The sequence below is a fragment of the Dipodomys spectabilis genome, unplaced genomic scaffold (assembly GCF_019054845.1).
Source record: "Dipodomys spectabilis isolate Male_0828 unplaced genomic scaffold, ASM1905484v1 ptg000155l, whole genome shotgun sequence".
Lineage (NCBI taxonomy): Eukaryota > Metazoa > Chordata > Mammalia > Rodentia > Heteromyidae > Dipodomys > Dipodomys spectabilis.
Window position 1 is genome coordinate 1,215,630 of NW_024870832.1, and position 72,089 is coordinate 1,287,718.

The window sequence follows — 72,089 nt, forward strand, 5'->3', positions numbered from 1 at the left end:
TATTCTTATGCATAGAAATGAGTTTCTTGTGATCTCTTGCCATTGGTTGGTGTCAGGACCAGGATTTGAACCCAGGGCCTATGTTGATTTGTTGGCTTATGGCTTCCCTGATAGCCTGCCAGCCATCAGCACTGGCAGGCCAGGTCCACTTTGCAACCGTGTCATTCAGACCCAGGATGGACACTGTGCAAAGAAAAAATTGTAAAACCCCAAGCCCTCTACAGCTCCCCACTTTTTATTGTACCACTTTTTTTGCTTCCTGCAAGCCCTCTGGGCCTAGGCCCAGGATCGGCTATGGGTCCCGAGACTGCACCCCAGCCTCGGGAGATCAAAGCTGAGGCAGAGTTGCTACGACCTGAGTTCAAGCCCCGTGGTTGCTTAATTAATTAATTAATGAACTAAATTTTTAAAAAGAAGATTCCCCTCCTCAAATAAAATAAAATAAATTTTTTTTTTAAAAAAAAGAAGATTCCCTGATTTGGCATTTCTGCCAGTTTTCTTTCCTAGCCTGGGATTAGAACTCAGGGTCTTGGTAAATCCGTAGCAATTGTGAGGGAAGGTACACAGTTGCCACTACTTGAGTTCAAACCCCATGCCAAACCAAAAACAAATAATCAAGTCACTGCTCGGCAGGGAAATGTAGTTGTGGAGATGGGAAGTAAGGGGTGGTAGGGGGAAAACAAAGGAGGAGGCAACAATGCTCCATAGGAAATGTACTCATTAATTTGCTAATGCAACTGTGAGCCCTCTGTACAACATTTTTACAATAAAAAACATACAAAAAATAATGTAGTGCTCAAGAAGCACTTTGGGGGTAAGGGAAGGATGTCTAATAGCTGTACAAAATTCTACATTGATATTTTTTTAATGTTCAATATGGAACTGAATAAACATAACTGCTTCCATTACAAATATTATTTCACTGTCTCAGAACTGGGACCAGTATTTCTGCCATTGATGGGATTTGAGTTCACCATCCTGGTAACTCTTTTACACCATTTGTGAAGGAGAAACTCACTGTCTTTGAGGAAAAGAAATTCAAGCTAGAGTTCCCAGGGCCTGAATTAAGGCCCTGCAATGGAAAAAAAATATTTGTATACATGTGTAATAGATATATAGGTACATATATATGTTTATTTCATATTATTATTATTATTGATTTTGTATTAATTTTATTTTTATTTCATTCATTTTATTGTTTATTGTATTTAGTACAATACACATACTATTTATTATGTTTTGTACATCTAATATAAAATTATACAAAATAATTTAGGACACTGACTCTTTTTTATTAATACTTATTAAGTGTTGAAACATGATACATAATTAAATGGAGGCATTTGTCATAGCCATCACATATTTGGAGTCTATTCCCAGTATGAACTTTATCTCATTTATCTTTGGACAACTTCCTATAGGGATTTCGTTAGATGATTTATACTCAGAAGCCTTTTTTTGAGGATAGGCAAGTGGAGGGATAAAATTGTAAGGTTGGGGCTGGGAATGTGGCTTAGTGGTAGTGAGCTTGCTCAGCATGCATGAAACCAGGTTTTGAATCCTCATTGCCACATACTCAGAAAAAGCCAGAAGCTGTGGAATGGCTCAAATGGTAGAGTACTAGGCTTGAGAAAAAAGAGCTCAGAGACAGTACCCAGCCCTAAGCCCCAGGTCTGTCAAAAGTAATAGGCCAGATTCCGGTGGCTCTCACCTAGAACCCTATCTTCTCAGGCTGAGATCTGAAGACCAGAGTTTGAAGCCAGCCTAGGGAAGCAAAGCCTGTTAGACTCTTAAATTCAATGAACCACCAAAAGATTCCATGTGGTGCTGAGGGTCAAGTGGTAGAATGTTCACCCTGAGCTGAAGGGCTCAGGCACTGAGTCCAGGCTTCAGTCTGAGACACGAAACTGGAAATAGAGTGAAGGATAATCAAAGTACTTTTCCTATTTGCTGATTATGAGAACATTTTCTGGAAAATGAACGTTGATGTACACCAGAATTGGAGTCAGGGCTCAAGGTTCAAGTGTAGCAGATCCATATGCCCAGCCTCTCAGACTCTAGCATTATAAACTCGTGTCCTACGGGGTTCTGAAAGGTCCATTGTTGAAAGGCTTAATATGCTCCCCAAGTCCTTTGTGATAAGCATTTGACTTGTATTGTCAATGTCATTACACTTCTGAAGCTAGCAGAGAACCAAGAGTTCATGCCCATCACCCTAGCTCAGGAGGCTGAGGTCTCAGGATCACAGGGTGAAATCAGCCAGGGTAGGAAAGTCTATGACACTCTGACTTTCACTTCTCAAAGTTCAGATGTTCAAAAGCTGCCTGTGTTTCCCTTGGTGATAAGAAGCTACTTTAACTGTAAATGTTGTTAGAGTTCTTGAGCTATAGAAGCAGGAAAGAAACATGTTTTTTCTTCCATGCATTTGTTTCTAACGCATTTATAATATTATCTCTTTGTTGTTTTGTATGTCCCTCCCCCACAGTATAACCCCTGCTTTCACTGTATTTGATGTCAGTATAACTTGTGGAGGAGATGGGGAAAAACAAGTCGTTTAAGGATACAGGTGGACCTGTTGCAACAATGAGAAGTACAAGGTGTCATGTCGAAAACGAGCTTTACAAAGTTGGTGCGGGTGTGGGGGGGTAGGGGGAGGAGGATTGTGTGGGGGGGTTGGGGGAGGCTGGGAAGGGATGTGAAGGATAAACAAAGGAGGAGGCTGTGATGCTTGATAAGAAATTTACGCATTATCCTGCCCATGTTTTGTAACCCCTCTGTACAGTATGTTCACAAAAAAATAAAAATAAAAGAAACATTATTGACCCATCCGTGTTTCAAATTCAGTTCTCAGGATCCAAGCTCTAGCCCTGTTAGCAGGAAGAACTCCAGTGCAACACTGTATTTGAAGGAGAGAAAACAGTTGCAAAAGCCAGGCTACGTTCAGAGACCTAGCACTGCAGGATTAGGAGGAAGAATGTACACACTGAACAGGGAAGTGAGCTGCAAAACCACGTCATTTATTCCAGACATAGCCAGCAATGGGGGGCAAACCTGAAACATTTGTTAGAGGTACACCAGGGTCAGGCTTTTCTCAGACTCTTCAAACAATGACTAATTAACCTTCCTTCCTCAGGTAAAGGGAGCCTCAGGCTATCTTTGGTTACCAATAGAAAGCCAGTTTAATTGGGAGAGGAAAGGAACAGAGTAGAAAAACTCTGCTCTCTGGTCTTAGGGAGTGAGTTTTTGACTCTCCTCTGTCAGATTTGAAGGCCCTTCTATCTCTGCCAGTCCATTCTCCTGCTTTCATTTTCCACATCATTAATGCAAATTCTCAGTCCAAGAAAAGGCAGGGCCCTTTCTCTTCTGTCTCCAAGCACCTGAGTTAGAACCTGGCTCTGCCCTCTTGACTCCGAAGCTCTTGTCTGCCTGAGAAGTGGGACAGAGACACTCTTCCTGCTCTGTGTTTGGGTGAAGGTGATGTTGGTGTCCTGACACACTGCAGAAGGCCTCATGACTGGGAAGTGTTCCTTTCTTTCCTTCTGAGGTCAAAGACCAGATTCATCTATCAACTTTGTTTCTTTGTTTCTTTGTTTCTTGGCTTCTTTCTTTCTTCTTTCTTTCTTTCTTTCGTTCTCACTCTCTCTTCCTTCCTTCCTTCCTTCCTTCCTTCCTTCCTTCCTTTCCTTCTTCCCCCTCTCCCTCCCTCCCTCCCTTCTTTCTTACTTTCTTTTTTCTTTCTCTCTTTCATTCTTTCTCTCTCTCTCTCTTTCTTTCTTTCTTTCTTTCTTTCTTTCTTTCTTTCTTTCTTTCTTTCTTTCTTTCTTTCTTTCTTTCTTTCTTTCTTTCTTTCTTTCTTTCTTTCTTTCTTTCTTGCCCTTTCGCTCTTTTGCTCTTTCTTTCCTTCTTTCTCTCTACCTACCTACCTACCTACCTACCTACCTAGCTATCTCTTTGCCAGTTGTTGGGTTGAACTCAAGGCCTAGGCACTGCCTCTAGCACACTGCTTCTTGAGCCACAGCACCAATTCTGGCTTTGTCTGTGTACGTGTGCCTGAGGAATCGAACCCAGGTGTCTTGTATGCTAGGCAAGCACTCTCTCACTAATCCACATTCCCAGCCCCTTCATCTTTTTTAATGGTAGTTTTTACATGAGTATGCTACCATTTTATGTTCTCAAGTTTAATTTTGTGAATAGGAGTTACTTATACGAAACCTGATGTTCTATTCCCTTGCCTGATTATAGACTGTTCCTGCCTTAGCCTCATAATAAAATGTAAATAAAGGCTGCTGAGAGCTTCAGTGTGCATCATAAGGACACAGGCCTGCAACCCTAGAAGAGAAAAGCTATGGGCCTGAAATGAAGAGAATGATTCAGTATGAGCAACTAGCGTATCTGAAAAATAAACCAGTAAATAAAAGCAGAAGCATTGCATAAGTCTGTTTGCACTCGGGGAGGTAATATAAATACACACATAAGTAGGTAGTGCACTGATACATAAACTTGGCCGTCTCTTTTTGAAATTTTTTGAAGCCATCCCAGGGATTAGACTCAGGGCCTGATGTGTTCCTGAGTTGTTCTGCACAAGGCTGAGGCTTTACCACCACCACAGCTCCACTTCCAGCTATCTGGTCATTAATTGGACATAAGCAACTCCCAGGATTTCCTGCCTGGTCTGGCTTGCATCCCCTGCTCTGCTTTCTCTCTCAAAGCTGGAGCTCTACACTCTGGGCCACTGTTCCAATTCTGGTTCTCTGGTGGTTTATTGAAGATAAGAGTCTCACAGACTTTCTTGCTCGGCCAGCTTAAATGACGATCTCCTGAGGAGGCTTCAAGTGGCTTTCCTCAGGGATTCACCGAGGAGCCCTCTCCACACAAACCCTACGTATAAATCTCGAGAGGCACTAGAGAAAAAAGGAAACATGAAGATGCTACTAGTGTGTTCTAGATATTAAGGTTGGAGACTCAAAACACTCATAATTATTAGATCATTTTATAGGGAAAAGGAGCAATGCAGACAGTATGAGGATTGCTCCAGTTTTCAGTCCTCTCATCCTGAGACAGTAAATTCACAGCAGCTCAATGCTAAGTGACAGAACTGGCATGTCCTCTGGATATTTGCTCCCAAATCCTGTGACACTCATTTCTCAATTTTGGCCTCAAACCTGTGACCAGATGGTAAGATGAGGAAAGAAAATAAACATTGGGTACTTTACTTATAAATTCTAACCTTTGGAATGACCCTGTTAAGAAGTTAGATTGTCAAGAGTAAAAAATGAAGAAGAAAAGAAAGAAGGTACCAGTGGCTGCTGACTGTAATCCCAGCTCCTCAGGTGGCTAAGATGTAGAGAATCTTAGTTTGATTCCAGCCAATATAGGAAAGTCCATGGCACAGGTATTTCTAAGAGATCACAGAAAAACCCAAAAGTGAGGCTGTCAAGCTTAATGCACTACCTTTGAGCAAAAGGAGCTCAGGGACAACGCCTAAGCTCATAGTTCAACATCAGGACCTGCCCCCTCAAAAAGAGCCTGTACTTCCATGTCTTTGTCTATGTATGGATATATTCCTATAGGTGAAGCTCCCGAGTAACTATGATGAATGGCACCAACCTAGGAAATTTGTATTCAATATAATGAGTTCATAACACAGAGACTTCCTTCAAGACAGTGCATGTTCTGGGGCTCATCTCACTGTTCCCATGTAGCCTGAGGGTTTCTCTGCATCCCAGGCCTGCTGGAAAAAGTCTCTCTCATTGTGTGGACAGGCAGACAAAAGGCTTCACTCTTGTACAGCTAGGTAACAAACAACTCCAACCGGACTAGTTAGTGAGAATGAGTGTAGGTGGGCTCTGAAGGCCAGGAGAAAAAGTCCTCTTTGTACCCCAAGCTATCCCTCTCCCCAGTGCTCTGTTTTAACAAGAAGCCTTCATTTGTGCCACCTTCCATGGCAGGCCAAGTTCTGTGCATTTATCCTGCCTTTGTGGACTATATTCCGGTGTTTCGATACAGTGCTCAATATAATTCAGGAGTCCTTCAGGCAGAGAACTAGGGCACTGAACATAATGAAATGTTTCATTGCTGGCAATGATGGGCCTATGATGCCTCTCCTAGGTTTCTGGAAGCTTTGGAAATCCAAACACATGTCTGATATCACAAAGCTTCCTATCATCTAGGGCTGGTGAAGCTCAACAGGTTTTGCAACCTTTGACCTCTCCTAGTTGAAGCCTGGGTGGCTAGGTTTTGGGATTGAACCCAGGGCCTGGGTGCTGACCATGAGCTCAGTGCAGAAGCCCTGTGCTTTACCATTTTGTGTAACAACATCACTTCTGGTCTGTGAATGTGTGTGTATGTGTGTGCGCACGCGTGTGTGTGCTGGTGTGTGTGTATTCATGCACACACATACATGAGTCCTGGAGCTTGGACTCAGGACCTGAGCACTGTACCTAGTTTCTCTTGTAGAAAGATATCCCTCTCCCACTTGAGCCACAGAGCCACCTCAGACATTTTCTAGTGATGTGGTCCTAAGAAATCAAGGCCAGGATTTCATATATGTAAAGCACTCTACCCCTAAGGCACATTCCCAGCCCTCTAATTCAGTTTTGTTAGTTTATTTCTGTCTTTTTTATTGTTGTTGTTGTTGTCAGTTGTAAGAGTTGAAGTCTGGGCCTGGGTGTTGTCCCTGAGCTCTTCAGCTCAAGTCTTGCACTCTACCACTTGAGCAAGAGTGCCACTTCAGGTTTTCTGATGGTCCATTGGAGCTAAGTGTCTCAAGGACTTTCCTGCCCAGGCTAGCTTTGAACCATTATCCCCAGATCTCATCCTCCTGAGTAGCTAGGATGACAGGCATGAGCAACAAGCACTCAGCTTCCACTTCAGGTGATTAGTGGTGAATTGGAGATAATAGTTTCATGGGAACTTTCATGTCTGGGATAGTTTAGAACCCAGATCCTCCGATCTCAGCTTCCTGAGAAGGCAGGATGATAGACTTCAGCTACCGACCCCTTGGCCACGACCTTTGCTGGAAGGGGGTCCATGGCTCCACTTTGTGGAGTGCTAGCCATGAGCCCAATAGGTAAGGGTCAGAGCCTAAACCCCACCTTCAAGGTTCATGACCAAGAAAAAACAAAATGAAACAATTGTCTGCAGGAGACAACTCATAGTCTTCAGTAATCCATAATTTTGTCCCTGCCATGGGGACCTATTGGAGCCCTAATATTCTTGTCTGCATAACCATCGCAGTTGTGGAGTTCTTATAAGGACAAGATGTAAAAATGCACCCGGGGAAGGACACAACACATGGCACTCTTTGCACACAGCATCCTATGAAAGACTCAGCACCCAGCACCCAATGTCGGACTCAGCACACTGCATCTTCTGAAGGACTCAGCACATAGTACCCTGTGCAGGACTCAGAACGGAGCACCCTATGAAGGACTCAGCACATTGCTCTATTCCACAAGGTGTCATTAGAGTTAGGGTGCTTTCATCAGTATCACCATTATTTCAGGAACATTTCACAAACCACACAATTTCATATCTAATGGTTTAGTGGGGTGTTTTTATTTTGGGAGGGAGGTTACCCCTGGGGGTTGAGCTCAAAGCATTGGGATACTGTTCTAATAACATTTGCTCAAGGCTAGAGCTCTACCACTTGGACCCACATTTTGCAGTGTCTCATAGACTTCTGTCAGGACTGGGTTTTAAAGCCCCCAAGTAGCTAGGATAATAGGCCTAAGCCACGATGCCATGGGTAACCCATGGAGCTGGATTACAGCAGTTTACATGTGGGTAAGTCATGTTAGGTGGCAGCTGTCAGCACCAGACTCCTAGCTTTCTCTATTATGAGATATTTGAAGTTCTGTCCTTCTATAATTACAGTTAGAACATCCTATTGTTTTTTGGCGTCAGTCCTGGGGCTTGAGTAAGAGCTTAGACACACTCCCTAAGCGTTTGTGCTCAAAGCTTGCACTCAATTTATTCAAAGGCAACAGAACTCCTGGGTTTTCTGTTTATGTGGCACTGAGGAATCGAACCCAGGGCTTCATGCTTACTAGGTGAGCACTCAACCACTGAGCTCCAGGAGTGAACGAAGTATAAATATTGTTGTATATAAATAGTATATGCACAAAAGAGATTGCTGCATATTATTACATTATAGATATTACTACCAATTATTAGGTATTAAATTATATCTCCATTTAATGATGTGTTCCAGTTAACAATTAATAAAGCATTAATTAATAATTACTCAATATCCTATTATTTTATCACATATGTACATATATCCATACATATTTCGTATTTCATAGAATGAGGATGATATATTATTAAATTCTGCATCATGTGCTACTACCAATTATTAGTTATTTAATTATGTCTCCATGTAATATTTGTTTTGTTAATGCTTAATAAAATATTAATTAAACTTAATGCACATCCTATACTTATTGTGTCTAATTTTTATTCTAGAATAATTCACTACTAATTCAATCTGTTTATCATTTATTGTAGAGACAATTCTTCCACCTATGACATTTTTTACCTTTATTACATCCTATTACATAGTATATAGATTTGCACCCAAATTATACATCCTACCTGACACCGAGCACTGTCACAGAAAAGGAAAATTTATGTGTCATGCTCGAGTCCTCCTTCCACGGTTACATATTTGGCAATGCTGGGATCTAAACTCAAGGCCTAGAAGGCTCAGTTTATGAATGGGTGACTGTCAGCGCTGCAGCCTCTAGCCAATTCAGCTGCCAGGCAGTGCCCAAGCCCTGAGATGGAGCCCCATATGTTGACTGCAAATTGTGCTTAGTGTAGTCACTCATTTTATTTTTTGTTTTATTCATTAACCATTTATTTTATTGACTGCTATAACACGTGGATTTTTTTTACTATATTTACTACATAGATTATACATTTGTCTATGTATGAAACTTCACACCTGACACCCAGGACTTTCACAGAAAAGGAAACCATGTGTCACCATGGGCTTCTTACTGCATGATTCAATTTTTGTAAGTGCTGGCATCGGAACTCACAGCCTACAAGGCCCAATTCATGAATGGGTGAGTGTCAGCATGCCAGCCTGGGGCATATGGAGCTGACAAGCAATTCCCAGCACCTGAGATCCAGCCCCAGGGATAGACAAAATAACAGATTGACATGTAGGTGATAGTACACAAATACATATAGATCTTTATAGAGTGCCAGATATTTCTATATATTATTCAGTTATATTGGCTACATTCCTACCAATTCTTGGGTATTTATTATGCCTCCGTGTAATTAATATGATTGTTTTCATCCTTAATGAATTATTAATTAAATCAACCATTGTCCCAAAACTATTGTGTCCAGGTAATTAATGTAATTCTTTCAATGTGTCAAAAATGTTCATTAAATCCATTGACCTCCTAAAATCACTCTCTAATTTTATCATTTGTATCATTCAGGAACAACTAAGTCAACCTTGACATTCATAACCTTCCATCGGTATTCCTATGAATATGAACTAGAATCTTAGGATCTCCCTCTATTGGTAGGGATCAGGACCCAGCTTCAAACACAGGGCCTATGTTGCTGTGTTGGCCTATGGCTTCCCTGGAAGCCCACCAGTCTTCAGCACTACCAGGTTACTAACACTTTTCACCCGTGTCATTCAGACTCAGTATGGTCACTTTGAAAAGAAAACAAATGTAAAATCAGCAGCCATCAGCAAGTTGCCGGATTTTTTTTCTGTGTCATTTTATTTATTTTTTCCTGTCAGCCTTTGAAGCCCAGAAATCCAGGTTCGGCTGTGGGTCCAGTGGCTGCAACCCAGCCTAGAGTGATCAAAGCTGAGGCAGAGTTGCCATGCCCTGAATTCAAGCCCTGTGCTTGACAAAATAAAATTACCTACGTACCTACCTACCTACATATATATATATATATATATATATATATATATATATATATACATATATATATATATATATATACATACATACATACATACGTACATACATACATTAAAAATATTTAAAAAATTATGAGGCTCCTTGGCTTGGAATTCATGCCTTTTTTTCTGCCGGGCCTGGGATTTGAACTCAGAGTCTGGATAAATCTGCAGCACTGTGGGGGAAGGGAAAGCTCACAGTGCTGGAAAACAAAAAAGACAGGCCAGTTCCCAGGAGCTGAATTCAAGCCCTAGCACTCAACAAAATAATATTCGTATTCACTTTAAATACATGATTTCTATTTATATGCACATGTTTACTGCATTCATTTTATTTTGTGTTTTATTTAATTATTATATATTTTAGAGAGTGTGATTACATGTATAAATTTTTTGATATCCTATTACATAGGACATAGATTTGCCTATGTATTATACATCATTCCTGAAACCCAGGACTTTCACTTACAAGGAAAACAAGCAGGACAATTGGCTTCTTCCACCAGAATTAAGTTTTTGGCAGTTCTGTGATTTGAACTCCGGGCCTAGAAGGCCCACTTCATGAATGGGTTAATGTTAGTACACCAGTCTGATGTCAGTGGAGTTGTCGGGAAAATTTGAGGACCTGAGATCAAGCCCTAGGAGTGGCCAATATATAAACAGATAGATGTGTAGATTGCAGTGTGTGTGTATGTGTATTTACATATGTATATGCATCTATAAATAAATTTATAGATTTTTCCTATAGATAGGAATGAGTAGGTGGCAGTCCCAGGATCGAACTCAGGGCCTAGGTTTCTGGTTTGGGCTCAGGCTTCACTGACAGCCCAATATCCTTCTGCTCTGCAAGGTCACATACAATTTTCAAGCCGATTCATTGAGGCCCAAGATGGTCACAGTACAAAGGAAACAAAGTAAAACTGTTGTGTAAAACTTTCTGGTTTAGTTTTTCCTCCCCCGTCTTGGTTTTTTTTTTTTTTTTTTTTTTTTTGCCAGAGCTGGGAGTTGAACTCAGGTCCTAGGATTCCCGGATAAAAGCTGCACCCCAGCCTAGGGTAATGAAGGCTGAGGCAGAGTTGTGACGACCTGAGTTCAAGCCCTGTGCCTACCCCCGCAAAATGTTAAAGTCCTGGCTAGGAATTTGGGCCATTTTATAAGCCATACCTGGGATTTTAACTCAGGGACTGGATAACTCTATTGTGCTCTGGGTGAAGTGGAAGCTAACCTCCTGGAAGAAAAAAAATTCAGGGTCAATTCCCAGGGCGTGAATTCCATCCCCAGACCTGGCAAAAATAATATTCATATACATGTATATTATATATCATATATATGTATTTGTATAGATATTACACATTTTACCTAGGACACAATATTTCCACAGAAAGGAAAACAGGTCAACATTGGCTTCTTACTCTACCTATTGCTTTCGGCATTGCTGAGATTTGAACTCTGGGCCTGGAATGCCCAATTCATCAAGGGGTCAGTGTAAGCAAAGCAGCCTCAAACAAATTCACTGCCAGGCAGTTCCCAGGACCTTAATTCTAGCCCCAGGAGTGGCCAATATATAAATAGATAGGTGTGGAAATTGCTACAAATACATATACATCTATATATATATGTATATTCCACTGTATATATAACTATTTACTTGCACTCTAAATGTTCTTAGAGTTCCTGAGCTATAGAAGAAGGAAAGAAACATCATTGACCCATCCTGGGTTCAAATGAAGTTCACAAGATCCAAGCCCTAGCCCTGTTAGCAGGATGAACTCCAGTGTAACCCTGTATTTGAAGGACAGAAAACAGTTTCAAAAGCTAGGCTAGGTAAGGGGACCAAGGCCTGCAGGATTAGGAGGCAGAATGTACACACTCAACAGGGAAATGAGTTGCAAAACCACTTTATTCATTCCAGGCACAGTCAGCAATGAAGGGAAACCTGAAATATTTGTTAGAGTTACACCAGGGTCAGGCTTTTCTCAGCCTCTTCAAACAATGACTAATTAACCTTCCATCCTCAGGTGAAGGGAACCTCAGGCTATCTTTAGGTTACCAATAGAGAGCCAGTATAGTGGGGGAGAGGGGAGGAACAGAATAGAAAATCCCCGATCTCTGGTCTTAGGGAGTAGTTTTTTGACTCTCCATCTGTCAGATATGAAGGCTCTTCTTTTAACTTTGCCAGTCTATTCTCCTTCCTTCATTCTCCACATCATTAATGCAAATCCCCAGTTCAAGGAGAGGCACGGTTATTTCTCTTCTGTCTCCAAGCAGCTGAATTAGAGCTTGGCTCTGCTCTCTTGTCTCTGGGGCCTTTGGCTACTTGAAAAGTGAGAAAAAGACAGTTTTCCTCCTCTGTGGTTGTGTGAAGGCGATGCTGGTGGCCTGGCACATTGCAGAAGGCCTCGTTACTGGGAATTGTTCCCTTCTTTCCTGCTGATGTCCAAGACCAGATACATCTACCATTTTTCTATCTATCTATCTATCTATCTATCTATCTATCTATCTATCTATCTATCTATCTATCTATCTATCTATCTATCTATATCTATCCGTCTGTCTGTCTGTCTGTCTGTCTGTCTGTCTATCTATCTATGTATCTATGTATCTATGTATCTATGTATCTATGTATCTATCTATCTATCTATCTATCTATCTATCTACCTATCTATCTATCTATCTATCTATCTGTATCTATTTCTCTCTCTCTCTCTATCTATCTATCTAATCTATCTATGCATCTATGTATCTATGTATCTATGTATCTATCTCTCTATCTATCTCTCTCTCTCTCTCTATCTATCTATCTATCTATCTATCTATGTATCTATGTATCTATCTCTCTATGTATCTATCTATGTATCTATCTATCTATGTATCTATCTATCTATGTATCTCTGTATCTATGTATCTATGTATCTATCTATGTATCTATCTATGTATCTATCTATGTATCTATCTATCTATCTATCTATCTATCTATCTATCTATCTATCTATCTATCTATCTATCTATCTATCTATCTATCTAATCTATGTATCTATGTATCTATCTATGTATCTCTGTATCTATGTATCTCTGTATCTATGTATCTATGTATCTATCTATCTATGTATCTATGTATCTATGTATCTATCTATCTATGTATCTATCTATGTATCTATCTATCTATGTATCTATGTATCTATGTATCTATGTATCTATGTATCTATCTATCTATCTATCTATCTATCTATCTATCTATCTATCTATCTATCTATCTATCTATCTATCTATCTATCTATCTATCTACCTATCTATCTATCTGCCTATCTGCCTACCTACCTGCCTAAATAACTACCTACCTACCTACCTACCCACCTACCTACCAACCTACCTACCTACCACCTTAGCTATCTCTTTGACAATTCTGGGGCTGAACTCAAGGCCTGAGCACTGTCACTAACACTCTACTACTTGAGCCACAGGACCAATTCTGGCTTTTATCTGTGTATGTGCTACTGAGGAATCGAACCCAGGGCTTCTTGTATGCTAGGCAAACACTCTCTCACTAATCCACATTCCCTGCCCCCTCATCTTTTTTCTTAAAGGTAGTTTTACATAAGTATGCTAGCATTTTGCATAACACAGGTTATTCCTATGAACCCTGATCTTCTCTTCCCCTGCCTGATTTGTGACGGTTCCTGCATTGGGCTCAATAAAATGTAAATAAAGGCTGCTGAGAGCTTTAGTATGCATCATATAAGGACACAGGTCTGGAATCTGGGAAGAGAAAAATGATGAGGTTGAAATGAACAGAATGATGCAGTATGCACAATGAGCATATCTGAAAAATAAATCAGTAAATAAAAGCAGAAGCATTGCATACAGCCTGTTTGCACTCAGGGAGGTAGTATACACATGTAAGTAGGATATTAATACATAAACTTGGCCTTTGCTTTTTGAAATTTTTTTGGTGGCCATCCCATGGCTTAAACTCAGGGTGTGATACTCTCCTCAGCTATTTTGCTCAAGGCTGAGGCTCTACCACTGCCACAGCTCCACTGCCAGCCATCAGGTCGTTCACTGAACAAAAGCACCTCCCAGGCTTTCCTGACTGATCTGGCCTGTATCTCTTATTTGGCCTTCTCTTTCAAAGCTGGAGCTCTACCCTCTAGGCCACTGCTCCACTTCTGGTTTTCTGGTGGTTTATTGGAGACAAGAGTCTCACAGACTTTCCTGGTAGGGCTGGCTTTCAATCATGATCTCCTGAGGAGGCTTCAAGTGGTTTTCCTCAGGGATTCACCTAGGAGCCACTCCACACAAATCTTTCATCTAAATCTCGAGAGGTGCTAGAAAAAAACGGAAACAGGAAGATGCTTCTAGCGTGTTCTAGATACTTAAGTTTGGAGACACAAAACACTCATAATTATTAGATCACTTTCTAGGCAAAAGGAGCAATGCAGACAGTATGAGGATTGTTCCAGCTTTCGGTCCTCATACCCTGAGACAGTAAATTAAGTGCATCTCAATGCTAAGTGACAGAACTGGTATGTCTTGTGGACATTTTCTCATGAATCTTGTGACACTCAATTCTCACTTTTGGTTTCAAACCTGTGACCAGAGGGGATGATGAGTAGAGAAAATCCTTTTCAGAGAACGTAGCTATAAAGAACATTGGGTAGTTGACTTATAAGTCCAAACCATTGGAATGACCCTATTAAGAAGTCAGATTGTCCAGATTATAAAACAAAGAAGAAAAGAAAGAAGGTGCCAGTGTCTGCTGACTGTAATCCATGCTCCTCAGGAGGCTAAGATGTAGAGAATCTGAGTTCGAATCCAGCCAGCATAAGAAAGTCCATGGCACTATTATTTCAAAGAGATCACAGAAAAATCCAGAAGTGGGATTGTGACTCCACCTTAATGCACTACCCTTGAGCAAAAGGAGCTCAGAGACAAGGCCTAGGCTCATAGTTCAACCCTTGGACCTGTCCCCTCAAAAAGAACCTGCACACCTCCATGTCTTTGTGTATGTATAGATACATTCCTATAAGTGAAGCTCCTGAGTAGCTATGATAAATGGCACCCAAGGTAGGAAATTTGTATTCAATACAATGAGTTCATAACACAGAGATTGCTTTTATGACATTACATGTTCCAGGGCTCCCCTCATTGCTCCCAGTGTAGCCTGAGGGTTTCTCTGCATCCCAGGCCAGCTGGGAGAAGTCTCTTTCATTGCCTGGACAGGCACACAAAAGGCCTTACTCCTGTAGAGCTGTGTATCAAACAACTCCATCTGGGCCAATTAGTGAGGAGGAGTGTGGGTGGGCTCTGAAGGTCAGGAGAAAAAGTCCTCTTTGTACAACAAGCTATCTCTCTACCCAGTGCTGTTTTTTGACAGGAAGCCTTCATTTGTGCCAACTCCCATGTCAGGCCAAGTTCTGTGCACTCATCTTGTCTTTGTAAGACTATATTCCAGGGCTCATATACAGTGCTCAATATAATTTAGGAGTCTTTCTGGCAGACAACTAGGGCACTGAACCTAATGAAATGTTCCACGGAGGGCAATGATGGGTCTATGATGCCTTTTCTAGTTTTCTGGAAGCTTTGGAAATCCAAGCACATGTTGTATATCACAAAGCTTCCAGTCATCTATGGCTGGTGAAACTCATCTGATTTTGAAACCTTTGACCTCTCCTAGTTGGGCTCTGGATGACTAGGTTTTGGGGTTGAACACAGGGCCTGGGTGCTGGCAATGAGCTCAGAACAGAACTCTAGTGCTTTACCATTTTGTGTCACAGCTTCATTTCTGCTTTCTCTCTCTCTCTCTCTCTGTGTGTGTGTGTGTGTGTGTGTGTGTGTGTGTGCATATTCTAGTCCTGGCGCTTGAACTCAGGACATGAGCACTGTACCTAGTTTCTCTTCTACAAGGATTGCCCTCTCCTACTTGAACCACAGAGGCACTTTAGGCTTTTTCCTAGTGATGTGGTCCTGAGAAATCATATATGCAAAGCACTCTACCCCTAAGGCACATTCCCAGCCCTCTATTTCAGTTTGTTAGTGTGTATCTAACTTTTTTTTATTATTGTCGGTTGGAGGAGTGGAAAGCTGGGTCTGGGGGCTGTCTCTGAGCTCTTCAGCTCAAATCTTGTTGCTCTACCACTTGAGCCACAGAGCCACTCCTGGTTTTCTTGTGGTTCATTGGAGCTAAGTGTCTCAAGGGCTTTCCTACCCAGGCTAGCATTGAGCCATGATCCTCAGATCTCATCCTCCTGAGTAGGTAGGATGATCAGCATGAGCCATAAGCACCCAGCTATCACTTCATGTTTCTTAGTGGTGAATTGGATATAATAGTCTCATGGAACCTTTTGTGTCTGAGATAGTTTGGAACCCAGATCCTCAGATCTCAGCTTCCTGAGAAGGCAGGATGACAGACCTGTGCTATAGAACCCTAGGCCGTGACACTCTGTTGCAAGAGGTTCCTTGGCTATACGTGGTGAAGTGCTATCCATGAGCCCAAGAGGTAAGTGTCAGTGCTTAGGCCCTGAGTTCAAGGTTCATGACTGAGAAAAACAAAACAAAAGAAAACAATTGTCTGCAGGAAACAACTCACTAGTCTTCAGTAATACATAATTTTGCCCCTCCCATGGGGACATATCTGAGTGTCAATATTCTTGTCTGCATAATCATCTCAGTTGTGGAGTTCTTACAAGGACAAGATGAAAGAATACACCCTTTGATGGACAAAACATATAACACTCTTTTTTATTCTGTCGTGAGGCTTGAATTTTTGGCCTGAGATCTGTCCCTCAGCTCTTCAGCTCAAGGCTAGTGTTCTACCATTTGAGTTACAGCACCACTTCTGGTTCTCTTGTGGTTTATTGGAGATAAGGTTTTCACCGGCTTTCCTGCCCGGGCTGGCTTTGAACTGCGATCCTCAGATCTCAGCCTCCTGAGTAGCTAGGATGACATGCATGAGCCACCGGTGCCTGCCTCCACATAACCCTCTTTACAGGGTTCAGCAAAGAGCATCTTGTGAAAGACTCATCATCCAGCACCCAATGCAGGACTCAACACACTGAACTCGGTGAAGGACTCAGCACATATCCTGTGCAGGATTCAGCACACAGCACCCTGTGAGGGACTCAGAACCCCAGGAAGGACTCATCACATAGCTGTATCCCACAAGCTGTCATTAGTATTAGGGTGCTTTCATCAGTATCACCATTCTTTCAGAAACACATCACAAACTGCACAAAGTTCACATCTAATCATTTAGAGGGGTATTTTTTTGGGGGGGGAGTCACCCACAGGGATTGCACTAAAATGTTGGGGGTAATATCCTAAGATCTTTTGCTCAAGGCTAGAGCTCTACCATTTTGAGTCACAGCTCAGATTTTCACAGACATCCTGCCAGGGCTGGGTTTTAAACCCACCAGTGTCAGGTTTCAGCCCCCATGTATCTTGGATGACAGGGGTGAACAAGCCAGCAGTATCTGGTTCCATGGCGCTTGGTTGCAGTGGTATACATCTGGCTATTCAGATTAGATTGCAGTTGTCAGCATCAGACACCCAGCTTGCTCTGTGATGAGGTATTTGAAGTCCTATTCTTATAGAGTTGCAGTCACAACATTCAATCTTTTTTGGTGCCCGTCCTGGGTCTTGAGTAAGGCTCTAGACACAGTCCCTAAGATTTTATGCTCAAAGCTAGTGCTCGACTGCTTGAGCGACAGCACAACTTCCGGATTTTTATGTGCATGTGGTAGTGAGGAATCGAATCCAGGGCTTTGTATGTGCTAGCCATCACTATAGCACTGAGCCACAGGAGTGATGTGTATAAACAGATAAATGTGTAGATCGGCATATATATATGTCTACATATATATGTAGATGTATAAATATATATATATATGTATAAAACAAGAGAAAGATAAGTGTATATTATTAAATTACATAAATTATATTATTGCCAATTATTGAAAAATTATTCCTTCCATTTTTAAGTATCATGGTTGAATACATAATAAAGTATTAATTGAAAATTAGTCAATGTAGTGTAGTTGTTGTGTATAATTTTATAGTATACTCATACACTAACTACTAATTTAATTGTTACTTTTATAACATTTGTATGGATGTATTTTGGAATGCGTTTCTTAGAATCTCCCGCCAATCATTAGTGGCAGTCCCAGGATTTGACCTCCAGGCTTAAGTTGAGGTTTCGGCTATGGCTATCATAATAGCCAGCCAAACATCAGCATGTAAGATCATGTACACATTCTGGGCCTTGTCATTTAGACCCAGGATGGTCACAATGCAAAGCAAAAAAATGTAAAACCACCTTCTTGAACTTCTCTGTTTTATCCTTCTCCTTTTTATTTTTATTTTTTGCTAACGCCGAGATTTGAACTTGGGTCCTAGGATCCCAAGCTCAGCTGTGGCAGAGATGCCAAGACCTGAGTTCAAGCCCCATGTTTGGCCAAAAAACATAATAAAATAAAGCCCTGGATGGAATTTTTTTGGAATTTTTTGGAATTTTTCTGGCTGGCATGGGATTTGAACTCAGGGTCTGGGTAACTCTGTGGCATTGTGGGTGAAGGGGAAGCTCTCGGTCCTTGAAGACAAGAAATTCAGACCAGTTCCCAGGCTCTGAATTGACGCCACAGCACTGGAAAAAATAATATTCATATATGATCACTGTTTACATACATGGGTTTAGTAAGTATGACATTTATTACCCTTATTTATTTATTATTATTACACATATAACATTTCATTTATTACATCCTATCACGAGTATATATTTGCATATGGATTATACATCATACTGAGACCCAGGATTTTTTTTTCAGGAAAAAAATGTGTCGAAAGTGGTTTCTTCCTACATGAATAAATTTTTGGCGATGCTGGGATTTCAACTCATGGCCTACAATGGCTAAGCCATAAATGGGGTCACAGTCTTAGCACAGCAGCCTCTGGCAATCTGAGCTGCCAGGAAGTTCTAAGGACCTGTGATCAAGCCATAGTAGTGCCCTATATATATATTGATAGATGTGTAGAAGGCTATATATATACATACACACACACACACACACACACACACACACACACACACACACATATATATACAGAGAGAGAATGTGAGGATATCATTAAATTATATAAATATAGTCACCCATTATTAGTTATTAAATTATGTCTCCATTTAATGAAGTATCATGGTTGAATACTTATAAAAATTTTAATAAAAATTAGTCAATATCCTTCCATTAGGGGAATCATACCATGGTGCTAGAATGGAAGATATAAATCCAATAATTTTTGTGTGGCATTACAAAATAGAATCACGAATTAACTGCAAAATTAATTGTTGTTACACATTCCATTAACATTCACATAAATAGGAACTAGTCTTTTAGGATCTCTCTCCATTTGTGGGTGGCAGTCCTGGCATTCGAACTCCAGGGTTAGGTAGTTTACTTCCAATGAAAACCATTGGAATAATACTGTGAAGGTTTCAGATGGTCACAATGAAAAAAAGAACAACAAGAAGAAAAGAAAGCCAGCTGTCAGTGGTTCCTGCCTGTAATACTAGCTCCTCAGGAGGCTGAGATATATAGAATGCCAATTTGAATTCAGCAAAGGCAGGAAAGTCCACGACATTCTTATTTCTAAGAGATCACAGGAAAATATCCCCATGGGTTGGGGCTGTGGCTCAAGGGCAGAGGACTACTCTTGTGCAAGAGGAGATCAGACATAGGGCCTGGGCTCATATTTCAACCTCGGACCTGCCAAAGAAAAAAAAAAGAAGGCAATAACTCCACGTCTCTGAGTATGGATGGATGATGTATGGATGTCACAAAGGATTTACAATATAATCATCAGTGTGATGTCACATTGTCATTATGACATCAGCTCATTGTGACATCACAAATGTGTAATGACATCACACCACTATGATATCACATTGTCATTGTGACATCATATATACATTATGAATGCCTATTATTTGATTTCATTATATTTCAAATGTAGCATGTGGGTTCATATAAAAAACACATTTTGACTTCATAATCATTGTGACATCACAATCCCTTTGTGACATAACATTGCCACTGTGATATCTCTAAACATCTGTGCCAACTCAAACATGTCCTGTCCTCATGTTTTGTGACATGTTGCCACTGTGTTAGGCTCATTGAGAGCTCAATCTATTTTTGACATATTATTTCAGGTATGACATGAAATATTAGCAATATACTGTGACATCATGAACATTGTGACATCACACTACTAGATTTAATGACCATTGTGTCACATTGTCACATCACGAATCTGTTCTGACTTCATCACATTTGTGCCAACAAATGCTTTGGAATCGTCACAAGCCCGTTCTAAATTTATATACTCATTGTGAGTTAATGACAATTGAGGTCTGGAATGCCATTGTCACATCACCAATCTACTGCGACATCACAAAACTAGTTTGAACTCATCTCTATTATGGCATCATCAAATAATTGTGATATAACATCACTATTATGACATTATAATTTTACATCATATTGCAATTGTGATATTATATACTTTCACAAACCTATTATGATCTCATCACATATAAGAAAATTCATGGCCTTTGGGATATCAAGCTCCTTCTGTGAATTGTATCATTGTGAACTTCTAGCAATTCAAATGTGAAATAGATGTCACATTACAAACTAGTTTGGACATCATTAACTCATTTATTACAAACTAGTTTGGACATCATTAACTCATTTTTATATCAATAATTATATCATTTTTATATCATTAACACTTGAACAAATGAAACCTGTTAGCAACTTTAGCACTTGTAACAAAAAACATGGCCTTTGCATCATCATACTTCATTTGTGTATGTTGTGACTTCAATCTCATATCCTCACCATAAATTAGTGGCAATTAAGGTCTGACATGCCATTGTGACATCACAAACCCTTTGTGACGTCATTACCAATGTGAAATCCGACTGTTGTTATGACACATCAGCTCATTGTGACATCACCAAGCTACAGTGACATCATAGCATTATGACATCACATTGCCATTTTGCTGTCATAGACACATTGTGAATGTATATCCTGTGATTTCATTCTTTTTCAAATGTGGCATATCAGTTGATATCAGAAACACATTGTGACCTCATAACCATTGTAACATTACAAACTCTGTGTGACGTCATAACCAGTGTGACATCAAAATGTTGTTATAACATCTTTAGCTTATGACATTATAGCATTTGCCATTATGACATTATGACATCATAGTCACATTATGAATGCCTAATCATTGTATTTGAAATGTGGGTTGATATCAGAAATTCATTGTGATATCATAACCATTGTCACATCAAAATCCCATTGTGACATCAATTTGGCAATGTGACATCACAATGTCAATGTAAAGCTACTAAGGCATCATGATATCACAATGGTCATGAACTCACAATGGGCTTCTGATAACTGACATGCCACATTAAAAATAGAATGAAAAACATAATAGGCGACCACAACGTGTGTATGACATCAGAATGACAATGTGATGTTACAATGCTATGATGTCATTGTAGTTTTACACGTCAAAATGAGCTGATGGTGTCATAATGCCAACATGATGTCACAATTATGATGAAGTCAGAAAGGATTTGTTATGTATCAATGGTATGTCTGTCAGTTGTCATTAGTTCCCCATAAGAATATGGATACAAAAAAGGTTCTCTGATGTCACAGAGGCCATGTGTGTTTTCAAAGGTGGTAAGAGGTCCTAATCTGAATGGCACAATGTGATTCATCATGTCACAATGGAAATGAGATGTCCCATTGTGTTTTTGATGTCACCGTGGTGGGATGAGATCACAACGGTTTTGTGATATCACAATTTGTTTGTAATATCAGAATGATATATCCAATTTCAATTACTTAGAATTCAATATGAGGATACCAGGAGATAGAAGAAGCTTCATAGTATGAGGTCATATTATGAGAAAACCCAATGGGACAGTGATTTCACAAACACAATGTGATGTCTCAATAACTTGTTATAATAATGTTTTGATGTCACAATTGGTGACACCATACTGATGAGGTGGTCGTAATAGATTGGAGATGTCCCAAGGGGTTCATGATGTCACAATGGCATATGGGATCTCAATTGTCATTAACTCACCATGAGTATATGAGTTTGGGAAGGGATTCTGATGCCACTAATGTATATGTAGTCAAAAAGCTGAAGAACTAAAAGATCTGAGATGTCACAAAGTGACACAATGGTTATGATGTCCAGCAGTGTGATATCATTATGTTACACTGGATTTTAGATATCTCATGTCGTATCTGAAATATGAGGTCGAACACAGACTTTCAACTCACAAAGGGCCTAAGACATCACAATAGCATGCCACAAAAGTTATGAGGAAAGGAGAGGTATTTGATGTCACAGTGAGTTAGTGATATAACAAAGGTAATGTGCTGTGACAAAGAGATTTTGATGTCACAAAAGTTATGAGTTCACAGTGGTTTCCTGATATCAACCCACATGGCACATTTGAAATAGAATGAAATCAAAGAATAGGCATTCACAATGGGTCTATGACATCAAAATGACAAAGTGATGTTAAGACAGCAATGTTTGATAGGATAGGAACTCATTACCTTGCTCATGTAAATGTAATCCCTCTGTACACTGTACTTATAATAAAAAAGACACAGAAGAAAAAAAGAAAAATGGTATGGTGTTATTGGGGTTTGGTGATGTCACAATGAGATGATGGTGTTATGATGACAATGTGATTTCACAGTCATAATTATTGCAGAAAGTATTTGTGATGATACAATACTATGTGTGATCACAATTTTCATTAGTTCACTATGAGGATATGGCTACACAAAGGTCTGTGAAGCCACAGAAGTTATGTGTTTCTTTAAAGGTGCTAAGAGCTCACAATAGCTTTGTGATGTCACAATGTGATTGTGAAGGCAAAACAGCAATGTGATGTCACAATGGGGTTGTGATGTCACAGTGGTGATGAGGTCACAATGAGTTTGTGTTGTCAATATGAGTTTGTAATATCACCATGACATGTCCAATTTTAATTTCTACTAGTTCACAATGAGGATACAATTTCAAAGAAAGAATCTTAAGCTCCAAAGACCATGTGTTTTTAGTCATAACTTGTGTAATATGCAGCCATTAAGATATTTTAGTCCTTCAGTAGGCTTAGAATCTGTTTTCAAACTCATAATAATTCAGGTAGGACATATGATATCTATCAGAAATTGACTGACATCATGACCATTGTGACATCATATGGATAGATATTAAGACCATGGTGTCACATTGTGAACTCACAAATCTGTTAGGACTTCATCACATTTGTGCCAACACATGACATTGAAGATAACACGGTCCCTTTGTCAACTCATATCTTCATTGTGAATTAATGACATTTGAGATCCAGCATGCCATTGTGACATTTCCAACCAGTTGTGACACAAACAAGACTACACTAAAGCTACCAGCACGACTATATTTATTTCAGCATTATTTACCATATCTAAGATATGGAACCAACCCAGATGCCCCTCAGTAGATGAATGGATCAAGAAAATGTGGCATATATATACACATACATACAATGGAATTCTATGCCTCCATCAGAAAGAATGATATTGCCCCATTTGTTAGGAATTAGAAAGACTTAGAAAAAATTATATTCAGTGAAGTAATCCAGCCCCAAAGAAACATAGGTTCCAGGTTTCCCTTATTTGCAATCACTAGTATATGTCTGAGTCAAGCAGAAAAGGTCAGATAAGTTGATGTTACTGGAATGAACCCTAAGATAAGTATTCCAATTTTTTTTCCTTTCATGCAATTTTTTCTATCATATTTATAAGATGATTTCTATGTTGCTTTGTATGTCCCTCCCCCACAGTATAACCCATACTTTCACTGTATTTGATGTTGGTATAGTTTGTGGAGGGGAAGGGAAAAAAATAACAAATCATTTAACTAGGGATACAGGAGGACCCATTGCAACAATGAGATGTACAAGTCGTTTTGTCGAAAAACGAACTTAAAAACTTTGGTGGGGGTTGGGAGGAGGATTGAGTGGGGAGAGAGGAGGAGTATGGGAAGAGTTTGGAAGGGGAAACGAGGAGGCAATAATGCTTGATAAGAAATGTACTCGTTATCTTGCCCATGTAATTGTAACTTTTCTGTACGGTATTCTCACAATTAAAAAAAAAAAAACACAAGACATTACAAACCCCCTCCCAAAAAAATTGTGACAGCACAAACCTATTATAGTAGAAACACATTGTGATCTAATAGCCATTGTGGTAGCACAATACCTTTGTGATCCCACATTTCCATAGTGATATCACTAACCCACTGTGAAATTCCAATCCTCTCACACCCACTCCAGGTATGAAATGTGATACCCGAATCCAGTGTGACATTTAGATCATAGTGACATCACACTGATAGATGTTAAGAGCATTTTGTCACATTCTGACAACACACACCTGGTAGGACTTCATCACTTTTGTGACAACGCATGCCTTTGGAGATACCACAGTCCCTTTATGAGCTCATATACTCATTGTGAGTTAATGACAATTGAGATCACAAGTGTCATTTTGATATCACCAACCCATTTTGACATCACACACCTCTTGTAAACATCACTAGTGTGGCATCACCAATTGTGATATGAAAACCTTATTAAGCTATCATATTGCAACATCACATTGCCATTATTATATCACTGTTCCATTGTGTTTTCTAAAACCTAGTATGTCTTCATAGCATTTTAGAAAATTCATGGTCTTTTATACTTCAGTCTTCTTCTGTGAACTCATATCCTCATTGTGAAATAGTAGCAACTGAAATTGGACATGTGATTTTGAGGTATGACTTCACAAAACTATTTGATTTCATTACCATTTTGACATCCAAACCCATTGAGAACTTTCATTACCATTTGACATCACTATCACATTTTGACATCCCAAACCTATTAAGACCTCTTAGCACCTTTGATAAAAACATATGACCTTTGTGACATCACAGTCGCTTTGTGTAACTATACCCTCATTATGAACTTCCAATTGGTATCAGACATGCCATTGTAATATCACGAACCCTTTGTGGCATCACCAGTGTGACATAACATTTTCATTATGACAGCGTCAACTACTTTTGATATCACAAAAGTACAATGACAAGATAGCATTATGAGATCACATTGTCATTGTGAAGTTACAGATAGATTGTGAATGCTTATTTTTAATTGTTTTTTTTTTCCGGTTGTGGGGCTTGAACTCTGGGCTTGGTTGCTGTCCCTGCTCTTCTGCTCTAGGTGAGCACTTTATCGCTTGAGCCACAGCACCACTTCTGGTTTTCTAGTTGTTTTTATTGGAGATGAGTTTTATGAACTTTCCTGCCTGAGCTGGCTTTGAACTGCGATCCTCAGATCTCAGCCTCCTGAGTAGCTAGGATTACAGGTGTGAGCCACCAGTGCAAAGCTATTTCATTCTATTGCAAATTTGACATATGTGTTGATATCAGAAACATAATGTGACCTCATAACCATTGTAACATCATAAATCAGCAGTGACATCAAATTGTCATTATGACACCATCAACTCATTGTGACATCACCAAACAACAATGGCATCATAGCAGTATAAATCACAGTGACATTGTTACATCATAGACGTAACATTGTAAAGGCTTATTGTATGAATTCATTCTATTTCAGAAACCCATTTTGACAATATATAACCATTCTGATATCACAATACATTGTGACATCACATTGCTATTGTGATATCATTAACCTGCTGTGCCATCACAAACCAGTCCTGTCCTTATAAGTTTTGTGCCATGCTGCCCTCGTTATATATTAGGTCCTTGTGAGCTCATAATCTGTTTTCAATCTCATATTTCTGGTATGACATGTGATATCAGAAATCCCCTGTGACATCATATTGCCAGATTTCATGAATATTGTGTCACATTGTGACATCACAAAACTGTTAGAACAGCATTACGTTTGTGACAACACATGCTTTTGGAGACATTACAGTCACTTTTTGAACTCATATATTCATTCCCAATTAATGACAATTGAGATCTGCCATGCCACTCTGACATCATGAACTCATTGTGACATCACAAATTTATTGTGCTCATCACGAGAATGGCATCAACAACTAATTGTGGTATGAAATCATTATTTTGACATTATATTGTGGTATTGCCGTCGTGACATCATTGTTCCATTGTGTTTTTACAAAACTACTATGGCGACATCACATCTTAGAAAATTCATGGTCTTTGAGATTTCAAGCTTTTTTCTGTGAACTCATGTACTTATGACCCCTAAAGCAAGGACACAAGCCATTGAGTCAAATTTAATATAATAAAACAATTTACAATAGAAAGGGGACTGTGATTACCTTATCCTGGACTGGATACCCAGGTCCAAGATCATCCTTGACCAACAAACCTCAGAACTTCAATGGGCAGCACCACCCTTTTTAATTGGTCTGCAAACCACCATCCAAAAAATTATGATCTCCAAAGCTCCAAACCTCAATGGGCAAGGCTTTTTACTTTTCCATTCCTCCCTCCTTCACTACAAAGCTGTCCTTCCTTCCTGGTCTTTCCCTTTATCCCTTCCACCACTTCCTTCTTCTCTTCCACTCTCCTCCACTCTCCACAGGCCTGCCCTACTCTGCCCCCTTGACCACTTGCCAACCTTCTGCTCTCCATCAACTTCCTCTCTTCTCAGATTTTTCTCTTTATTCCATCCAGGTAGCACCCATTTTTATTTCCCCTTCCAATGCTCTGAAAATGCAACCTATATATAGGTTTACCTCTCTTTACTCTAACGGGTCTTCTGCCTAACAATTTTCAACAATCACTTCCCAAACTGCCCAATGCTCAATCACTCCTTGACAGCTCACCATGTGAGGCTTGACACTTCACCTTTGGCGGCATTCCCCACACTCTCCGGTGGGCCAGGCCAAGAATTTACAATGATTATCAGCTCAGACAGATAATTCTGGCCCCACTGGTTATTACATTATCCTCATAGTGAATTAGAAGAAATTGAAATTGTATATGTCATTGTTATATTACAAACTTGATGAGACATCACTAAACCATTGTGACCTAATCACCGTGGTGACATCACAAACTCATTGGGATATCACACTGACATTGTGCCACCATGATCACATTGTGACATCCCAAACCTATTATGACCTCAGAAGCTTTGAAAGAAAGCATGGCCTTTGCGAAATCACAGGCCTTTTGGTATCCATACCCTTATTTTGAGCTAATGACAATTGAGATGAGACATGTCATTTTAACATCGCAAAACCTTTATGACATCATCACCAGTGTAATATCACAATGTCATTATGACAACATCAGCCCATCATGACATCATAAAACAATGACATCATAGCATTATGATATCACATGGTCATTGTGATGCCACAGACACATTGGAATGCCTATTCTGTGATTTCATTCTATTTCAAAAGTGGCAGGTTTGTTGATATCAGAAATACATTGTGACCACATAATGTTTATGACATCACAATACCTTGATGACACCATATTGCAATTATGATATCACTAACCCACTGTGACATCACAAACTTTCTTATTCTCATAAATTTTTGACATGCTTCCAGTGTGATCCCTTTGGCCTCTCTGAGTTCATAAATTGTTTAACTCATGATACTTCAGGTATGACATGTGATATCAGAAATCCACTGTGACATCATGACCACTGTGACACACTGCCAGATATCTTGACCACTGAGTCACATTGTGACATCACAAACCTGTTAAGACTCATGACACTTGTGCCAACATATGCCTTTGGATACATCATTAACCCTTCTGAACTTATATATTCATTGTCAATTAGAGATCTGGCATGAGATTTTGACATCACCATCTCATTGAGAAATCACAAACCTATGTGACCTCATCACCTGTATGGCATCACCAACAATTTGTGACTTCAAAACAATACTATCCCATGTAATGGTAACATCACATTACCAATGGGATTTTCACCATTGCATTTTCACCAACCAATTATTTCCTCATAATATTTTACAAAATTTATGGCCTTTCTGACTTGAAGCTCCTTATGTGAACTTGTATCTTCATTGTGATCTAGTAGAATGAAATTGGACATGTAATGGTGATATTACAAATTCATTGTGACACCATTATCCAAGTGTGACCTTATCACCACTGTGACATCACAAACCCATTGTGACATCACATTGCCACAGTGATATCTCGGTCACCTTGTGACATCCCAAATCTGTTGTGACCTCTTAGCACTTTTGAAAAAGCACATGGTACTTGTGACATCACAGTCCCTTTGGGTAACCATATCCTCATTGTGAACAAAGGACAACTGACATCAGACATGCCATTGTAACATTACAAACACTTTGTCACATCATCTCCAGAGTGAGATCACATTGTTGTTATGATACCATCAAATCATTGTGACATCCCAAAATGACAATGACGTCATAGCATTATGACATCACATTTTCATTGTTAGGTCATAGAGACAATGTGATTGCCTATTCTGTGGTTTCATTATATCTCTAATGTGACATATAGGTTGATTTCAGAAACCCATTGTGACCACATCACCATTGTGATATTACAATCCCTTTGTGACCTCATATTGACATTGTGATATTATTAATGCAATGTAACATCACAAACCTCTCGTCCTCATAAATTTTGTAACAAGTGTCTACCTTGACCTGGGCTAGATGCCCACAGCTAAATGCAGCTTCAACCATGAACCCTCAGACCTCCAAAGAGCAGCAAAACTATTTGTTATCTGGCCTGCAAATAAGCAACCCCAAAAATAATGATCTCCAAAGCTCCAAACTTCAAAGGACAAGGTTTTTTTCTTTCTATTCATCCTCCTTCTCTACAGACCTGTCCTACCTTTCAGGTCTTTTCATTTTTTTCCTTTCACCATTCCCTTCTTTTCTTCAGGCTTCTCTACTCTTGACAGGCCTGCCCTGCCCTGTCCAGGTGGCCAGTTGCCATCCTTCACCTCTTGGTCTCCTTCAATTTCCTCTCCTCCCAGGTTTTTACCCTCCTGCAGTCTCTTTACTTCTTTCCTTCCAGGCCTTTCCCTCTTTTCTCTCCCCTTCTGTTGCTCTGAACATGCAGCCTATGTATAGGCTGTACCCTTCCCCCACTGCAGTATGTTTCCTGCATAACAGTTTTCAATCATCACTTCCCAAATGTCCATGCCCAATCACTTCATGGCAGCTCACAATGTGGGGCTTGACAACCTATCTCCTTCAGCAGCATGTGCTGCTCCTTTCAGCTGCATGCACCCGCCTCTCCTGTGGTCCAGACCAGGAGGCCATGATGACTATCTGTTCCCATGGATGATAGGGTCACTGCTGGTTATTAAGTGTATCATGGTGATCTAGGAGAAATTGAAATTGGACAAATTTGTGATATTACAAACTCATGATATAACTAACCCATTGTGACCTCACCAACACTGTGACATCACAAACACATTGTAACATCACATTGCTGTTTTTGACACCAGGATCACATTGTGACATCCCAAACCTATTATGACCTCTTATAACCTTTGAAAAAAATACATAGTTTTGTGACATCACAGTCCCTTTTTGTACCCAAATACCCACCATGAAATATTGACAATTGAGAATCAAACATGACATTTTAACATCAAAAAGTTTGTGAGATCATAACAATTGTGACATCACATTGTAGTTTTGACACCATCTGCTCATTCTGAAATCACAAAAGTAAAATAATATGATAGAATTATAACTTCACATTGTCATTGTGACATCATAGACACATTATGAATGCCTTTTCTGTGATTTCATTGCATTTCAAATGTGGCCTGTAGGTTGATATCATAAACAAATCTTGAATTCATAACCATTGTGACATCACAACCCCTTTGTACATCACATTGTCATTGTGATATCACTAACCTACCATGACATCACAAACCTATCCTGTCATCATAAATGTTGTGACATGCTGCAATTTTTTTAAGCCTTTTTGTCCTCATGATCTGTTGTGGACCTCATTAGATTTCACATATGACGTTTGATATCACAAATTCCCAGTGACATCATGACCATGGTAGCATCACACTGCCAGATGTCATAACCATTGCGTCAAATTCTGACATCACAAACCTTTTTGGATTTCAATATATTTGTGACAACACATACTTTTGGAAAAACTACAGTCCTGTGAACTCAGATACTCATTGTAAGTTAAAGACAATTGAGAAACATTATGTCATTTTGACATGCCTCACACATTGTGACATCACCAATCTTTTGTGACCTCATCACCAATGTGGCATCATCAACTAATTGTGACACCAAAATAATATTTTGACATGATGCAGTGAGTTGACATTGCCATGGTGATATTAATGTCCCATTGTGTATTCACAAACCTAATATGGCCTCATAACATTTTTAAAAATTCATGTCCATTAGGACTTCAAGCTCCTTCTGTGAACTTGTATGCACATTGTGAAAAAGCAATTGAAATTGGACATGTGTTTAAGATATTACAAAATCATCATGACATCAAAAACCTATTGTGAACTCATCACAACTGTGTATCATGAAGCTATCATGGCCCCTAAGTACTTTTGAAAACACACATGACATTTGTGACATTTCAGTCCCTTTGTATACCCATATCCTCATTGTGAACACATGACAATTGTATTCATATATGCCATTGTAACATCACAAACCTTTGTTACCCCATCATCAGAGTGACACCATTATCTCCTTGCAACATCACCAATTTACAATGACCTCATAGCATTATGACATTATATTATCATTGTGATGTCATAGATACCTTGTAAATGTCTATTCTATTTCATTCTCTTTCAAATGATGTGGCCTGTGGGTTGATATCAGAAAACCATTGTGATCTCATAAATGTATGGCATCACAATCACTTTGTGTTATCACAGTGCCATGGTGGTATCACTAACACACTGACATCACAAACTTGACCTGTCCTCATAAGTCTTGTGATGTTCTGCAATTGTGATGTCTTAGGCCCTTTATGAGTTCGTAATCTATTTTCAACCTTATAATATTTCAGTTATGATATGTGATATCAGAAATCCACTGTGACATCATGATCATTGTGACATCATACTGACAGACATCATAAATATTGTGTCACACTGTGACATCACAATCCTCCTAGGACTTCATCACATTTGTGACAACACATGCCTTTGGAGATAGCACAGTCTGTTTTGGAACTCATATTCTCTGTGATTTCATGATAAATGAGATCCTTTATGCCATTTGGATATCACCAACCAACTGTGACATCATAGACCTACTCTGACCCCTTACCTGTAGGTCATCATCAATTAATTGTGACATCAATACCTTTTGTGATGCCACAATGTGACACTATGATCATTACATCTTTCAGTGTGATGTCACAATGGTCATGATGTCACAGTGGATTTCTGGTATCTAATGTCATACATGAAATATGAGGTTGAAAACAAATTATGAGGGCAAAAAGTCTGATATCACAATGTCAGCATGTCACAAATGTTAGGAGGAGAGGAGAAGTTTGTGCTGTCACATTGTGCTAGTGACATCACAATGGCACTGTGATGGCACAAAGTGATTATGATGTAAAAATGGTTATTTAGGCCCAAAGATGCGTTTCTGATAGCAACTCTCATGCCACATATGAAATACAATGAAATCACAGAATAGGAATTCACAATATGTCTATGATGTCAAAATGAGAATTGTTGTCATAATACGATTATGTCATTGAGATTGATTATGTCACAATGAGGTGATGTGCTTATAATGAAAATGTGATGTCATACTGTTGAGGATGTCACAAACACTTTTTGATGTTATAATGGCATGTCTGCTTTCCATTGTCATTAGTTAACAACAAGGATATGGGTACACAAAGGGACTGATGTTGAAAAGGGCATGTGATTTTTCAAAGAAGCTAAGAGATCATAATAGGTTTGAGATGTCACAAGGAATCATGTTGTCACAATGACAATGTTGTCACCATGGGTTTGTGATGTCGTGGTGGTGATGATGTCAACATGTGTTTGTGATGTCACAACGAATTTGTAATATCACAATCAAATTTCCAATTTCAATTGCTACTAGTTCACAAGGAGGATACTGTAATAATCAGCAGGGCCCCGATAATCTACAGGCTTAGATAACCAGTGTGGCCCCAACTCCTGGCCAGCTGGAGAGGATGAAGTATGCCACCAAAGACGGTGGGGCATTCTGTGGGAGGGGCTGGGGCATTAATCATCACGTGCTGAGCTGTGGAGAAGTAATTTGACTGTGGGCAGTTTGGGATTTGACAGTTGAAAACTGTTAGGCAGTTGGAGTGAAGAAGGGGTACAGACGTTATATAGGCTTCTGGTTCAGAGCAATAGAAGGAGAAAGAAAAAGGGAAAAGTCCTGTAAGGAAGGAAGTGGTTTGATAGCAGAAGGAGAAAGACCTGGGAGGAGAAGAAGTTGAGGGAGGGCAGGAGGTAAAGGACGGAAACTGACGACCCATTCAAAGCAGTTCAGGCCTGTGGAGAGTGAAGAGGCCTGAAGAGAAGAAGGAACTGGTAGAAGGGAGATAGGGAAAGACCTTGAAGGAAGTATAGTTCTGTGGTGGAAAGACAAAAGAAAGGGTAAAAAAGGCTGGCCCTTTGATGTTTGGAGTTTTGGATTTCATAATTTTGGGGGTTGGTGGTTAGGAGAACATTTATGATATTAAATGTGTCTCTATGGATTCTCTTGAACTATAGAGGTCTTAATTTTTGGAGACCCCCATCGAGATAATCCATTTGGATGGCATCAGGCCTTGGCCTCAGGGAAAAATCCCCATAGGTGAGAGTGTCAGCACTCAGGGTTGAGAGTCTACCTCAAGTGTTTGTCTCCGGAGGAGAATCATGGACAAAAAGTCATTTAGGGTCCTCTAGGGGTGTGTGGGCAAGCTTGCCAGCCTGATTGGGGATCCCCTCTGGAGGTCATCTGTTGGTTCCTTGGGAAGCCATCTGGGAACTCCTTGAGAGGTCATGCAGGGCTTCTTTGGGAAGCCATCTGGAACCTCCTTGAGAGGTTATGTAGCCTTTCCTTGGGAAGCCATCTGGAACCTCATCAAGAGTACATCTGCAACTTCCTTGAGAAGCCATCTGAGACCTACCCTGGAGGTCATCTGGAGCCTTCTCCTGGGGCCATCTTGGACTTTCTCCAGAGGTCATTTGGGGCTTCCTCAGGAGGTCATCTGAGACCTCTATAAAAGTAGTGATTGGGAAATAAGGGAAACCATGGACCTAAGTTTCTTTGGGCCTGGCTTACTTCACTTAATATAATTTTTTCCAAGTCTTTCCATTTCCTAACAAATGGGGCAAAGTCATTCTTTTTGGTGGAGGCATAGAATTCCATTGTGTATATATACTACATTTTCTTGATCCATTCATCTACTGAGGGGCATCTGGGTTGGGGCTTCCTTAAGAGGCAATCTAGGACCACCTCCTGAGGTCATCTGGAGCTTCTTTTGGAGGTCATCTCAGGTTACCTTGATAAGAAATATATGGCTGTCTTTGGACATCATCTGGAACTTCCTTGAGAAGCCATATAGGATGTCATCTATGGCTTTCTCAAGAGGGTTATCTTGAACCTTCTCTGGAGTTCATATGTGGCCTCCTTGAGTGGCCATCTGGAAGCTACTGGTGAGGTAATCTCAGCCTCATTGAGAGGACATCTGGGACCTCCTTTGGAAGTCATCTGACACTTCCTTGGGAAGCCATTTGGAACATCCATGAGAGGTCATCTAGGGCTTCCTAAGGAGGACATATGTGACATCCTCCAGAGGTCATCCGCGATCTCCTCAAGAGGCAATCTGGAATGTCCTCTCTATCATCTGGGACCTCCTATAGAGGTCAACATTGAGAGGTTTGGGGCATGTGGGTTAAGTGTCTGTGGCTATTGTTCTGTGTGTGCATGCTGATAGTTCTGTGTCCTGTATGACCCTCTGTTTACTCCTTTTCTCAGGATGGGAGAACAAGGCCTAAATTTGTCATATCCAAATAATATTCTCCCCCAGGGTTACAGAATCCCTCAGAGGAAGATGCACTGATGTACTCTTTCTCCTATTCTTTGCCATCAGCACCTCTAATGTTAAGTCCTCCCATGCGAAAATTGGTTACTTGTACCATCCTGAGGTGGTACAGTATGGTATGTTACCCTTATTACCCTTGAGACGGGAACATGGAGCAGATGGTGGGCAGGTCCCCTTTTTAATATATGGTCCCTTTACAACTAGTGACCTGTATTACTGGAAACAGCAAAATCCATCCTTTTCAGAAAAAACAACAACCAGGGCTCATTACCTCATTAGAGACAGTAATTTTCATACACACGTACAACTGGGATGAGTGCCAGCAAACTTTACAGATGATTTTCACCTGGTAGAAAAGGGAGTGAATACTGCTCAGTAACTTGAATGTGGTCCCTGGACCGGACAGTAGCTCCACTATTGAACCAGACCATTTGGATCAAGTCTTTCCCCAGATTTATCCAAGCTGAGACTAACAGCAATTGAGGTATGGAGGTGCTTACCAATTATTGCCAGGTTTGGTTAGCAGTGATACCGCAGAGGCTGGAAAGCCAGAAAGGTAAGTGAGATGGGAGAGTTCCACAGTGAGTACCCTAATGCTTTTCTGAAACTTCTCCCAGAAGCCTATAGGACCTATAGACCTATAGATCTTGAAGCCTTGGAGAATCAAAGAGCCCTAAATATGGCTTTTGTTAGTCAGCCCCATATCTTAGAAGAAAGCTTCAAAAGTTATAAAGTTTTGAGGGAAAGGTGTATTTTGAGTTGGAAGTGGTTGCCCAGTGGGTGTTTGACAACAGAGGTACCCTGGGAAAAAAAAGAGTAAGAAGGGAGTTTGAGTTTTGGTAGGAGCACCAGAATAGGGATCAAGAAACCCTTGGCAAAGACAGTACAATTCATTTGCAAATGGCAGTAGGGAACCTCTAGGACTAGATCAGTGTGCTTATTGCAAGAAAAATGGACATTGGAAAAAGGAATGTCCAAGGGGGAGAAAGATTGAAAATGACAGGTTATGTAATCCCATTAACACCTGGAAAATGTGATTGTATCTCTGGAGAAACATGCAAAGGAGCTTGAGGCTCTGAATTCCAACTGTGTTGAATTTAAAAACAGCCCTATAAAATTAAGAAGAAATGTGGCAAAGAAAAAATTCACACACTTCTATCTCAAAACACAGTTTATAAAATACTGAATCTCCAATATGTGCTAAACAAAACCCACTAAGAGGTTAAAAGCAAATAGAAGAGTACACTGGAGAACCCAGAGAATTATTGACGTGAAGAAAAGCTTTGAAAATATAAATTACGAACTTGTGAGAGTCAAAAATGTGAAGAAAATCCTCAAAAGGAACCTAGAAAACAGTCAGAATTGAATGAAATTCAAGTACATTAGCCTGGGTGAGCATGAGGCAAGTTAGGGGACCACAGGTCAGAGGCCAACAGAAGCACAAGACAGCAATGCTACCATCCTTGCTAACCACAAGTGAGGCCAAGAAGAGATACTGATGCTTCATTAAGAAATAGTGGACATAATAAAAGAGCTGAACCTGATATAAGAATGTATTAGGCTGAAGTACATGTTGATTATAAGCTTTGAAGAGTGTCACCGGATATTCAAAACAACAGAGAAAGAAGATAAGAATAGTTATACAGAAAGACGAGGAAGTGCTATGTCATAGAAGATGAGGCCAAGAAAAGTGAACAGGAAATATCAGGCTCAAGAAAGAGATTGTTACTCTTCAGTAAGAGTTAAAGGACCACATGGTCTGATAAAGAATGCCGGGGAAAGGAAAAGAGCATTGGGAAGAAAAACAGAAGAGCTAAACAAACAGTTGAAAGATCTGTCACAAAAATATAGTGAAGTGGAAAACTAGAAAGAGAAACTACTAGAATAAAAAACCAAAAAGACTGCTGAGATCTTCACCATAAATGTAATGCAGAAATATCATGTCCCAATGGAACAGGTGGAGGTGGGAAAATTTACCTCTCAATAGCACCTTTGTGAACTTAAGGAAGGAGCTGAAGAGCAAGCAAAGGGGTTGTGAGAAGGAACAGCAGTTGGCCAGTCAAAGGAACTCTCATGTGACCCTGCCAAAACATTTGCAGATTAAGGAGCACATTGAGAAGGAGAGTGGGATCATGAAAGCAAGTTTGAGAGAAAAGGAGGAGAATAAAATGGAAGAAGTATCCAAGGTTCAGAGTACTATACAGGAGTTAAAGAAACTAGAGACCCTAAGATACAGAGAAACATCTGAGCTGGTTAGGTAGCTTGGGAGACCACTCTAAAACCAACGGGGTCTCTAGAGCTACTAGTTCTTAAGATTAAAGGAAGAAGCAAAAACAGTGGTAATAAGTGTGCAAATTTTGAAACTAAACTTGGGAAAAATGCATACAGGCTTAAGCTGTCAGTTTATATGTAGATATTTGCACCAAGGTAAATTGCCCGAGGCTACTGCCTAAGACTGTTCTGAAAACCAGTGGGACCTCAGCCTGACAATCCTTTGTAATGTGTGTAGGTAATTTCCAACAGGTAAAAGCTGAAAAGCTGGAACATATGGAAAGAATTCATATGTGAGGAACCTCAGATGGTGAATTGGGCAAGTGGACTTCACAGAGGTAAAGCCTGGAAAGCATGGGTATTGGTATCTATTATAATAGTGGACACTTTTTCAGGCTGAGCTGAGGCATGTAATAATTCCTTGATTTGACTTACCCTTAGGTGTGGGGTCCGAAGTTGGCACTGCATTCATGGCCTAAGTTCTCAATTATTAACTAATGCCCTAGGAATAAATTGGAAGTTACAATCCATATATAGACCTCAGAGTTCAAGGCACTAGAAAGAATGAGTATGACCTTAAAGGAAACTTTAACTAAATTAAATACAGAGACTGGCCTTGGCTACGTAAGTCTCCTTCACTTTGCTCTTCTTCAAGCAAGATGTAGCCATTATGTTAAAGAATTTAATCCCTTTGAAATACTTTAGGATAGACCACCCGCTTTGTTCCCTAATCTTGTGAAGGCTATATTAACAGAAATGTCTAACTACAAATTGCTGGCTTTACAACATATTCTTTTATGTACCTATCCTTTGGTAACCAAGGCCCACTTGCCGCCTAAGAAAAATTCCACCTGACAAGGAGGGGCCAAGATGGCAATGGAACAGCAGGGAAACACCACAGCTCTCTCCAACCAAAAACAGTGTTTGGCTTTCAATGCTCTGTTTCACCAAGTGACACCCTCCCCCCCCCCCCCCAAAATGCAATTGCTCAGAGAGATATAGGAAGTGATAAAAGAAAAGGGAAAAACCTACACAGACAGTAAAGTGGGAAGACACTTCCCCCACCCCTTGTTGGTGATGGGGCTCTGTGCTGAGCAGCTTAAGTTGTGGGGATTCGTGCCAGGCTGCTTAAGTATCCTGGCTCTGGACCCTCCAAAGACCACACACAGGCAAGCATCCCAAGGCTCCCAGAAGACTCCCAAGGTACAGTCCCAACCCAGAGAATACAAACAGAAATCTCAAATGCAGAGCCGGCATGAAGACTTCCCTCAGTGGCCCTGGCATGGCGCCTCTGCCTGGTTGGTGCAAGCAGCCCAATCCAGTCTGGAACAGCAGCAGCTTTCAGCAGTGGTGAATGACCCTAGACTCACACTGTGGTACTTCTGTCCTGCTGGTGTAAACAGCCTAGCCTAACCTGGAGCAGCAGCAGCAGCAACTGGCAGTGGCAGCAAACCACCAAGACTTCGGGCACGATGCCTCTTGGCACTAGCCCACAGGAACAGCCCAGACCAGCCAAGGGCGGCAGTGGTGGCTAAGGTGGCGACAGCTGCAGTGAACAACTCCAGACCCCTGGTGGTTTGTGCCTCTCCATACTGACCCACATAAGCGGCCCAGCCAAGCCAGAGGCAGAGCAATGTCTAACACCTGACTCGTGGTGGAGTGTCTGGCTTGCATATGTGGCCCAGCTGATCCTGGGGCAGTGGCAGCAGCTCAAGCAGTGCATCAGTTGTGGCAGCAGCAGTGGCATCGACAGCGGCTGTGAACAACTACAGACGTGCAGTGGGGTGCAGCATCTCTCCATACTGGCTTGCATAAGCAGCTCAGCCCAGCCCATGCTGGCAAAGGTGGTGAACAGCCACAGAATTGAGGCAGGGTGTGGTGCTGAACTACCCCAGAAAATACTCATGAACATTCTTGCCTAGGATGGCTTTAAAACTGAATACTCAGATGTGAGCCTCCTGAGTAGCTAGAATTATAGGCATTCCCACCAGCAGGGTCTTATTCTTGCAAACTCCCTAACTTTTTCTCAAATAGATCATTTGTTAGTTCATACAAGGAATTTAAGCAAATACAAGAGGATCGACATAGTACCCTGTATTCTATCTGACCATACTGGAATCAAACTGGTTCTCAATAACAAGGCATAAAGTAGATAAAACTTAAACATATGGAAATTAAACAACATTCTTGGAACAATACATGGGTTACAGAAGAAATTAAAGAAAAAATTAAAAAGTTCCTACAATTCAATGAAAATGAAAATACATCAGAAAGAAACCTATGGGACCCAGTGAAAGGAGTCCTGAGGGGCAAATTTATTGCTCTCAGCATGCATATCAAGATCAATAGAAAGCCTATGGATTGGGAGAAGATCTTCACTAGCCATACAACGGACAAGGGTCTCACATTTAAAATATACTTGGAACTCAAAAAATTAAATAACCCAATAACAAATCCTCAAAGAAACAACTGCCCAATAAATAAGTGAGCTAAAGACTTAAACAGAAACTTCTCTGAAGAGGAAAGATGGATGGCCAATAGACACATGAAGAAATGCTCAACCTCCCTAGCCATAAAAGAAATGCAAATCAAAACAACATTGAGATACCACCTCACCCCAGTTAGAATGGCTAAAATCAAGAATTATAATAATAACAGATGCTGGAGGGGATGTGGACAGAAGGAAACCTTACTTCATTGTTGGTGGGAGTGTAAACTTGTTCAACCAGTTTGGAAGGTCGTATGGAGGTTCCTCAAAAGACTCCACATAGAGCTCCCCTATCCCAATTCTGGGTGTTTACCCAAATGATCACAAACAAGACCACACTAAAGCTACCAGCACGACTATGATTATTGCAGCATTATTTACCATAGCTAAGATATGGAACCAACCCAGATGCCCCTCAGTAGATGAATGGATCAAGAAAATGTGGTATATATACACAATGGAAGTCTATTCTCCATCAGAAAGAATGACATTGCTCCATTTGTTAGGAAATGGAAACACTTGGAAAAAATTATGTTACGTGAATTAAGCCAAGCCCAAAGAAACATAGGTCCCATGGTTTTCCTTATTTGCAATATCTAGTATATGTCTGAGTCAAGCAGAAAAGGTCAGATAAGGTGATGTTAGGGAAGTGAACCCTAAGATATGTATTCAAATGGTTTTTTTTCTTTCATGCAATTGTTTCTAACACATTTATAAGAATATTTCTTTGTTGCTTTGTATGTCCCTCCCGCACAGTATAACCCCTGCTTTTACTGTATTTGATGTCGGTATAATTTGTGGAGGGGAAGGAGAAAAACAAATTATTTAAGTAAGGATACAGGTGGACCCATTGCAACAATGAGATATACAAGTCGTTATGTCGAAAACTAACTTTACAACTTTGGTGGGGGAAGAGGGGGAGCAGGGGGGATTGGGTGGGGGGGCAGGGGGAGGATGGTAAGGGATGTGAAGGGGAAACAAAGGAGGAGGCTACAATGCTTGATAAGAAATGTACTCATCATCTTGCCCATGTAATTGTAACCCCTCAGTACAGTATTTTCACAATAAAAATAAATTAAAAAAAGAAAACATAGACCAAGTAAACAATGTTATGATGCAACTAAAACTGCTAGAGGAACAAGAAAAATTGAACCTAAAGTTGCTAGAGAGAAAAAGATAACTGAAATAAGAGCTGAAATTAATGAGATACAAAGAAAATTATTAATAAAATTAATAAAACAAGAAGCTGTTTAAAAAAATCTCAATAAAGCTGACAGACCACTGGCAAGAGTAATGAACAAAAGAGAGGAGACCCAAATCAATAATATCAGAGATACCAAAAGAAAAATTACAATAATCATCCACTAAAAGCACTAGCTTTGAGCATAAAAGCTTAGGGACTGTTTCTAGACTCTTACTCAAGACCCAGGAATGGCACCAAATAAAGATAGAATATTTTTACTGCAAATACATAATGATACCACTGCAAATACCTCATCACAGAGCAAGCCAGCAGTCTGTTGCTGACAGCTGCCATCTAACCTGACTTAGCCAGAGGTAAATGGCTCCACAGAACCAGATGCCACTGGCTCATTAACCCCTGTCATCCAAGATACGTGGGGACTGAGATCTGACCCTGATGGGTTTAAAATCCAGCCCTGGCAGGAAGTCAGCAAAACTCTGAGCTGTGGCTCAAAGTGGTAGAGCTCTAGCCTTGAGCAAAAGATCGTAAGATCGTAGGACAGTACCCCCAAACATTCAATACAATCCCTGTGGCTGACTCCACCTCCTCCAAAAAAACCCCACCCCTCAAAATCATTAGATGTGAACTTTGTATGGTTTGTGATGTGATTCTGAAAGAATGGTGATACTGATGAAAGCACTCTAATTCTAATGACAGTGTGTGGGATACAGCTAATTGATGAGTCCTTTATGATGTGTTGTGTGCTGAGTCCTTTACACGGTGCATTTTTTTCATCTGGTTCTTATAAGAGTTCCACAAGTAAGATGATTGTGCAGATGAGAAATCTGAGGCTCAGATATATCCCCATATCAAGGCCAAAATTATGTATTTCCTAACTCTAGTGAGTTGTCTCCTACAGACAATTGTTTGGGTTTATTTTTCTCAGTCATGAACTTTGAACTCAGGGCCTAGCCACTGACCCTTCCCTGTTGGGCTCATCGCTAGCTCCCTATCACGTGGAGCCAAGAACCCCCTTGCAACAGAGTGTTACAGTCTAGGATCTGCAGCTTAGGTCTGTCATCCTGCCTACTGAGGAAGCTGAGACCTGACGATCTGGGTTCCAAACTATCCCAGACACAAAAGGTCCTAAGAGACTACTATCTCCTATTCACCACTTAGAAACACGAAATGGAAGCTGGGCGCCAGTGATTTGCACCTGTCATCCTAGCTACTCAGGAGCCTGAGAGCTGATGATCACAGCCCAAAACCAGGCTGGGCAGGAAATTCCTTGAAAGGTTTCTCTCCACTGAACTACCAAAAACCTGCAGGGGTGCTGTAGCTCAAGTGATAGATCACTTGGCTTTAGCTGAAGAGCTCAAGGACAGCACCCAGGCCTAGACATCAATTCCTCCAACTTCCAAGAGAAGAAAGAAATAAACCTGAATTTGAGGGCTGGGAATGTGTCTTAGGGGTAGAGTGCTTTGCATGTATGAATCCCTGGGTTTGATTCCTTAGTACCACATCACTAGAAAAAAGTCTGAAGTGCCTGTGTGGCTTAAGTGGTAGAGTGCTATCCTTGTACTGGAGAAACTCAGGTACAGTGTTCAGGTCTTGATTTCAAGCTCCAGGACAAGTGTATGCGTGCGCACACACACACACACACACACGCACACACACACACACACACACACACACACACACACAGATACCAGAAGTGAAGCTGTGAAACCAACTGTTAAAGCACTGAGCTCCAGTTCTGAGCTCATGGTCAGCACCCAGGCCCTGTGTTCAACCCTGAAACCTAGCCACCCAGAGCCTAACTAGGAGAGGTCAAATGTTTCAAAACCTGATGAGCTTCACCAGCCCTAAATGACAGGAAGCATTGTGATATTAAACATGTGCTTTGATTTAGCAAACTTCCAGAAACCTAGGAATACACCATTGCAAATAATGAAGCATTTTATTAGGTTCAGCTCCCTTGTTGTCTACCAGAAGGACGCTTGAATTAATTGTAGCAGGTTATTTCAGCACTGGAACATAGTCTAACAAAAAGACAGGATGAGTGCAGGGAACTTGGCCTGCCATGGGAGGTGGCACAAATGAAGGCTTCCTGTGAAAACAGCACTGGGGAGAAGAGATGGCTTGGGGTACAAAGAGGCCTTTTTCTCCTGGCCTTCAGAGCCCGACCACACTCCTCCTCACTAATCGGCCTTGATGGAGTTGCTTGTTACACAACTGTACAAGAGTGAGGCCTTTTGTCTGCCTGTTCCAACAATGAGGCAGACTTCCTTCAGCAGTCCCTGGTGCCGAGAAAACCTCAGGCTACAATGGGAACAGTGAGGGGAGCCCTGGAACATGCACTGTCTTGAAAGCACTGTCTCTGCTATGAAATCATTCTATTCAAAGCAAATTTCCTAGCTGGGTGCCTTTCATCTTAGGGACTCTGGACGTTCACCGATAAAAATACATCCATACATACATGGGGAGACATGGAGTCACTTGATTTTTTTGTTTGTTTCTTTTTAGGCAGGTCCGGGGGTTGTATTAGGAGCCTAGGCACTGTGCCTGAGCTCCTTTTGCTCAAGGGTAGAGCTCTGCCCTTGAGCCACAGCTCCATTCATGGAGATTTTTTATTCCTTTGATAACTTCGAATAAGAGTGCTGTGGACTTCCTGTCCAGGCTGAATTCAAACTGGCATTCTCTACCTCACAGATTCCTGAAGAGCTAGGATTAAAGGCAGGAGTAAATAACACCTGGCTTTCGTTTATTCTTGTTCTTTTTTTCATTGTGACAAACTGAAATCATCACAATGTCATGCTAATGGTTTGCATTTCGAAGTAAACTACCCAGGCCTGGAATTTGATTGCCAGGACTGCCACCTACAAATGGAGGGAGATCTTGAGAAAATCTTTCCTATTCATGTGAATGCTTAATGGATTGTTATAAAAGTAACAAATAAATTTGCAATTAGTTCATGATTCTCTTATAGAATGCCACACGAAAAATATTTTATTATGTCTTCCATTCTAGCTCCTTTGTATGATTTTCCCAATTAAAAAATACTGACTACTTTTACATTAATGCTACTTCATTAAATGGAGGCATAATTTAATAATAATTCATAAAATGTATAATTTAATATCCTCACATTTTCTCTCTCATATATATTGCAAACTACACATCTATCTATCTATCTATCTATCTATCTATCTATCTATCTATCTATCTATCTATCTATCTCTCACTCTCTCTCTCTGTCTGTCTATATATCTATATCCACATCTTTATCTATATCTATCAGCCATTACTATGGGTTGTTCCACAGAACTGGCTGGCAGCTCAGTTTGCCAAAGGCTTTTGTAGTACAACTGACCCTTTCATGAATTGGGCATTGTGAGCTGTGAATTAAAATCTCAGCATTGCCAGAAGTTTATATGTGGAGTCAGAAGACAATTTTGACACATGTTTTTCCTTCTCTGTGAAAGTCCTGGGTCTCAGTATGATCTATAATCCTTATGCAAATACATCCATGTGATAAAATGTAATAAATGAAATAAATATTATATATGTAATAATACTAAATAAAATAAAAAACAAGGGTAATAAATATCATATGGAATAAACCCATGTACGTAAATAGATCTCATATACGAATATTTTTTTTTCAGTCCTGGGGCTTGAATTCGGGCCCTGGAAACTGGGCTGAAATTCTTGTCTTCAACAACGGTAAGCTTACTCTCCCCAACAGTGCCACAGAGTTACCCAGACCTTGAGTTCAAATCCCAGGCCTGCAAGAAAAATGGTGCAAATTCCAAGCCAGAGACTTGATTTTTTTGGCCAGGACTGGGGCTTGAACTCAGCTTGTGACAACTCTGCGTCAGCTTCGATCATCCTAGGCTGGGGTGCAGCCTCTGGACACACAGCCCATCCTGAGATCCTACGACCAGAGTTCAAATCTTTGGACTGGCAAAAAAGGAGAAGTGCTGGGAAAGAAGCTCAGTAATAGAGTGATTGCCTTGCATGCATAAAGCCCAGGGTTCGATTCCTCAACACCACATAAGCAGAAAAAAGCCAGAAGTAGCGCTATGACTTAAGTGGTAGAGTGATAGCCTTGAGCTGAAGAGTTGAGGTACAACACCAGAGCCAGAGTTCTGGCCCCTAAACCGAAAAAAAAGAAAAAAAATGCAGAGGGGGAAAAAAAGGAGAAGTACAAAACTGGGAAGTTCCAGAAGGTGGTATTACATTGTTTTATCCTTTGCATTGCAACCATCCTGGGTCTAAATGACAGGGCCCAGATAGTGTACATGACCTTGCACTGCTGAAGTTTGGTGGGCTATCAGGGAAGCCATAGCCCAAACCAACAACCTAGGCCTGGGGTGCGAGTCCCAGGACTGCCACCTATGAATGGAAGGAGATCCTAAGAAACACATTCCAATATACATCCATACGAATGGAATGTTGTAAAGTAATAATTGCATTAGTAGTTAGTTTATGATTAAATTATACACAATAATTATAGTACATTGACTAATTTTCAATTAATACTTTGTTATGTATTTAACCGTAATATTTAAATAAATGAAGGAATAACTTATCAATAATTGGTAGTAATATAGTATATAAAATTAGATAATATACAGACATCTGTGTCTTGTTTTATACATATATATATGTGCTTACATACATATACATATATGTAACAATCTACATATGTATTTCTACATTTGTCATTCCTGGGCTCAGTGGTAGAGGGTTTGCCTCATATATATGAAGCCTTGGGTTCAATTCTACACTATCACATGCACAGAAAAATCTGGAAGTCTCATTGCTGCTTGTTTTATAACAAATACACATTAAAACTTTTAAAATCATATGGAATTTATTCTTAATGCAAGAATTACAATCACAATTCACCACACAACAGAGCACCCAAAATTATGCAAGAAACACTATTTTCCGCCAAATCCCAATATCTCCAAAGACTTGAATTGTTGGGGACGTTAACACACCACTTTCCCCACTAGATAGATAAACTCAGAAAAACTCAACAGAGAAAATGGAGATCTAAAAAACTGCATAGATCAACTAGATTTAACAGACATCTATGGAATATTCCGCCCAGCAGCATCAGAATATACGTTTTTCTCAGCAGCACAAGGAATATTTTCCAAAATAGACCACACTTTAGACCACAAAGCAAACTTGTCTAAATTCAGAAACATTGAAGCTATACCTTGCATTCTCTCACACCACAAGGGAATAAAATTAGAACTCAACACCAAAAGCCACCAAAGAAAATCCTGTAACACATGGAGGCTGAACAACACACTGCTGATTCACGAGTGGGTCATGGAAGAGATGAGAAAGGAAATTCAAATGTTCATGATATTCAACAACAATGAACATGCAAATTACCAGCTTCTCTGGGTCACAGCAAAGGCAATACTCAGGGGCAAGTTTATAGCTCTGAGTTCCTACATCAACAAATTGGAGAGATCTGAAACCAACAATTTAATGAGACATCTGAGCTTTCTTGAAAAAGAGGAGCAAGATAAACCCCAATCCAGTAGATGGAAAGAAATAATTAAAATTAAATCAGAACTAAATGAATTAGAATCCAAAAAATATAGAAAGAATCAACAAACCAAAGAGTTGATTCTTCAAAAAAATTAATAAAATTGACAGACCCTTAGCAAATCTTATCAGAAAAAGAAGAGAACGTACCCAAATAAATAAACGCAGAGATAAGAATGGAAACATCACCACAGGAACAATCAAGATACAGAACATTATAAGGGAATACTTCTCAAAATTGTATGCTAATAAGTTTGAAAACTTGGCAGAAATGGGACTTTTCCTAGCAAATACTGACATGCCAAAAATGAACCAAGATGAGTTAAACCATTTTAACAGGCCCATATCAAGGATTGACATAGAAACAGCAATAAGAGACTTCCCATCTAAGAAAAGCCCAGGACCAGATGGTTTTTTAGTGGAATTCTACAAGGCCTTCAAAACAGAGCCGACACCAATATTTCTCCAACTCTTAAATAAAATTGAAAGAGAAAGTTCACTACTGAACTCATTCTATGAAGCTATGATAACCCTCATCCAAAAACCAGGCAGGGACACATTAAAGAGAGAGGACTGTAGACCCATTACTTTGATGAACATTGATGCAAAACTTCTCAACAAAATTTTGGCCAGTCGTCTTAAACAACGCATTCAGAAAATCATACACCACGATCAAACAGGATTCATTTCAGGGATGCAAAGCTGGGTCAATATTCGCAAATCAATTAATATAATTCATCACATAAGCAAGAGCAAGGATAAGAACCACATGATTATCTCAATATATGCAAAAAGAAGCATTTGACAAGATCCAACACCCCTTTATGATGAAGGTTCTGGAAAAATTAGGAATCCATGGAACATTCCTCAATACAATAATGGCTATATATGACAAACCTACAGCCAGCATTATACTTAATGGTGAAAAACTAAAGTCATTTCCTCTTAACTCAGGAACAAGACAAGGATGTCCACTATCACCACTTCTCTTCAATCTAGTATTAGAATTCTTATCTACAGCAATAAGACAAGATGCAAACATAAAGGTGATCCAAATAGGGAAAAAAGAAATAAAACTCTTCCTCTTTGCAGATGACATGATCTTGTATTTAAAGAATCCCATAGACTCCACTCCCAAATTACTCAAGTTGATTTAAAACTTTGGCAAAGTAGCAGGGTATAAAATTAACCCCCAAAAATCAATGGTTTTTCTGTATGCCAACAATGGGTAAAGTGTTGTGAAATTAGGAAAGCAACTCCATTTGTAATAGCCCCACAAAAAAATAAAATACCTAGGAATTAACTTAACCAAAGAAGTGAAGGACCTCAATGATGAAAACTTTAAAAACGAAAAAGGAAATCAAAACAGAACTTAGAAGTGGCAAAAACTCCCATGCTCCTGGATTGGAAAGATCATCATCGTGAAAATGGCAATACTTCCCAAGGCTATCTACGAATTCAATGCAACACCTATCGAAATTCCCATCTCATTCTTCAAAGAAATAGAAGAGGCAATCCAAAAAGTCATATGGAACAATAAAAGAACCCGAATAGCTAAAACTATCCTCAACAGAAAGAACAGTGCTGGAGGAATATCAATACCAAATTTCAAACTCGACTATAAAGCCATAGTAATCAAAACAGCTTGCTACTGGCACAAGAACAGACCTCAGAAGCAATGAAATAGAATTGAAAACCCAGAAATGAACCTACAGACCTATAGCCATTTAATCTTCAATAAAGGGGCTAAAAAAATAGAATGGAAGAAAGACAGCCTCTTTAGTAAATGGTGCTGGCTTGGTTAACTACATGTAGAAAACTAAAGCTAGATGCTTATATATCACGCTGCATGAGAATCAAGTCCAAATGGATCAAAGACATCAGAGTCAAAGCAGACACTGAAAACATTACAGGATGGAATAGGAGAAACCCTTTGTCTCCTTGGCACAGGCTGAAATTTTCTTAATAGAGACCCAGAAAGACAACAAATTAAAGAGAGGTTGGACAAAATGGGATTGCATGAAATTGTAGAGCTTCTGCATGGCAAAGGACATAGCTTGCAAGATCAATAGAAAGCCCACGGATTGGGGGAAGATCTTCACTAGCCATACAACAACGGACAAGGGTCTCATATTTAAAACATACCTGGAACTCAAAAAATTAAATCCCCCAACAACAAATCTTCAAAGAAACAATTGCCCAATAAATAAGTGGGCTAAATACTTAAAGAGAAACTTTCTCTGAAGAGGAATGAAAAAGGGCCAATACATACTTTAAGAAATGCTCAACCTCCCTAGCCATAAAAGAAATGCAAATCAAAACAACATTGAGATACCACCTCGTCCCAGGTAGAATGGCTATAATCAAGAACTCTAATAACAACAGATGCTGGAGGAGATGTGGACAGAAGTAAACCCTACTGCACTGTTGGTGGGAGTGTAAACTTGTTCAACCTCTTTGCAAAGGAGTATGGAAGTTCCTCAAAAGACTCCACATAGAGCTCACCTATGACCCAGCAATCCAACTTTTGGGCATTTACACAAATGTTCACAAACAAGACCACACTAAAAGTACCAGCACGATATGTTTATTGCAGCATTATTTACCATAGCTAAGATATGGAATCAACCCTGATGCCCCTCAGTAGATGAATGGATCAAGAAAATGCGACACACACACACACACACACACACACACACACACACACACACACACACACACACACACACACACACACAATGGAATTCTATGCGTCCATCATAAAGAATGACATTGCCCCATTTGTTAGTACATGGAAAGACTTGGAAAAAATTATATTAAGTGAAGTAAGCCAGGCCCAAAGAAATATAGGTCCCATGGTTTTCCTTATTTCCAATAAATAGTATATGTCTGAATCAAGCAGAAAAGCTCAGATAAATTTATGTTAGGGAAATGAACCCTAAATATGTACTCAAATGCTGTTTTCTTTCATGCGATTGTTTCTGACACATTTATAAGATGATATCTTTGTTGCTTTGTATGTCCCTCCCCCATTGTATAACCCCTGCTTTCACTGTATTTGATGTTAGTATAATTTGTGGAGGGTAAGGGAAAAAACAAATCGTTTAAATAGGGATACAGGTGGAAATATTGCAACAATGAGATGTACAAGTCGTTATGTCGAAAACGAACTTTACAACTTTGGTTGTAAAGTTTGTGGGGGGTGATTGGAGGCTTGAATGGGGGGATAGGGGAAGGATGGGATGGGAAGGGGAAACAAAGGAGGATGCTACAATGCTTGATAAGAAATGTACTCATTATCTTGCCCATGTAATTGTTTTTTTTTTTTAAATTTAATTTAATTTTATTTGTGAACATACTGTACAGAGGAGTTACAGTTACATGGGCAGGATAATGCGTACATTTCTTACCAAGCATTGCAGCCTCCTCCTTTGTTTACCCTTCACATCCCTTCCCAGCCTCCCCCCTCCCCCCCTAATCCCAATCCTTCTCCTTCCCCCCCTCGGCCCCCCCCCCCACACCAACGTTGTAAAGCTCGTTTTGGACATGACAACTTGTACTTCTCATTGTTGCAACAGGTCCACCTGTATCCTTAAACAACTGGTTTTTCCCCATCTCCTCCACAAGTTATACTGACATCAAATATAGTGAAAGCAGGGGTTATACTGTGGGGGAGGGACATACAAAGCAACAAAGAGATAATGTTATAAATGTGTTAGAAACACATGCATGAAAGAAAAAAACATTAAAATACACATTTAAGGGTTCATTTTCCTGACATCACATTATCTGACCTTTTCTGCTTGACTCATACATATACTAGATATTACAAATAAGGGAAACCATGGGACCTACGTTTCTTTGGGCCTGGCTTACTTCACTTAATATAATTTTTTCCAAGTTTATCCATTTCCTAACAAATGGGGCAATGTCATTCTTTCTGATGGAGGCATAGAATTCCATTGTGTATATATACCACATTTTCCTGATCCATTCACCTACTGAGGGGCATCTGGGTTGGTTCCATATCTTAGCTATGGTAAATAATGCTGCAATAAACATAGTTGTGCTGGTAGCTTTAGTGTGGTCTTGTTTGTAAACATTAGGGTAAATGCCCAAAAGTGGGATTGGTGGGTCATAGGGGAGCTCTATGTGAAGTCTTTTGAGGAACCTCCATACTGCTTTCCAAAGTGGTTGAACAAGTTTACATTCCCACCAACAATGAAGTAAGGTTCCTTTCTGTCCACATCCCCTCCAGCATCTGTTGTTGTTAGAGTTCTTGATTTTTGCCATTCTAACTGGAGTGAGGTGATATCTCAATGTTGTTTTGATTTGCATTTCTTTTATGGCTAGGGATGTTGAACATTTCTTCATGTGTCTATTGGCCATCCTTCTTTCTTCTTCAGAGAAATTTCTCTTTAAGTCTTTCGCCCACTTATTTATTGGGCAGTTGTTTCTTTGAGGATTTGTTTTTGGGGGGTTTAATATTTTGAGTTCCAAGTATATTTTAGATATGAGACCCTTGTCCGTTGTATGGCTAGTAACGATCTTCTCCCAATCCGTGGGCTTTCTATTGATCTTGCTAGCTATGTCATTTGCCCTGCAGAAGCTCTGCAACTTTATGCAATCACATTTGTCCAACCTTTCTTTGATTTGTTGTGTTTCTGGGTCTCTATTCAGAAAATTTCGGCCTGAGCCAAGGAGACCTAGGGTTTCTCCTATTCCATCCTGTAATGTTTTCAGAGTGTCTGCTTTGAGTTCAAGGTCTTTGATCCATTTGGAGTTGATTCTGCTGCAGGGTGATATATAAGGATCTAGCTTAAGTTTTCTACGTGTAGTTAATCAATTTTGCCAGCACCATTTACTGAAGAGGTTGTCTTTCTTCCATTCTATTGTTTTAGCTCCCCTCCCTTATCGAAGATTAGATGGCTATAGGTCTGTAGGTTCATTTCTGGGTTTTCAATTCTATTCCATTGGTCCTGAGGTCTGTTCTTATGCCAATACCAAGCTGTTTTGATTACTATGGCTTTATAGTAGAGTTTGAAGTTTGGTATTGATATTCCTCCAGCAGTGTTCTTTCCATTCAGGAGCGTTTTTGCTATTCGGTTGCCCATGTAATTGTAACCCCTTTGTACTGTATTTTCACAATAAAAACAAATAATAATCTAGAAAAAAAATAATTACAATCACCATTACTATGCCAAGAAGCTAGGCTTAACACCTTTATAACTTTTAAAAACATCCTAATTGTAGAACATCATTGAAAGCAAGTTACATTATACAAATAAACTTTTTAACCCTCTTTTTGAAGGCCATTTTAATTTTAATTTTAACACATACAAGGGGCAGTTTTAGCAATACTAATCAGATCATCACATCACTCATTTTAACCATCGTGTTTTCAGGGTCTATCTTCAGGGAAAAGGGACAGAACAAAGATGGGCAACTCAGCCCCTCCTATGGAATGTGCCTGCACCCAATCTGACTCTTTAAGGTTAGATGAACTGCGTTTGTGCCAGCTTGCCCTCTTTTACCATGTGTGGACTCCTCCTAGCGCCAGTCCCACCATCTATGAAGCACCCCCCCCCGGGTCTGTCCCACCACGCATGACCAGCTTAACTACACTTCTGCCTATTCAGCCTCAACCCTAAATATAGATCTTAGGTAGTCTTCTAAATTTTCCCTTTTTTGGGGGGTAGGGAGGTTTGAATAAAATACAGTTTTAGACAGACAGAACATGTCATGTTTTGTAACAGTGCTAAATTGACCTTTCCATTTAAATTTTTAATATTTACCCTGAAATTTTAGCCAAGGGAACTAAATCCCAAACTGCCAAAGCATTTAGAAATATTAAAATTTAAAATAACAGATTTTCTAATTTTTACGTTAAAGAATCCTTAAAAAGCCATTTAAAACAATGTGAAAGTTTTTTAAATTTTTAGTAATGTCTAAACCTCTTAACCTTTTACATTTTAAACTTAAATTCACCCACTTTTTACAGCATGTTGACAATTTTTATCTTGAACATGTTTACAAACACATAGAAAACACACAGATCTTAAAGCATGCATAAATCAAAATCAGTTTTACATAGATTTTTTCAAAGTTTTTTTAACAAAAATTTAAGACAGTATTTTTTTAAACTAAGTACCTTTGTTAAGCTTCATTTTCCCAGGGCTCGCTTGTTTAGCAAGGCAATTCATCAACGGATCTTTTGAATCCCACCTGTTAGAGAAGGGCTGGTTGAAGGGGTCACCTAAAACTAAACTGGCCTGAATTTTATCCAATTTTAGACAAGAGCACTTTACAAATTGTTACATTGTCAGGACTCGCTGAAAAATCCAAACCAGGTACATAGCCTTCCACACTCTCTGCTCAGGCAGCCTCCACAAGGAGAAAATTCAGCCCAACACCTGAAAGGAACCAGACTAGTCCAGCAACCTTACATACCTCACAGTGACGTGAGCCTAGCAGGTCTGTGGCTGAGCCCAGCCAGAGGCTAGAACTTTTATTTCCTCAGAGATGTTCAAATAAATAACAAAAATATAAATAAACACAAAAACCAAGAATCCACACTTAAAACAGGTACCAATTCTAAAACAGAACTAGACAACAGCCAAAAGCTGAGTTGGGGACTAATGGGCCCTCAGTTCATTCCTACTAGAACTGCGCCATTCTCAATCAGCAAGCTGAATTCAGAATCTGCTGAGTGAGCTGGCCACCCTCACCCAGAATTTCCCCACCTCAAAAATAGAACAGAAACGACACCAAAGTAAACAAGACAGACAAGTGGCCACAAAGACAAAATCAGATCTCCATGAATTGAGCAACATCTTACCACCAGAGGATTTCTTTTTTTCTTTTTTTTTTTTTAGATTCCTGCAAATGTTGATCCAGAGGCCTTCCAAGGTGGAGGAGAATTCTCAGTCATCTTGGGGCAAGGGAAAAAAGACCCTGGAAGCCATCCCCTCAGACTGACAGTCTCCTCCCCCCCCATACTCAGACCCTCTGGGCCAAGGCCCGAGGCTAAGATCTTGCTGGTGGCACTTGGTGGTCAGTGGCAGATTCATCTGGCTTAGAGTTTTCCCTGCAGGCCCCTTTCAAAGTTATTGCTAGATCCTGCAGGTTCTCCCTTCCCCCACTGCCTCCTCTTCTAGAGAATAAGTCAACCTTTGATGTCATCCTAAAATTCCAAAAGTATTAAAACGGGAGAGCGGCTGAGGTGAAAGGAGCGTCTGGCCACCTCATTCGGGGGGCTCCAGGATGCCCGCTGATCCGAAAATGAAAGTTAAATGAACAAGGAAAGGAAAGAAAGAGAGGCGCTGAATTAAAATGGCAACTACAAATGAGACAAAGAGAGCATGCATGTTGATCTCGAGCTCGAATCCACCCCTAAGCCACTGTTGTGGAGGCCAGATGAGTTCCTGTCCCATAGGATGGCGGAGGCCGATGAGTCCCTACCCGGGAGGTGGATAATCTACCCTTAACCCAGAGTAGCAGAGGCCGGACAAGTCATGGTCCAAAACACGACAGAGTGAAGCGAGACTCCACTGGGGAAGGCTTCCCCAAGGGCCCAGGGAATTTCTTCAACTCGCCTGCTGGCTACCTTGTAGCACATCTACCAACGTTTCTTGCCAGCTCTAAAACCCTACTTGCAAATCAAACACATAACACGCAACATAAAGCAGCTGCACCCCCTCTTACCGGCTAGCTGGACGACTCGCTGATCAGGTATCTGTGTGGCTTATGGGGGGGCTATCCCGGACAAGCTCCCACATAAAGTGCTCAGATTTCGTACGCCCCCTCTCAGACCACCAGAGACCATGATCAATGCAAACAGCAAAGAGTCATTTATTGCAAGCTGGAGCTTGGTCCTATGTGTACTTGGTAACTGGTGATGCTAAGAGGCCCCAAGCATAAAATTGACACAGCTTTTATAGTATCAAACAAACAAGTTTAGGGGGTTTCCACACAAGCAAGTTCACAAGTTCAGGGGGTTTATGTCCACCCTGATCACACTTCCCTTTTTCAGCTGGAACACCTGGGCAACTGTTCTGTTCTTTAAAGGTGGGCAGGGTTGGTGGCAACCTGCGGTTTTTCTGAGAACTATTTTTCTCTTTGGCAGCACAGCTCTCTTTGGGGGTTACTTTGAGGGCAGCACAGCTCAGGGGGCTTGATCTTAAAATGGAATTACTTTAGCTCTTCAGTTAGGTCCTGAGTTCAAACACCAAGAATGGTGTATGCACACACACACACACACACACACACACACACACACACACACACACACACACCCCACATGGAGGCACCTTTGCCAATAATATATCATTCCATTATGTTCAGCTCCCTAATTGTCTGCCAGAAGGACTCTTGAATTAATTGTAGCAGTTTGTTTCAACACGGAAATATAGTCTTACAAAGACAGGATGAGTGCAGGGAACTTGGCCTGCCACAGAAGGTGGCACAAATGAAGGTTTCCTATCAAAACAGACCACTGGGGAGAGAGATAGCTTGGGGTACAAACAGGCCTTTTTCTCCTGACCTTCAGAACCTGCGCACATTCATCCTCATTAATTTGCCCGGATGAATTGTTTGTTATGCAGCTTTACAGAAGTGAAACTTTTTGTCTGCCTGTTCCAACAATGAAGCCGACTTCCTCCGGCAGCCTGGGGTATGGAGACCCCTCAGGCTACACTGGGAACACTGAAGGAGCCCCGAAACATGGATTGTCTTGAAAGCACTCTGTGCTATGAAATCATTCTATTCAAAGCAAATTTCCTAGCTGGGTGCCGTTCTTCATAGCAACTCTGGATCTTCACTGACACAAATGCATGCATACATACACAGACACATGGAGTTACTGGCTCTTTTTTTTGTGGCAGGTCCTGGGCTTGAACTGTGAGCCTAGACATTTTCCCTGAGCTCCTTTTGCTCAAGGAAACATTTTATTGTGTCTTAAACCATGATTACCCTAGGCTGTGGTGCAACTTTTACACCCACAGATGATCCAGGGATCCTAGGACCAGAGTTCAACTCCCAGCACTGGCGAAAATACATTAAACCAACAAAAATGGAGGAGGAAAAACCAGGAAATGTTACACAACAGTTTTTACTTTTGTTTCCTTAGCACTGTGACCCTCCTGAGTCTCAATGACTTGGCTTGAAAATTGTATGTGACCTTGCATGGATGATGGCTGAGGGGCTGTCAGTGAAGCCTGAGCCAACCCAGACACCTAGGCCCTGAGATCGATCCTAGAACTGCCACCTACACACAGCTGAAGATCCTAGGAAACTCATTCCTATCTATAGGAACATTAATAGAATATTTGAAATTTATTAATTGAATTACTAACTATCTAGTCATTCCAGTATAAGATTGTATGCAATAAATATAGGTCATTGATTAATTAATACTTTGTTAATTCTTCTACCATGATAATTGGAAGCATAATTTTATACCAAATAATTGGTAGTAATAGAATATATAAAAATAAGGTACAGACAACACTCTTTATATTGGGTTATACACTAGATTCTACATAAATGTCTATCTGTCTCTCTCTGTATATATTTATAGATGCATATACATATGTAAATACACACACACATGCACGCACACACACAAACAAACACACACACACACTGCAATCTAAACATCTACCTGTTTATATATTGGCCATTCCTAGGGCTTGATCTCAGGTCCTCAAATTGTCCTGCCAACTTCACTTGCATCAGACTGGTGTGCTAACATTTAACCATTCATGAAGTGGGCCTGCTAGGCCCTGAGTTCAAGTTAGAGAATTGCCAAAAACTTAATCCTGTTCGAAAAGCCAATTGTTCCACTTGTTTTCTGTATCGATGAAAGTCCTGGGTCTCAGGAATGATGTAGAATACATAGGCAAAACTATGTCTTATGTAATAGGATGCAAAATGTTATATGTGTAATCATGCTCACTCTCAAATACATAAGAAATAAAACACAAAATAAAACGAATACACTAACTGCAATATGCAATAAACATGTGTATGTAAATATGAATCATGTATTTCAAATATATACGAATATTATTTTTTCAAGTGCTAGGATTTGAATTCAGGCCCTGGGAACAGGCCTGACTTTCTTGTCTTCCAGCCCGGTGATCTTTCCATCCCCCACAGTGCTACAGATTTACCCACATCCTGAGCTCAAATCCCAGGCCTGGCAAAAACAATGGCCTGAATTCCAGGCCAAGGAGCCTCATAATATTTTAAATATTAAAATATTTTAAATATGTATGTATGCATGTATTTTTTTTTCTCAAGCACAGGGCTTGATCTCAGGTAGTGGCAATTTTGCCTCAGCATTGATCACTCTAGGCTGGGGTGCAACCACTGGACCCAAAGCCAAACCTGGGTTCCTGGGCCTCAAATGCTTACAGGAAAACAATAATAAATAATGCGACACAGAAAAATAAAAACTGGCAACTTACCAGTTTTACATTTGTTTTCTTTGCAAAGTGACCATTCTGGGACTGAATGACACGGCTGCAAAATGTTGGTAACCTGGCATTGCTGAAGGCTGGTGGGCCACCAGGGAAGCCTTAGGCCAACACAGCAACATAGGCCATGTGTTTGAAGCACAGTCCTGAACCCTACCAATGGAGGGAGATACTAAGAGTCTCGTTCCTATTCATAGGATTACCGATGAAAGATTATGAATGGCAAAGTTGAATTAGTTGTTTCTGAATACTACTATACAATTAGATGGAGTGATTTTAGGTGACCAATGGATTTTAATGAATATTTTTGACACATTCAAAGAATAGTATTAATTACATGGATGCAATAGTTTTGGGACAGTTGTTGCTTTATTAATAATTCATTAAGGATGAAAACAAGAATACTAATTACATGGAGGCATAATAAATACCCAAGAATTGGTAGGAATGCAGTCTATATACAGGAATAATGTATAGACATCACTGGCACTCTATAAAGATCTATATTTACTTGTGTACTACCATCTGCATGTCAATCTGTTCTTATTTTGTCAACCCCTGGGGCTCAATCTCAGGTACTAGAAATGCTTGTTAGCTCAATATGCCCCAGGCTGGCGTGCTGACACTCACCCATTCATGAATTGGGACTTATAGGCTTTGAGTTCTAATGCCAGCACTCACAAAAATTGAATCGTGGAGTAAGAATCCCATGGTGACACATGTTTTCTGATTCTTTGAAAGTCCTGGGTGTAAGGTATGAAGTTTCATACATAGGCAAATCTATATCTTATGTAATACATGGAGTAAATATTTCATGTGTAATAACAGTCAATAAAATAAATAGTAAATAAATTAATAAAAAAATAAAACGAATAACTACACTAAGTGCAATATGTGGTCAACATATGGGGCTCGATCTCAGGGCCTGGGAACTGCCTGGCCGATGAATTGGCTAGAGGCTTCTGTGCTGACTGTCACCCATTCATGAATTGAGCCTTCTAGGCCCTGAATTTAGATCCCAGTACTGCCAAAAATGTAATCGAGGAGGAAGAAGCCGAGCGTGACACATGTTTTCTTTTCTTTTAAAGTGCTCAGTGACAGGATGTATAATTCAGATGCAAATATATATGCTATGTAATAGGATGCCATAAATGTAAAAAATGTCATTGGTGGAAGAATTGTCACTACAATAAATGAAAAACAGATTGAATTAGTAGTGAATCATTCTAGGATAAAATTAGACACACTAATTATAGGACATGGATTAAGTTTAATATTTTGTTAAGCATTAATAGAAAGAAAATTGCATGGAAACATAAATACCTAATAATTGGTAGTAACACATGATGCATAATTTAATTATATAGACATCTGTCGCATTCTATAAAATATGTAATTTATGTACAGATGTATGTACTTATAATTTTAATTAATGCTTTATTAATTGTTAACTGAGACACATGATTAAATGGAGACATAATACCTAAAAATTGGTAGTAATATTATCTATAAATTAATAATGTACAGACATCTTTTGTGTATAGAAAATTATGCATAGCAACCTCTATCTATTTATAACTCTTTCACTCCTGGGGCTTGTTGGTTAAGTGCTTGACTAGTAAGCACGAAACACTGGGTTCGAACCCTCAGTGCCACATAAAAAGTAAATCTAGAAGTTCTGCTGTCTTTCAATCAACTGAGTGCTAGCCTTGAGCACAAACACTTAGGGACAGTGTCAAAGCCCTTACTCAAGTCCCAGGACTGCCAAAAGATAAAAAAAAAAAAAAAAAAAGGAAGAATATACTCACTGCAACTATAGAAGGATAGGACATCAAATACCTCATCACAGAGAAAGCTAGGGGTCTGGTGCTGACAGCTGTCACCTAACCTGACTTAGCCAGATGTAAACTGCTGTAACCCAGCTCCATGGGTTACCCCCATCATTTTGGCTTACCCTGGCTTACCCCAGATATCTTGGCTGCTTGGGGGCTTTAAATCCTGGCAGGAAGTCTGCTAGAATCTTTGAAATATGGCTTGAAATGGTAGAGCACTAGCCTTGAGCAAATGTTATTAGAATAGTATCCCCGTGTTTTGAGCTCAAGCGCCATAACTAACCTCCCCCAAAATGAAAACACCCCACTAAACCAATAGATACGAAATGATCCTCGAAGAATGTGAAACCACCTTAATTCTAATTATAGCTTGTGGAACAGAGCTTTGTGCTGAGTCCTCCATAGGGTGATCTGTGCTGAGTCCTGCACATGCCATGGTGCTATATGCTGAGTCTGTCACAAGGTGGAGTATGCTGCGTCCTGCATTGGGTGCTGGGTGCTGAGACTCTCACAGGATGCTGTGTGCTGAGTCATGCAAAGGGTGCCATGTGCAGTGTCTTTCACAGGGTACATTCTTTCAACTTGTCCTTGTAAGAGCTCCATAACTGAGATGATTATGCAGACAAGAATATTGAGGCTCAGATAGGTCCCCATGGCAGGAACAAAATTATTTATTACTGAAGACTAGTGAGTTGTCTCCTGCGGACAATTGTTTTGTTTTGTATTTTCTCAGTCATAAACCTTGAACTAGGGGCCTAGGCACTGACCCTTACCTCTTCGGCTCATGGCTAACACTCCACCATGTGGAGCCAAGGAGCCCCTTGCACCAGAAGCCATGGCCTAGGGGTCTATAGCTGAGGTCTGTCATCCTTCCTTCTCAGGATGCTGAGATCTGAGGATCTGGGTTCCAAACTATCCCAGGCAAAAAGGTACCATGAGACTATCTCCAATTCGCCACTAAGAAACCTGAAGTGGAAGCTGAGTGCTTGACGCTCATGTTTGTCATCCTAGCTACTCAGGAGGATGAGATCTGAGGTTCATGGTTCAAAGCTAGCCTGGGCAGGAAAGTCCTTGAGACACTTTGCTCCAATGGACCACCAGAAAAGCTGAAATGGCGCTTTGGCTCAAGTAGTAGAGCACAAGACTTGAGCTGAATAGCTCAAGGACAGCACCCATGCCTAGATATCAACTACTACAACAATAAAAAATGATAGAAAGAAACTAACAAACCTGAAATAGTGGGCTGGGAATGTGCCTTAGGGGTAGAGTGCTTTGCATATATGAAACTCTGGGTTTGATTTCTCAGGACCACATCAATAAAAAAAAAAAGCCTGAAGTGGTTCTGTGGCTCAAGTAAGAGAGGACTATCTTTGTACAAGAGAATCTAGGTACAGTGCTCAGGTCCTGAGTTCAACTTCCAAGAATGGTGAATGGGCCCACATGCATGCACACGCGCATATACACACACACACACACACACACACACACACACACAGATTATGAGTGATGCTGTTACACAAAATGGTAAGGTACCAGGCTTCTTCACTGAGATCATGGTCAACACCTTAGCCCAGTGTCCCCAAGAGCTAGCCACCCAGGGCCCAACTAGGAGAGGTCAAAAGTTTCAAAACCTGATGAGATTCACCAGCCCTAGAAGACAGGAAGCTTTGTGATATCAGATATGTGCTTGGATTTCCCAAGCTTGCAAAAACCTAGGAAAGGCATCGTAGGCCCAACATTGCCATCAATGAAACATTTCATGAGCTTCAGTGCCCTAGTTGTCTGCCAGAAGGACTTTTGAATTACATTGAGAACTGTATCTGAACATTGGTATATAGTCTCACAAAGGCAGGATAAGTTCACAGTATTTGGCTTGCCATGGGAGGTGGCACAAATGAAAGCTTCCTGTCAAAACAGAGCACTGTGGAAAGAGATAGTTGCGAGTACATAGTGACCTTTCTCTCCTGACCTTCGGAGCCCGCCTGCAATGCTTCTCACTATCTGACCCGGATGCAGTTGTTTGTTACACAACAGTACAGGAATGAGGCCTTTTTTCTGCCTGTCCAGGAAATGAGAGAGATTTCGTCCACAAGGCCTGGGATGCAGAGAAATCACAGGTTTACTGGGACCAGTGAAGGGAGCCCTGGAACATGCAGTGTCATGAAAGCAGTCTCTGTTATGAAATCATTTTATTGAATACAAATTTCCTAGCTTGGTGCCGTTCATCATAGCTACTCTGGAGCTTCACCTATAGGAATACGTCCATACATACACAAAGATATGCAGGTACAGACTCCTTGATGGGGCAGTTCCTGGGGTTGAACTATGAGTCTAGGCATTTTTCCTGAGCTCCTTTTGCTCAAGGATAGTGCATTAACCTTGAATCACAGCCCCACTTTGGTTTTTTCTGTGATCTCTTAGAAATAACAGTGTCATGGACTTTCCTATGCTGGCTGGATTCAAACTAAGATTCTCTACATCTCAGCCTCCTAAGGAGCTGGGATTACAGTCAGCAGCCACTGGTACCTTCTTTCTTCTTCATTTTTTAATCTGGACAATCTGACTTCTTAACAGGGTCATTCCAATGTCTTGAATTTATAAGTTAACTACCCAATGATCTTTATGGCTGTTTTCACTGAGAAGGATTTTCTCGCCTCATCTTCCCCTCTGGTCACAGGTTTGAATCCAAAAGTGAGAAATGAGTGTCACAGGAATTGGAAGAAAATATCCGCAGGACATGCCAGTTCTGTCACTTAGCATTGAGTTGCAGTGAATTTACTGTCTCAAGATGAGAGGACTGAAAGCTGCAATGATTCTCATAATGTCTGCATTGTTCCTTTTGCCAATAAAATGATCTAATAATTATGAGTGTTTTGTGTCTCCAACCTTAAGTATCTAGAACACCCTAGAAGCATCTTCATGTATCTCTTTTCCTCTAGTGCCTCTTGAGATTTACAATAAGGTTTTGTGTGGAGCAGCTCCTCTGTGTATCCTTGAGAAAAGCTGCTTGAAGCCTCTTCAGGAAATTGCCATTCAAAGTCAGCCTGAGCAGGAAGTCTGTGAGACTCTTATCTCAAATAAACCACCAGAAAACTAGAAGTGGAGCCGTGGTCCAGAGGGAAGAGTTCCAGCTTTGAGAGAGAAAGCCAAGCAGGAAACACAGGCTAGAACTGGCAGGAAAGCCTGAGAGGTGCTTATGTCCAATTAATGACCAGATGGCTGGAAGTGGAGCTGTGGTGGTGGTAACACCTCAGCCTTGGGAAAAACTGCCAAGGAACGCATCGGGCCCTGAGTTTCAGCCCTGGGATGACCACAAAAAATTTTCAAAAGAGAAGGCCAAGTTCATTTATCAATGCCCTACCTACTAATGTGTGTATATTACCTCCATGAGTACAAACAGACTGTATGCAATGCTTTTTCTTTTATTTACTCATTCATTTTTTCAAATATGCTCCTAGTGCATACTGCACCATTTTCTTCATTTCAGACCCATGGCTTTTCTCTTCCAGGTTTCCAGTCCTGTGTCATTATATGATGCACACAGCAGCTCTTAGCAGCCTTTATTTACATTAATTATGAGGCCAATGCAGGACCAGTCACAAATCAGGCAGGGGAAAAGAATATCAGGTTTTGTAGAAGTAACCAGTATTCAGAAAATTAACCTAGGGGACTTAAAATGGTAGCATACTTATGTTTAAAAACTTCCATTAAGGAAAATATGAAGGGGCTGGGAATGTGGATTAGTGAGAGAGTGCTTGCCTAGCATGCAAGAAGTCCTGGGTACGATTCCTCGGTATCACATACAGAGAAAAAGCCAGAATTAGTGCTGTGGCTTAAGCAGTAGAGTGCTACAGACAGTGCCCAGACCTTGAGTTCAACCCAAAAACTGGCAAAGAGATACCTAAGTAGGTAGGTAGGTAGATCAGATAGATAGATAGATAGATAGATAGATAGATAGATAGATAGATAGATAGATAGATAGATAGATAGATAGATAGATAGATAGATAGATAGATAGATAGATAGATAGATAGATAGATAGATAGATAGAAAGTTGATAGATAAATCTGGTCTTGGATATCAGGAGGAAAGAAGGGAACATTTCTCATTCATGAGGCCTTCTGCAGTGTACTAGGCCACCAGCATCACCTTCACACAATTACAGAGCAGGAACACTGTCTCTTTCCCACTTCTAAGGTAGCCAAAGGTCCCAGAGCCAAGAAGGCAGAGCTAGGTTCTAATTCAGGGGCTTGGAGACAGAAGAGAAACAGCCCTGCCTCTAGTTGGTCTGGGGATTTGCATTAAGTGGAGAATGAAGTAAGGAGAATAGACTGGCAAAGGTAGAAGAAGGGCTTCAAATCTGACAGATGGAGAGTCAAAAACCAACTCCCTTAGACGAGAGAGCAGGGTTTTTCTACTCTGTTCCTCCCCTCTCTCCCACTAAACTGGCTCTCTATTGGTAACCTAAAGATAGCCTGAGGCTCCCTTCATCTGAGGAAGGAAGGTTAATTAGTCATTGTTTGAAGAGGCTGAGAAAAGCCTGACCCTGGTGTAACTCTAACAAATATTTCAAGTTTCCCTTCATTGCTGGTTGTTCCTGGAATGAATGAAGTGGTTTTGCAGCTCACTTCCCTGTTTTAGTGTGTACATTCTGCCTCCTAATCCTGCAGACCTAGGTCTCTGCACCTAGCCTGGCTTTTGCAACTGTTTTCTGTCCTTCAGATACAGTGTTACACTGGAGTTCATCCTGCTAACAGGGCTAGAGCTTGGATCCTGAGAACTTCATTTGAACCCCAGATGGGTCACTGATGTTTCTTTCCTTCTTCTAAAGCTCAGGAACTCTAAGAACATTTAGAGTGCAAGTAAATTCTCATCACCAAGGGAAACACAAGAAGCTCTTGAACATCTGACCTTTCAGAAGTGGAAGTCAGAGTGTCATAGATTTCCCTGCCCTGATTGGCTTCACCCTGTGTTCCTGAGACCTCAGCCTCTGGAGCTAGGGTGATGGGCATGAGCTACTGGTGCTCTGGTAGGTTCAGAACTGTAATGACATTGACAATGGAAGTCAAATGCTTATCGCAAAGTGTTTGGCGAGCATATTATGCCTTTCAACAATGGACCGTTCAGAACCCTGTAGGACACAAGGTTACAATGCTGGAGTCTGAGAGGCTGGGTATATGGATCTGCTACACTTGAACCTGGAGCTCTAACTCCAATTCTGGTGTACATCAGTGTTCATTTTCCAGAGAATGTTCTCCTAATTAGTAATTAGGAAAAGTACTTTGATAAACCCTCATTTTTTTTTCCAGGTGTATTTCTCGAACTCAAGCCTGGGCACTATCCCTGATCCCTTCAGCTCAAGGCTAACACTCTGTCACCTTAGCCACAGCACCACATGGGATCTTTTTGGTGGTTCACTGGAGATAAGAGTCTAACAGGCTTTTCCTTGCCTAGGTTGTCTTTGAACTTTGGTCTTCAGCTCTCAGTCTACTGAGAAACTAGGGTTCCAGGTGTGAGCCACTGTCATCTGGCCTATTGTTTTAGACACTTCTGGGGCTTTATCTTAGGGCCTGGGTACTGTCCCTGAGCTTCTTTTTCTCAAGTCTAGCCATTTGAGCCACTCCACAGCTTCTGGCTTTTTCTGAGTATGTGGCACTGAGGATTCAAACCCAGTCATTCATACATGTTGAGCAAGCTCTTTATCACTAAGCCACATTTCTAAGCCACCCTTCCAATTTTATCCCTCACCTGCCTATCCTCAAGAAAAGGTTTCTGACTATAAACGTTCTAAAGAAATCCCAATGGGAAGATGTCCAAAGATAAGACAAAGCTCATACTTGGGGCAGACTCTAAACATGTGAAGACTGTGACAAATGCTTCCATTTAATTATGTACTGTGTTTCAACACTTAATAAAATATTAATGAAAAATGAGTCAATATCCTAAATTATTGTTTAATATTATAATATATGTGCAAAATGTAAAAAACAATATGTATATAATAATACTAAATACAATAATCAATAAATGAATCAAAGAAAAATAAAATACAAAATCAATAATAAAAATCATAATATGAAATTAACATACATATGTAAATATATATCATATATTCCATATGTATAGAAATATTTTTTCTCTTGCAGGACCTTCATTCAGGACATGGCAATTCTAGCCTGAATTTCTTTTCCTCAAGGACAGTGAGCTCTGCCTTCACCCATGCTGCAAAAGAGTTACCTAGATGGTGAGCTGAATTCCTAGCAATGGCAGAAATACTGGCCCCAGTTCCAAGATAGTGATTTAATTTTTATTAATGGAAGCAGTTATGTTTTTTCAGTTCCATACTGAACATTAAAAAAAAAAGCAGTGTAGAATTTTGTACAGCTATTCAGACATCCTTCCCTGAGTGCTTCTCTGAGAATTACATTGTTTCCCTTTTTTAAATACGTTTTTTATTGTAAAAATGTTGTACAGATAGGTTACAGTTACAGGAGCAAGGTAATGAGTACATTTTCTATTGAGCATTGTTGACTCCTGCTTTGTTTTCCCCATACTATCCTTTCCTTCCCATCTCCATAACTACCTCCCCCTGCCAAGGTCAGTGACTTAGTTTTCCATTTTTGGTTGGCACAGGCTTTGAACTCATGTAGTGGCAACTCTTCCCTCACATTGCTAAAGATTTACCAAGACCCTGATTCTAAATCCCAGGCTAGGAAAGAAAACTGGCAGAAATTACAAACCAGGGAGCTTTATTTTTTAAAATTTAGTTAAATGATTAATTAATTAATTAATTTTTGGCCAAACATGGGGCTTGAAGTCAGGTCGTGGAAACTCTGGCTCAGCTTGGATCTCCCTAGGCTGGGGTGCAGTCTCCAGACCCATAGCCGATCCTGAGATCCTAGGCCCAGAGGGATTTTAGGAAGAAAAAAAAGCTGGAAAGCACAAAAAGTGGCGAGGTGCAGAGTGCTGGCGTTTTGCTTGTTTTTTTTTTTTGCATGTTGACCATCCTAGGTCTGAATGATATGGCTGCAAAGTATACTTGACCTGTCATTGCTGATGGCTGGTGGGATATCAAGGAAGCCATAGGCCAACCTGTCAACATGGCCCTGGATTCAAATCCCAGTCCTGACACCAATGGCAGGAGATTACAAGAGACTCATTCCTATTCATAGGAATACTGACTGAAAGTGTAGTTCATGCACCGGTCTAGTCTAAAATTGGATGCAATAATCGTAGAATGCTGATTGATCTTAATTAATAGTTTATTAAGCATGAAAAGAATAATATTCCTTCAATGGCGGTATAATAAATATCTAAGATTTGGAAGGAAAGTTGTAGGTGCCATTTAATCATAGATAGACAGCCCTGACACTCTTTACCAATATATAATTATTTGTATACCACCATCTGCCTATCCATGTATCACTGTTTTGGTCAAACCTGGGGGTTGATCTGGGAACCACCTGACAGCCGTATTGGCTAGAGGCTGCCATGCTCAAACTCACTCATTCTTGAATTGAGCCTGCTAGGCACTGAGTTCAGATCCTAGCACTGCCAGGCTTGATGGAGAACACATCTAAAATCTAGATGCTTTGTGATGGGATGTAAACAATGTAATAAATGGTACATGTATCATCAGAGTCAATAAAATAAATGGTAAATAAATGAGTAAAACAAGGAATCAATGAATAACCACAGCAAACACAATATGGACTGAACATCTGTACGGAATTACAAATCCTAACTTTAAAATGTATGTAAGATGAACTTTTCCAGGTCTGAGGCTTGAAGTCAGCCCCCCCCCACAAGGAGGGATTTGTGGGAGACCCTGAGATACTATTTTGTGAACCTATGAGGAGTCATGGAAAGCAATCGATCTCATCCCTGAATGAGTAGTTCCTGCATGATGCGAGTAGGAAATGATAGGCAAGACTCATGGAGTATTGATTATTTGTAGAGAAGAGCTGATGAAGCATGATAATTATCATCACAGTCATGAAATGGAGGCATCCAGAAAGATCCAAGAAACGGTAGTCACACAGAATGGATTCCATTACAAGTCACCATCTCTCCTACTCTACACAAATATGTACTTATTTGCATACTACCTTCAGCTTATGAGTGGGTGACTATTATCCTCCCCAGTTTCCCCCTGCCGGGGGCCTCAATCTCAGGTCCTGGGAATGGCCTAGGTCCTTCGTGGCTCACAGGCTGGTGTGCTCATGTGGACCCATTCACCAATTGGGCCTGCTAGGTCCCGAGTTCAGATCCCAGGCCTGCCGAAAGATTCATCTTGATGTCAAAAGCCAATCGTTGCACCTGTTTTTCTTTCCTGTGCAAGTCATGGGTCTCAGCTAGGATGGAGAATAAATGGGCCACCTTGTGGCTATGGGAATAAGTTGTTATCCATGTCAGTGAAGGTATACTTGTCATTATATACTCAAGAAAATACACAATATATCCACGAATAGCATGCAAAATAAAGAGAATAACTACACTCAATGCACGATGAAGTCCACACACAGATGTGAATATACGTCCCTTGTCTCAATGATGCATTGAGGACTATTGAGGCCTCCCTGGGGCTCGAACTCAGTTCCAGGGAATGACAAAGCTCCTTAGTGGCTCACAGTATGGTGTGATCATGTGAACCCATTGGGAAGTTGGGCCTCGTAGGCTCTGAGTTCGAATCCCAGCACTGCCAAAAGTTCACCCTGATGTGAGAGGCCAGTTGTTGCATCTGTTTTCCTAGGCTGTGCAAGTTCTGTGTCTCAGCTAGGATGGAGAATGTATAGGCAAGTCAATACTCATGGGAATAGGTTGTCATCCAGTTCACCAAAGTTATATCTGTCATCCTATACTCAAGAAAATACACAATACATCAATGAATAAGACACAAAATAAAGAGAATGACTACACCGAACACAAGATGCCGCCCACCAATGTTTAGAAATATAGATCCTCTGTTTAATTATGAATTTATGGCTATATTGGCCCCCACCAGGGCTGGATCTCAGATCCTGGGAATGGCCTAGCTCCTTAGTGGCTCACAGGCTGGTGTTCTCAACATGTCCCTTTCACTGATTGGGCCTGCTGGCCCTTGAGTTCAAATCCCCAGCACTGACAAAATATTCAACCTGATGTGAGAATCCAATTGATCCACATTTTTTCCTGTCCTGCGAAAGTCCTGGGTCTCAGCACAGATGGAGAATGCTATAGAGGCAACTCTATAGCCATGGAAATAGGTTGTCATCCATGTCAGCACAGTTATATCTGTCACCATACTCAATAAAATACACAATACATCCATGAATAAGACACAAATTAAAAAGAATAACTACAATGAACTCAAGATGCATACCTCTCCTGTAGGTAAAGAGAGATCTTATGTTTAAAAAAGGTGAGCTTATTATTTTGTCCAGTGCTGAGCCTTCAAATCAGGCCCTGGACCATGCCTGACATTCTAGTCTTCAAGGATGGCGAGCTTCAATTCTCCCACAGTGCAAAAGAGCTACCCAGACCTGAGTTCAAATCCCAGCACTGACAAAAGATTCATTCTGATGTCAGAAGCCAGTTGTTGCACACGTTTTCCGCTCCTGTGAAAGAAGAGGATGGAGAATGCATAGGCAACCCTATAACGATGGGAACAGGTTGTCGTCCATGTCAGCACAGTTATACCTGTCACCATTCTTAGTAAAATAAACAATACCTCCATGAATTAGAGACAAAATAAGGAGAAGTGGACCAAACACAAGATGCTGTCCACACATGTATGTCAATGTTGATCCTATGCTTAAATTATGAACTTATGAAATTATGAACTTATACTGGACCACCCTGGGGATCAATGTCAGATCCTGGGAATGACCTAGCTCCTTGGTTGCTCACAGGTTGGTGTGTTCACCTTGATTTATTGGCCAATTGTTCCTTCTAGGACCTGAGTGCAGATCTCAGCAATATTAACAAGTGGATCGTCGAGTAAGAAGCTAAGTGTGAAACTTGTTTTCCTTTTCTCTGAGAATTCTAGGTGTCAAGCATGATGGAGTACATTTCTACAAACCTAGTGCTCTGTGATAGGATGTCATCAATGTAATAAACAAAATGGGTTTCATATAGTAAAATCAATGGTAAATAAATGAATAAAACAAAAAATACAAGGAACAACCACACCAAACATGTATGGACTGAACATCTATAGGTAAGTATAAATCCTATCTTTACAATGTATATAAATAGTATGTTTTCCAGGGATGGGGCTTGAATTCAGGACTAGTGAACAGGCTTGACTTTCTTTTCTTCAAGTACGGTGATCTTCCCCTTCATCCACATTGCTGCAGATTTACCCTGATCCTTAGTTCAAATCCAACACCTGGCAGAATAAATAGCTGGAATTGCAAGCCAGGGAGCTAATTTTTTTAAAACTTTTTCTCAGCACGGGGTTTGAACTCAGGTCGTGGTAACTCTGCCTCAGCTTCGATCACCCTAGGCTGGGGTGCAGCCACTGGACTCACAGCTGTTCCTGGGATCCTCGACCCCCAGGCCTTGCAGGGAAAACAATGTACAGAAAAACTGTGGCCTTTTTAGGTTTTCTTCCTTTGCACGTGACCCTCCTGAGTCTGAATTACACTGTTGCAAAGAGTACTTCACCTTGCATTGCTGAAGGCTAGCAGACTACTGGGGAAGCTTAAGGCCCACGTGGCAATATAGGCCCTGACCATCCAATGGCAGGAGATACTAAGAAACAGGTTTCCAACCATAGGAATAACAATGGAATGTTGTCAGTGTCACAGAATGAGTTGTTCGTGAATAGTGCTCCTATAAAATTAGACAGCATGATTTCAGAAGGCTGATTGATTTTATTTAATATATATGAAGCATTAAAAGATTATTATTACTTACAGGAACACAATAATTTCAGGACACTGATTTCTTTTAAGAAAGAAAACAATTACATTACTTACATGGACACATAATAAATACCCAAGAATTGGTAGGAATGTAGTCTATATAACTAAATAATGTATAGACATCTCTGGCACTCTATAAAGATATATATTTATTAGCTTACTGCCATCTGCATGTCAATCTGTTCCTATTTTGTTAGCTCCTGGGCTCAATCTCAAGTCCTGTGAACAGTCTGTCAGCTCAATTTGCCCCAGGAGGGCATGCTGACACTCACCCATTCATGAATTTGGCCTTGTAGGCCATGAGTTCAGATGCCAGTAAGAAGCTGATGGTAACACATGTTTTCCTTTTCTGTGAATGTCCTAGGTGTCAGGTATGAAGTGGAATATATATGCAGACCTATATCCTTATGTAATCAATGTTCTATGTGCCATAATAGTCAATAAAATAAATGGTCAATACATGAACAAAACAAAAAAATAAAATAACTACACTGAGTGCAATATAGTCAACATATGTATGTAAATATAAATCATATATGTAAATTGTACATGAATAGGATGTTTTCTAGTGCTGAGGATCGCTATCAGGCCTAAGGAACAGACTTGAATTTCTTGACATCAAGGAGGCAAACTTCCACTTCCCACACAGTGCAACATAGTTACCAGACCATGAGTTCAAATCCCAGTCCTGGCAGAAAAATAATGGAACCTTTATAGTATGTGTGGCCCAATTCTTAGGTATTTCATTGTGTCACCATTTTATGAATTTGATTGTTTAAATGCTTAATAAAGTATTAACTAAAATTGATTAGTGTCCTATAATATAATTGTGTATAATTTTATCATAGAAGCATTCAAGAACTGCCCATTCAATCATGACATACATAATATTCCATTGGGTATCATATAGATAGGAACAAGTTTCTTAGGATCTCCTGCCATTTGGAGGTGGCAGGATCAGGATTCAAACTGTGGGCCCCAGCTCCCACCACTTCACCACGAGAATAGGGTACTCACCAGTCTGTCCAAGAACATCAGCAAGACCAATGATTAGGCAGGCACCAGTGGCTCTCAGCAGTCCTCCTTGATACTTACAAGACTGTGAAAGGAGGATCATGGTCAAAGTCACCCAAGCCAAGAAAGTCCTTGAGTCCCCTTTCCAACTTCAGTGCCAACATATCAAGTGTGGAGGGCCAGCCTTGAGCAAAAGCAGCTCTCAGACTGTGTCCAGATCTTGAGTTCATGGTCCAGGACTGGCAACAAACAGGCATACACAACAATCTGTGCAGCCATCCAGCTAAAGCAGGTTACCCTTTTGTCCCCAACTGCATTGGACAGAGTTCCCTGGGGAAAAGGCTAGGGGAGCCGCTGTCATCTTGCTCTGCCCATACTGCTTGCATCACTGGATTCCAGCCACACCCCCATTCTTTCATGTTCCTTTCTGACCAATGGGATACAAGAATGGTGACCACGCCCACATTCCATGATGCTGGGGAGCACCAGGATTCCCTCTGTTTGTTTACAACACTACCAGAAGTTGAGGAAGGTAGAGGTTGTTGAGTGATCAGCAAGAGACTCGAGGAGAGATGGAGTATAGTAGGAAATTGATGCTCTCACCAGTGCCCCAGCTCCCTCCCCGCTTGTTGCGGTGCTGGGTTTCAAACCTCAGGCAATGGAGCACTGCCAGCAGTCATAAGGCCCCAACCAGGTCTCTGCCCCTGGTCTTCTGCTCTGTGCCCATGTGTCCACAGTGCCACCTCCATCACTGCTCTTCCCACCTGGAACAGTTGCCAACAGCTTCTCTGAGCAGCACAGGTGAGTGGCTGACCCAACACTACCCCTGCGGCTGGTCAGACACTCTGCTGGGGTCCCCATGACCCCCTGCTTGTTTCCTCTCCCTGGCTCTGAGGAGCCACCTTTCTGTCTTGGACATTTCTGAGAAAGAGACTCAATACTCAGGCTATGCTGGATCGGGATCCTCCTATCTGGGACAGGTATGCTCCACCAAGCATGGTCCTCTCTAGTTGGGATGGTAGACATGTAGTGCCATGCTCAGTTATTGGTTTAGATAGATTATCCCAAACTTTTAGTCCATGCCAGCAGATTCTTGACCACAGCTGAAGTTCTGGATAGTGCCGAAACCATCAGACCTCAGTCTCCTCAGAGGGCAGTTGTGAGGAAACAAGGGATTTATACAGAGGGTTCTGTGGAGCATGGCTAGGCAGAGAGGGAGCATACCTCAGATAAGGTTCTCGGCAATTCTGTGTGCATATGACAGGAAGATACCCAGAAAGGGCTCAGGTGGGGTCTGTTATTAATTGTGCAACAGGTGTGGGATTATGAAACAAAACATGGCTCTCATCATTACCCTATCCCCATGAGGAAGGGGATCCTTCACTCTGTTGAGTTTTGCAGCTGAGAAACAGAAGCATTGAGAAGCTGGGTGACCTACTCAAGGTCACAGGAAGTTCAGCCTAACTTCTCTACCATGCTCCTTGGGACAATGGGTGCTATTCAGTCCACTTCATGTGAGAATCCACTTCTTGTCAGTTGTGGGTCTAGAACTCTAGGCCTGGGCGCCGTTCCTGAGCTTTTCAGCTCAAGGCTAGTGCTCTACCACTTGAGCGCACTTCCGGTTTTCTGGTGATTGTTTGAAGATAAGAGTCTCACAGACGTTTCTGCCCGGACTGGCTATGAACCATGATCCTCATATCTCAGCCTCCTGTGTAGCTAGAATTAGAGTTCTGAGCCACTGGCACCCAACTTAAGCATAATTCTGATTTTCTTTCTTCGTCTCTCGCATAGTAACTGGTTGAATGTTTTCTGGATGAGGTGGCCCAGTGTCCCTATGTGTCTGGAACCCAAGGTAGACTTCTCATTCAGGAGGTGGGCTGTGGGTCAGGAGCTGTCTAGCTCAGACTATTGAAACAGTTCCATGACGTAAGCCCCTCTGTGCCCTGGGTAGACCATGACGGTTATTCATTTTCCATCCAACCTTCCTGAACTTATTGTATTGTATTGTTTTTACATCATTTCTAGCACCTGTCCAAAATTATGATATAGTTATGGAATGAAAATATAATGCCATCTTAAGAAAGTCATTTAGGGCTTTGTGAATGTGGCTTCATGGTTAGGTGATTGCCTAGCATGCATGAAACCCTGGGTTCAATTCCCCATTACCA

General features: G+C 40.6%; 1 long non-coding RNA gene across 2 annotated transcripts; it reads right to left on the reverse strand.

Moving 5' to 3' along the window:
- Positions 1–29,306: 29,306 nt before the first annotated feature.
- On the reverse strand, positions 29,307–53,594 carry LOC122118555. 2 transcript variants are annotated; one of them, XR_006149405.1, is made up of 3 exons: positions 53,395–53,594; positions 51,842–51,915; positions 29,307–29,453 (listed from the first exon to the last, which is right to left on the reverse strand). It is a non-coding gene; the product is annotated as an uncharacterized LOC122118555 (long non-coding RNA). The 2 variants fall into 2 exon arrangements; XR_006149406.1 differs by lacking the exon at positions 29,307–29,453 and adding an exon at positions 34,491–34,520.
- Positions 53,595–72,089: the final 18,495 nt, after the last annotated feature.